The sequence below is a fragment of the Castor canadensis genome, chromosome 10 (assembly GCF_047511655.1).
Source record: "Castor canadensis chromosome 10, mCasCan1.hap1v2, whole genome shotgun sequence".
Taxonomy (NCBI): Eukaryota; Metazoa; Chordata; class Mammalia; order Rodentia; family Castoridae; genus Castor; species Castor canadensis.
In genome coordinates, this window is record NC_133395.1 from 33,269,429 (window position 1) to 33,341,517 (window position 72,089).

Here is a 72,089-nt window from a genome sequence, read left to right on the forward strand (position 1 = left end):
TTGTGGATGCTAAACTTTCATAGCTCACAGCCACTACAGATGTTCTGCCTCTACAACTTTTCTTACACCATTCCTGCTACATAGAAGGTCCTTCTCATCTTTCTCATCTCTGGTCACTGTTAATGCTTAATTATTCATTAAAACTTTATTCAGATGTTCACTCAACCAAAAGCATTCATTAAACTCATGTTGGAACATAAGCTTTCTTTTCCACATTCTCATAGTCTGATGCATATTTCTCTGTTTTTACTCCCTACATTGCCATTGATGTCATCTAATTACTGGCAGACCATAAAAAGTTTTAAAGACAGAGCAGAGTTTAAAATTTTATCTTTAACTTCCCAGTGTCTATTTAAATATGTAGTATATAAAAGATTATAATCAACCTTCCATATCTATGGGAGATTAGTTTCAGACCCCTCTACAGATTCCAAAATTCATGGATACTCAAGTACTTTAGATAATATGGTATAGTATTGGCACAGAACATTCACATATCCCCCCATATAGCTTAGATTATGTATGAGATCTAATATAATGTATTTGCTATGTAAATAGCTGTTGTATTGTTTAGGGAATAATGGCAAGGGAAAAAGTATGGGTATGTTCAATATAGGCACACAATTATTTTTCCAATATTTCCAATCCATATTTGGTTCAGTCTATGAGTGCAGAGCCCATGAATATAGAGTGTGGGAGTGACTGTATGTATAGTGATCTTGATGTTTGACTCTGGAGCCTTGCAGATAAAGATTAAAATTCCATATCTATTATTTAATTACTGTATGACTTATATTTACCCTCTAAAATGCCACTATTCCAATGTTATTCTATATTTTTCTATGACAACTATGATTTGAAAAAATTATAGGCATAATATGAGTGAGCTTTACCTTATTCAGCAGAAAAGAACCCAAAGGAAACAAAGACATCACCCCACTGTGAACTTTAAGGCAAATATGCATAGTTTTGCCCACATTCTGCACCAGACTAAACTGTGTCTCTTCTTCTCCACAAGACAAGTTAATCAGAGACTGATGAAGTGCAAACAAACATAACTTCAAATGTAGTAGGCAATGCTGGAAACTGCCAGTTCTTCTGTATTGAATGATACCATCATGCTTGTCAGATGGCTGCCATGAAAGACAGTTACTTTTGCCTGAAATGGCCACTTCATCTTCCTAAAGTACCAATGACTCCTTGCAGCAGCTTGTGTTCAGAGGGAATCTGGCATGTACCCAATGAATGGTTATAGTGGCCAATGACATTTACCTAGTTCTAAGAAATCACCTACATGGACTCAAAAAGACATATAGGCCACAAAATAAGGCAATCGCATGAAGGTATTAGTATAAGAATGAGAAGAAAATCTTCAAAATGTCATAGTATATTGGAGAGATATTGAAAATCCCCTAGTAAATCTGCTCTCCCTGAAGTATTAATTGAGGGTCTTTTGTTATAGTCAACAAGCAATAGAAACTGACTCTGGCTAGATTAAGTATAAGTGAGCATCTTGGAAGAATAATGTTCTTTCTAATATGCTGAAGGAAACTATGGGAATCTCTACAGATTCCAGAGATATCTTCATGGCTAAAATATTGCCACTAGAGAGATCCAAGATGACAATTAGAGGGAGGAAGCAGACAGCATGAACTCCATAAATTAAAAAGCTTGCTGAGACACTGGAGCCACACTTGGCAGAATAAAAACACCAAGAAGAAGCAAAACTCTGACACCCCAAGCCCCCAGCCTGTACAAAGCTTCTCCACACCATGTTACACTGAGAAAACAGGAGGGCTCCTGCGCTACCAGACACTGGCTCCAAACCTCCTTGGGGGACACAGACCAACAGGTGAGCAAATAAGTGGCACACAGTATTCCCACATCTACCCCTGGGATAAACCAGCATAGCCCCCAGGACAGACTGACCCCCGCCCTGCCAAAAAAAACCAAAAAAACCCTGAATAATAAACAAGGACCTGAAAAGGACACACAGCAGAGAGGGCAGGGTGCTCTGAGTGCACTGGAAAAGGGGGAAGGAGTAAGGAGCTGAACTCCACATGAACTTTCAGTAAACAAAGCCTGGAAAAGTAGATGGGCTGACAGTAGTAAGGTGATGAGCCACAGCTTGAAATAGGGCAGAGAGTGATCCTCAAAGCTCATCTCTGGACCCAACCACCTGGCAAGACTGTGACAGAGCTAATGCTTAAATACCAACACCAGGACCAAATGCTGAAGGAATAATACAAAAATTACTAAGACTGAAATTTTATTGTTCTTGAATCTGGAATTTTTTTTCTAAAGGTTTCTCTTGTTCAGTGTTTGTTTGGCCACCATCCCACCTGATGATTTCTTTGGTTCTGTATTTTTTTTCTTTTCTTTTTCTTTTTTCTCTTTCTTTCTTGTTTCATTAGTTTTACTATTGTAAGTTAGCTAATACAAAATTGCACACAGACCAGGGACAGAAACAGCACCAAGTGGAATGATGGGAAGATGAAAAAGGGATGGAAACCATTCTCCCCCCAAAAATAGATTAATACAGCATTCAGAAGGAAATGAAGGAAACAGATGCCCAGTTACAGACTCCAAAAACACAAAGATAGACTATCCCAAGGAACCCAACAAAGGTGACAAGAACATTCTGAAAGAAGAAATCCTGAAAGTAATAATTGAGAATGTCATGGTGATGTTACTAGACATGGTCAACCAAAACATACAGGAGGCACTGAAGAAATTCCAAGGCAACAAAACTCAAGAATATGAGAAGACACAAAAAGAAATAAGGGAACTCATAGGAGCCCTAAATAAATACCAAAATTAAACAGAGAACACCATAAATAGAGAGACAAATGAATTAAGGATGAAAATTAACAATATTACATAGTAAGTGACCCATGATATGGAAATCCTCAGGAAAAAAAAAACAGAAATACAAAACACAATGGAAGGTCACTCCAGCAGACTGGAACAAGTGGAATAAAGAATCTCAGAACTGGAAGATGAAATGGAAATTAAAGGAAAAACTGTAGAACTATTACTCAAACAATGCAAAACCTATGAAAGGAATATGCAAGAACTCACTGACTCCATCAAAAGACCAAACCTGAGAATCACAGTCATTGAAGAAGGAGAAAAGGTTCAAGTAAAAGGAATTCATAATATATTCAAAAAAATAATAACATAAAAATTCCCAAATCTAGAGAAAGCTATGCCCATTCAGATATAAGAAGCCTGAAGGACACCAAACAGACATGACCAAAACAGAACTGCCCCACAACATATCATTAAAACAACAAGCACAGAGAATAGAGAAAGAATATTGAAGCCTGTACGAGAGAAAAAACAAATAACATACAAAGATAAACCCATCAAAATCACAGCATATTTCTCAACAGAAACCTTATAAGCAAGAAGATCATGAAGTGAGGTATTCTGGGCACTGCATGAAAATAATTTCAACAAAACTATCATTCAAAATAGATGGAGCAATAAAAGTTTTCCATGATAAGCAGAAACTAAAACAATATATGACTACCAAGCCACAACTACAAAAGATTCTTCAAGGAATTCTGCACACAGAAGATGAAAGCAAACAAAACCATGAGAGGACATGCAACATCAAGCCACAGAAGAAGAAAGGCAAGAAAGTAGAGAGTAACATTGATTCAGCCACACACAATCAAACCCTTAAGCAACAAAGACAACTAAATGACAGGAATCACCACATACCTATCAATACTAACACTGAATGTTAATGGACTTAATTCCCCCATCAAAAGACACCATTTGGCAAACTGGATTAAAAAGGAAGATGCAACAATCTGTTGCTTACAGGAGACCCATCTCATCCACAGAAACAAACACTGGCTTAGGGTGAAAGGCAGAAAGAAAATTTACCAAGTCAGTGGCCCCTGAAAACAGGCAGGAGTAACAATTATTTCAGACAAAGTAGACTTCAAACAAGATAAAGAAGGACATTCCGTACTAATAAAAGGGGAAATATACCAAAAGGAAATAACAATTATCAACCTATATGCACCCAATGTCAATGCACCCAGTTTCACCAAACATACTTTGAAGGAACTAAAAACATATATAAACTCCAACACAGTGTTAGTGGAAGACTTTAATACCCCCATCACCAATAGATGGGTCGTCCATACAAAAAATCAATAAAGACATCCTAGAACTAAATCACACCATAGATCAAATGGACCTATCTCATGTCTACAGAATATTTCATCCAACTTCTGCACAATATACATTCTCCTTAGCAGCCCATGGAACCTTCTCCAAAATTGAGCATATCTTAGGGTACAAAGTAAGCCTTAGCAAATATAAGAAAATAGAAATAATCCCATGCATTCTATCTGATCACAATGCATTAAAACTAGAACTCAACAACAAAAACACCAGTAAAAAACATGCAAACAATTGGAAGCTGGACAACACATTGCTCAATGATCAGTGGGTCATTGATGAAATAAAGGAGGAAATTAAAAGGATCCTGGAAGTTAATGAAAATGAGAACATGACCTACCGGAACCTATGGGACACAGCAAAGGCAGTCCAGAGAGGGAAGTTTATAGCCATGAATGCATGACAACAGAAAGATCTCAAATCAGTGGCTTAATGCTACATCTCAAACTCCTAGAAAAACAAGAACAAGCAAATCCCAAAACAAGCAGAAGGAAAGAAATAATAAAAATAAGGGTTGAAATCAATGAAATAAAAACAAAAAAACCATACAAAGGATCAATGAAACAAAAAGTTGGTTCTTTGAAAAAATAAATAAGGTTGACTGACCCCTGGCAAATATGACTAAAATGAGGAGAGAAAAAACTCAAAGAGATAAAATCAGAAATGAAAAAGTGGAGATAACAAATACCACATAAATCCAGGAAATAATCAGAGACTACTTTGAGAACCTATAGTCTAATAAATTTTAAAATCTTGAAGAAATGGACAGATTTCTAGATATCTTTACCACACAAAAATGAACCAAGAGGATATAAGTCAGCTGAATAGATCTATAACACAAAATGAAATTGAAGCAGCAATAAAGAGTCTCCCAAAAAAGAAAAGTCCAGGACCTGATAGATTCTCTGCTAAATTCTATCAGACCTTTAAAAAAGAACTCATACCAACCCCCCTTAAACTGTTACATGAGATAGAAAGGGAAGGAAAACTGCCTAACTCATTTGATGAAGCCAGTGTTACACTCATCCCAAAACCAGACAAAGACACCTCCAAAAAGGATAGCTATAGGCCAATCTCCTTATGAACATCAATGCAAAAGTCCTCAATAAAATAATGACAAACTGAATCCAACAACACATCAGAAAGATCATTCACCATGACGAAGTTGGCTTCATCCCAGGGATGCAGGGATGGTTCAACATACAAAAATCAATAAATGTAATGCAGCATGTTAACAGAAGCAAAGGCAAGAACTACTTGAACATCTCAATAGATGCAGAAAAAGTCTTCAACAAGATTCAACACCACTTCATGATAAAAGCTCTAAGAAAACTAGGAATAGAAGGAAAGTACCTCAATATTGTACAGGGTATGTATGACAAACCTACAGCCAACATCATACTTAATGGTGAAAAACTTAAACCATTTTCCCTAAAATCAGGAATGAGACAAGGGTGCCCATTATCCCCACTACTATTCAACATAGTAGTGGAATTCTTATCCAGAGCAATTAGGCAAGAAGAGGAAATAAAAGGAATACAAATAGGTAAAGAAACTGTCAAAATATCCTATTTGCAGATGACATTATCCTATATCTTAAAGACCCAAAACTCCTAGACACCGTAAACAGCTTCACTAGTGTGACAGGATACAAAGTCAACTTACAAAAATCATTAGTTTTTCTATACATCAACAACAAAGTGAGAAAGAATATATGGAAACAATTCCATTTACAATAGCCTCAAAAAAAAAAAAATCAAATACCTAGGAGTAAACTTAACAAAGGATGTGAATGACCTCTACAAGAAAAACTACAAACCCTGAAGAAAGAAAAAGAAGAAGACTATAGAAGGTGGAGAGATGTCCCATGCTCATGGATTGGTAGAATCAACATAGTAAAAATGGCTATACTACCAAAAGCAATTTACATTTTAATGAAATTCCCATCAAAATCCCAATGACATTCATCACAAAGATTGAAAAATCTACCCTAAAATTCATTTGGAAACACAAGAGACCATGAATAGCCAAGGCAATACTCAGCAAAAAAAGCAATACTGGAGGTATCACAATACCCAACTTGAAACTATATTACAAATCAATAGCAATAAAAACAGCATGATACTGGCACAAAAGCAAACATGAAGACCAGTAGAACAGAATAGATGACCTGGATATTAATCCACACAACTATACGCCTCTTATTTTTGACAAAGTCACCAAACACATATGATGGAAAAAAGACAGCCTCTTCAACAAATTATGTTGGGAAAGTGGTTATCCATCTGCAAAAAACTGAAAGTAGATCCATGTTTATCACCCTAGTATACTAGTATACTAGTATCAACCTAAAATGGATCAAGAACCTTAATATCAGACCCAAAACTCTGAAGTTGATACAGGAAAGAGCAGGAAACACGCTGAAGTATAGGCAAGGACTTCTTCAATAGAATCCCAGCAGCTGAGCAACTAAGGGAAAGAATGGACAAATGGGACTTCATGAAACTAAAAAGCTTCTGCACAAAAAAAGAAATGGTCTCTAAACTGAAGAGATCACACACAGAGTGGGAGAAAATATTTGCCAGTTATACATGAGACAAAGTACTGTTAATGAGAATATACAGGGAAATTAAAAAACAACTCTCCCAAAGTCAATGAACCAATAAAGAAATGGGCAACTGAACTAAACAGAACTTTCTCAAAAGAAGAAATTCAAATGGCCAAAAAACATATGGAAAAGATGCTCACCATCTCTAGCCATAAAGGAAATGCAAATCAAAACCACACTAAGATTCCACCTCACTCCTGTTAGAATAGCCATCATCAAAAACATCACCAACAACAGGTGTTGGCAAGGATGTTGGGAAAAAAGGAAACCTTGTACACTTCTGGTGGGAATGCAAGCTGGTGCAACAACTCTGGAAGAAAATTTGGAGGCTTCTTAAAAATCTAAACATAGATCTGCCATATGATCCAGCAATCCCACTCCTAGGGATATATCCAAAGGAATGAGACACAGGTGACTCCAGCTGCACCTGCACACCCATGTTTATTGCAGTGCTATTCACAATAGTCAAGTTATGGAAACAGCCAAGATGCCCCACTACTGACAAATGGATTAAGAAAATGTGGTATTTATACACAATGGAATTTTATTCCTCCATGAAGAAGAATGAAATCTTATCATTCACAAGCAAATGGATGGAACTGGAGAACATCATTCTGAGTGAAGTTAACCAGGCTCAGAAGACCAAAAATCTTATGTGGACTTTAGATCTAGGGCAAATACAGCAATGTGGTTGGACTTGGGTCACATGATAAAGGGAAAGCACATATGGGATGTATGGGGATACGTAAGAAACCCAAAACATGAAAGTATTTGATGTCCCCACTGCAGAGGAATAATACAGAAACCTTAAAGTGACAGAGGTCAATATGAGAGGGGATCAGGAACTAGCAAAAAGGTCAGTTGGAAATGAATCAACTTGGGATGTAACACATTTGTACATTGAAGCAATGCTAGGAATCTCTCTGTATAGCTATCCTTATCTCAACTAGCAAAAACACTTTGTCTTTCTTATTATTGCTTATGTTTTCTCTTCAACAAAATTAGAGATAAGGTTAGAACAGGTTCTGCCTGGCGGTGAGGGGGGTTGGGGAGGAGAAGGATGGGTCAGGGGATAGGGAGGGGGGAGAAATGGCCCAAACAATGTATGCACATATGAATAAATGAATTAAAAAGAAAGAAAGAAAGAAAATATTGCCACTAAAGTGATCCAGATCCAAGAAATCATAGTCATTAGTCTCATTGTTTTCATATTTCAGTCTTTTAAAAGAGAATATGTAGCCCAATTTGTATCAAGTACCCACTCCTACATCAATTAACCAAAGGTCAGGTCACATGCTACAGAACCCATTCCCAGTGGAAGAAGAAAGTGACAGGAACTGAAGAACATCTTCTACAACCAAGTTTTCATCATTACAATAAATTACTTTTTGTAAGATGGTGGCTAGAGGGAGGAAGCAGAAAGCGTACCTCCTAAATGAAATCTTAGAGAGATGCTGGAGACACACCTTACAGGCAAGGCCGCCGAGAAGAGGTAAAACTTTGACCCCTCCACACCTTCAGCCTGAGCAGAGCATCTCCACTTCACATTGAACAGAGAAACCGGAGGCCCCTGGGCCGCGGCCAGATGCCTGTGCCCAGACGGCTTGGGAAGACGCAGACCACAAGGTGAGCTGAGCGGTATGTGGTACTCCCACAGACAACCCTGGGCCAGAACAGCATAGCCCCCTGGACAGACCAACCCCTACCCAGGGAAGAAAAAAGAAACTGAGTAATAAGCAATAAGAATAATAAAGACACATGGCAAAGAGGGTGGGACACCCTGAGCGCCAAAGAGGGGTGGAGTGAAATCCCTCCCGGAACTGTAAATAAACAAGCCTAGCCTGGCCAGAGAGGGCAGGAGCAGCAGCATGTGCCCAGAAACCAGAAGCAAGAAAGCTTGTGAGAGTGGCATAGGGAGGAAAACTCCACAAGAGAGGGGGGAAGACCCACTTCCCATGTGAGCTATAAACAAACACCAAACACGCAGGCCTAAGAAAGCAGGTGCAGTGTCACCTCCCCCAGTGTGCTTGGAAAGGGGAAAGCTTGCAGCAGCTGCTTGTGCACAGGAGAACTCTGAGTAAACAAAGCCTGCAGGGCCAGGTGAGTGTTAAGCTCACTCCTGAGATCTGCATAAATAACGCCTCCAGCAACAGCAGGCTGACAGCAGCAGGCAGGCAAGCCACAGTTGCAGATACCATTCACAGAATGTCTCCAGACTTTTTTTTCTCTCTCCCTACCTTTGATGAGAAAACAACTGAACTACACCTGCATGCTGAAAAACTTACTGAAACTGTATTGCATTTGAACTCCGGACAATTTGTGGGTTTTTTTGTTTTGTTTTGTTTTCTACAGTTTGGTTCTACTTTATGTTTCCCCTTTGATGAGACAACTACAGAACAACATCTGAGGCACCATCTCCAGGATGGGAGGCTGAGGGACAAACACCAAAATTATTAAGACTGAAACTTCATTTGAATTTGGAGATTTTTATATATATTTTTTCTTTCATTTACTTATTTTTTATTTTTATTCTTATCTTTAATCTTTTTATTTTTTATTTTCAATCCTCTCTCTGTCTCTCTAATGCCTTTTCATCTTACAGTTGATTAGTACACTGTCTCTCCCTGTTTATATCTTTGAAACTTTGTTTGTTTGGTTGGTTGGTTGGTTTTTTTCTACTTGTTTACTTGTTTTTCCCTTTTCCTTTAACTTCTTTGCTTTCCATCCCCTCTCACCCTTCCATCCTAAATACCACTAGTGCTATTATTACAAGCCAGAAAATACTTAATTGCACACAGTACAGGGACAATAACAACACCAAGGGTAATGACAGGAAGACAGAAAAAACAGGGAAACCAGTTTCGCCACAGCAAAAAATTAGTACAGGAACAGAGGGAAATGAAAAAAACAGATATTCAGATCCAGACTCCAACAAAATGAAGATAAACTATGCCAAAGAACCCAATGAACTAAAATAAGAAATACTACAGGTATTCAATGAGAATTTTCTAGAGATGATACTAGATATGGTCAACCATAATGTACAGGAGACAATCAAGAAATTCCAAGACAACAAAAATAGAGAATTTGAAAAAGCAAAAGAAGAAATAAAGGAAACCATAGAAACACTGTATAAACACCAAAGTGAAAGAGAGAACGCAATGAATAAACAGATAAATGAACTCAGGATAAAAATAGACAAAATTAAAGAGGAAAAGACCCAGGATATGGAAAACCTCAGAAAAAAGAATGAAACAGAACAGAAGGCCAATCCAGCAGAATAGAACAAACAGAAGACAGAATCTCAGAACTTGAAGATGAAATAGTAATTAAAGGAAAAACCGAAGAACTATTAATTAAACAACTCAAGACCTGTGAAAAGAAAATGCAAGAACTCACCAACTCCATCAAAAGACCAAACTTGAGAATCATGGGCATCAAAGAAGGAGAAGATGTGCAAGCAAAGGGAATGTGTAATATATTCAACAAAATAATAACAGAAAATTTCCCAAATCTAGAGAAAGATATTCCCATACAGACGCAAGAGGCCTCTAGGACACCAAACAGACCAGATCAAAATAGAACTACCCCACGACATATCATCATTAAAACAAGTTCAGAAACTAGGGAAAGAATATTGAAGGCTGTAAGAGAGAAAAAACAAATAACATACAAAGGTAAACCCCTCAAAATCACAGCAGACTTCTCAACAGAAACATTAAAAGCAAGAAGAGCGTGGGGTGAGATCTTCCGGGCACTGAAAGAAAATAACTTTAACCCAGCAAACTATCATTCAAAATAGATGGAGCAATAAAAGGCTTCCATGATAAGCAGAAACTAAAACAATATGTGACCACAAAACCACTACTACAAAAGATCCTTCAAGGGATTCTGCACACAGAAAGTGACATCCAACATAACCATGAAAGGACAGGCAGCACCAAACCACAGGAAAAGAAAAAGCAACAAAGTAGAGAGTAAACTCAACTTAGGTACATACAATCAAACCTTCAAACAACTAAGACAACTAAATGACAGGAATCACCACATACCTATCAGTACTAACACTTAATGTTAATGGACTTAATTCACCCATCAAAAGGCACCGTTTGACAAAATGGATTAAAAAGGAAGATCCAACAATTTGTTGCTTACATGAGACCCATCTCACCAACAGGAATAAGCATAGGCTTAGGATGAAAGGCTGGAAGAAGATTTACCAAGCTAATTGCCCCCGAAAACAGGCAGGAGTAGCAATACTTATCCTAGGGCACAAAGCAAGCCTCAGCAAATATAAGAAAATAGAAATTATACCATGCATACTATCTGATCACAGTGCAGTAAAAGTAGAACTCAACAACAAAAGTAAAGACAAAAAACATGCAAACAGCTGGAAACTAAATAACTCATTACTTAATGAACAATGGATCATTGATGAAATAAAAGAGGAAATTAAAAAGTTCCTGGAAGTCAATGAAAATGAAAGCACAACCTACCGGAACCTATGGGACACAGCAAAGGCAGTCCTGAGAGGAAAGTTTATAGCTATGAGTGCATATATTAAAAAGACTGAAAGATCCCAAATCAATGACCTAATGATACATCTCAAAGTCCTAGAAAAACAAGAACAAGCAAATCCCAAAACAAATAGGAGAGAAAATAATAAAAATAAGAGCTGAAATCAACAAAATAAAAACCAAAAAAAACATACAAAGAATTAATGAAACAAAAAGTTGGTTCTTTGAAAAAATAAACAAGATTGACAGACCCCTGGCAAACCTGACTAAAATGAGGAGACAAAACCCAAATTAGTAGAATCAGGAATGCAAAAGGGGAGATAACAACAAACACCATGGAAGTCCAGGAAATCATCAGAGACTACTTTGAGAACCTATATTCAAATAAATTTGAAAATCTTATAGAAATGGACAGATTTCTAGACACATATGATCATCCAAAACTGAACCAAGAGGAAACGAGTCACCTGAATAGCTCTATAACACAAAATGAAATTGAAGCAGCAATCAAGAGTCTCCCCAAAAAGAAAAGTCCTGGACCTGATGGATTCTCTGCTGAATTCTATCAGACCTTTAAAGAAGAACTGATACCAACCCTCCTTAAACTGTTCCATGAAATAGAAAGGGAAGGAAAACTGCCTAACAAATTATATGAAGCCAGTATTACATTTACCCCAAAACCAGGCAAAGACACCTACAAAAAGGAAAACTATAGGCCAATCTCCTTAAAGAACACTAATGCAAAAATCCTTAACAAAATAATGGCAAACCAAATTCAACAACACATCAAATAGATTATTTACCACAACCAAGTAGGCTTCATCCCAGGAATGCAGGGGTGGTTCAACATATGAAAATCAATAAACATAATAAACCACATTAACAGAAGCAAAGACAAAAACTGCTTGATCATCTCAATAGATGCAGAAAAAGCCTTTGATAAGATCCAACACCATTTCATGATAAAAGCTCTAAGAAAACTAGGAATAGAAGGAAAGTACCTCAACATTATAAAAGCTATATATGACAAACCTACAGCCAGCATTATACTTAATGGAGAAAAACTGAAACCATTCCCTCTAAAATCAGGAACCAGACAAGGATGCCCACTATCTCCACTCCTATTCAACATAGTACTGGAATTCCTAGCCAGAGCAATTAGGCAAGAAGAAGGAATAAAAGGAATACAAATAGGTAAAGAAACTGTCAAAATATCCCTATTTGCAGACGACATGATCCTATACCTTAAAGACCCAAAAAACTCTACTCAGAAGCTTCTAGACATCATCAATAGCTATAGCAAGGTAGCAGGATATAAAATCAACATAGAAAAATCATTAGCATTTCTATACACTAATAATGAACAAACTGAAAAAGAATATATGAAAACAATGCCACTTACAATAGCCTCAAAAAAAATCAAATACCTAGGTGTAAACCTAACAAAGGGTGTGAACAGCCTCTTCAAGGAAAACTATAAACTTCTGAAGAAAGAGATTGAGGAAGACTACAGAAAGTGGAGAGATCTCCCATGCTCATGGATTGGTAGAATCAACATAGTAAAAATGTCTATACTCCCAAAAGTAATCTATAAGTTTAATGCAAAATTAAAATCCCATCAAAATTCCAATGACATTCATTAAAGACATGAAAAATCTACCGTGAAATTTATATGGAAACACAAGAGGCCATGAATAGCCAAGGCAATACTCAGTCAAAAGAACAATGCATGAGGTATCACGATACCTGACTTCAAACTGTATTGCAAAGCAATAACAATAAAAACAGCATGGTACTGGCACAAAAACAGACATGAAGACCAGTGGAACAGAATAGAAGACCCAGATATGAAGCCACACAATTGTAACCAACTTGTCTTTGACACATGCGCTAAAAATATACAATGGAGAAAAAGTAGCTTCTTCAACAAACACTGCTGGGAAAATTGGTTAGCAGTCTGCAAAAAACTGAAACTAGATCCATGTATATCACCCTATAACAATACTAACTAACTCAAAATGGATCAAGGATCTTAATATCAGACCACAAACTCTAAAGTCGATACAGGAAAGAGTAGGAAATACTCTGGAGTTAGTTGGTATAGGTAAGAACTTTCTCAATGGAATCCCAGCAGCACAGCCACTAAGAGACAGCATAGATAAATGGGACTTCATAAAACTAAAAAGCTTCTGCTCAACAAAAAAAATGGTCTGTAAACTGATGATAACACCCACAGAGTAGGAGAAAATATTTGCCAACTACACATCAGACAAAGGACTGATAACCAGAATATATAGGGAACTTAAAAAGTAAATTCTCCCAAAACTAATGAAGCAATAAAAAAATGGGTAATTGAACTAAACAGAACTTTCTCAAAAGAAGAAATTCAAATGGCCAAACAACACATGAAAAAATGCTCACCATCTCCAGCAATAAAGGAAATGCAAATTAAAACCACACTAAGATTCCACCTCACCCCTGTTAGAAGAGCCATCATTAGCAACACCACCAACAACAGGTGTTGGCAACGATGCAGGGAAAAAGGAACCCTCTTACACTGTTGGTGGGAATGTAGACTAGTACAACCACTCTGGAAAAAATTTGGAGGCTACTTAAAAAGCTAAACATTGATCTACCATTTGATCCAGCAATACCACTCTTGGGGATAGACCCAAAAGACTGTGACACAGGTTACTCCAGAGGCACCTGCACCCCCATGTTTATTGCAGCACTATTCACAATAGGCAAGTTATGGAAACAGCCAAGATGCCCCACTACTGACAAATGGATCAAGAAAATGTGGTATCTATACACAATGGAATTTTATGTAGCCATGAAGAAGAACATAATGTTATCATCCACTGGTTAATGGATGGAATTGGAGAACATCATTCTGAGTGAGGTTAACCTGGCCCAAAAGACCAAAAATCGTATGTTCTCCCTCATATGCGGACATTAGATCAAGGGCAAACACAACAAGGGGATTGAACTTTGATCACAAGATAAAAGCAAGAGCACACAAGGGAGCTATGAGGATAGGTAAGACACCTGAAAAATTAGCTAGCATTAGTTGCCCTCAATGCAGAGAAACTAAAGCAGATACCTTAAAAGGCCAATAGGAGAAGGGGACCAGGAACTAAAGAAAAGGTTAGATCAAAAAGAATTAACCTAGAAGATAACAGACATGCACAGGAAAAGAATGCAAGTCAACTCCTTGTATAGCTATCCTTATCTCAACTAGCAAAAACACTTGTTCCTTCCTATTACTGCTTATACTCTCTCTTCAACAAAATTAAGAGATAAGAGCAAAACAGTTTCTGCTGGGTATCGAGGGGGTGGGGGGAAGAAAGAGGGGGTGAAGTGGGTGGTAAGGGAGGGGGTAGCAGCAGGGGGTAGAAATGACCCAAGCATTGTATGCACATATGAATAATAAAAAAAAAAGAAGTAGGTAAAAAGAAATTACTTTTTGTAGCTCACATAATAGAAGCAAAAGAAATTCCTTCTACTTACTGAGAGTCAACACAAATCATTATCAAAAAAAGAGAAAGAAAACATCTTTGTTGCCAATAAAGTGTGAAACCTTTCAAAGTCAGAAGAATTCTGAAAAAAAAATTTTTAAATACTAGAGCAGAAATCAAATAAAACAACAGCTCATAAATCAAATTTAAAAAGCAGCTGATTTGTCTCTGCTTCCTCATAGATGAGGTGCAGATGAACAGCTAAAAACCAAAAACTTCCCTTCCTTTTCCGTATTATGGAGTTGTTGTAAAGCAAATAAATAGCTGCAAAACCAGAGTCTACATTTTCAGGGTGCACTTGCATCTATGTGGAAACTGATCAATATTTCTTAAGATAGAGAGAGTATGGAAATGTATACATCACGTCTGCACAAACTTTTAATAAATTAATGAGCCTTTTCCCTGTGTTTTTTTTCTTTCTTCTGACTAACCATGGAGAATAGGTAGAGCAAATGGAAGGAGCCAGGGATTCTGAAACACCCCGTGGAAAAATCCACCCACAGCTCATATTGAAGAACTATACCTAGAAAAAAGTCAATGGTAGGGGGTTGGAGGAAGGGACATTCTGACAAAGGAAGTGATTGGAAACAAAGTAGATATTTGATCCAAGAAATCACAGTAAATCCTCAAAAATACATTGATCATTTGGGCTTTCAAATATCTCTAGAGATTCCTCTTGGCTGAAACTTGAGGGATTAGAAAGTGGCCAGGAAAGTTGAACAAAGTAAAAAGTCTGATCTCTTCACCAATACCCACTTAGGTGTGCCAATGGAAAATAATGGACCAAAAGATGGTGCTGGTGACCATGGAGGGTAATGAACAAAATCTTCCCCTGGAGTTAAAATCTAATACCCAAATCAAGAACTTCCTCTTCTGACTGAATCCTACCCATCAGAATTCCATCACTACTACAGATCAGTAATTATTGTATTTATCAGTTCTTTCTTTTTCCAAACTGGGTTCTTCTAGTCTACCATTTTGCATTGTATATGTGTGTTCATAGAGGGGCATCAAGAGATAAGGTATCTGGTACTTCAGCTTATGACCCCCTAACTCTGGAGAAGCCACATGTGGATCTGGTGGAGGTAATTGGCATTATCCAAAGATATTTGTTTTGACACAAACACAGATATAAATTGGGGATTTAGGTTATCTCCCTCGGGGAAAGAATTAATCTGTTCTATGCAGTGAAAGAATATAAATGAACATTGGTAGCCAGAAGGAAAACTCTGCCAGAGATGGCTAATTGGCAAGAAAATATTGTTTTCCTAACAGTCAATAATTTCTCTTTATGTAGCCATATCACCAGTTCTTATCAATGGGATGGAAGAAAAAATAATGCCTGTAACTTGTAGGACAAGGTTTTGAAGGAGCATGTATATATTCCCAATGCTTTGTTTTGCTTCTGCCAGCTTGATGCAAAAAACAAAGAATCTCCAGGGGATAAATGAACCATAAGACAGAAGGCACTAGATCCCTGGGTTACCACATAAAGCAAAGATTAACATCAACCACGACAATCCACTTGGGCAAACACATGAGAATAAATCAGCTTCCATTGTATTGATTTTTATCTAGAGGAAGGGGGGCTGGATTCTCATCTAGAACTTACTAATAATAATCTATACTTCAACATAAAAGGGAAAATATACAGACTTACACTGCTTTCCCTCTCCCCCCAAAAGCCCCCACTCTATTAAAATGACATAAAAGGGAGAAATAAACATAAACACAAAAAAACAAGAGAGGTTGATGGAGATGAAGTGATGACTGCAGTACTTGGAGAACTGGCAAATATCTGATTTATGACAATTGATGGATTAGCAAGAAATTCTTGCCAAAAAACATTAGGAGGATTTAGGAATGAGAGACCAAAGATACTTCTGAAGATGAATATGGAAGAGAGATTGAAGACAGAGAGTTTATTGAAAATTTATAGAAAAAGGAGTTATACCTCTGCAGTCCACACAGTATAGTCTCCTCTCTAATTCAGAGAGAGACTGGGATCAGCCTTAGGGACTCAGGACACAGCACACCAAAAGCTGAGAGAAGAGTGGGAAGTCATTCTCAAAACAAATTGAACAGTGGAATCCCTTTCCCGTCACCCCAGCTTCCTTCCTCTGATTGAGTGATAAATTCACAGCAGCCATGCTTGCCCTGGTGTACACTGACCCTATGCCAACTGGCAGTAGGAGAGCTCCCTCTTGAGGAGGTTGGCTGCTGGCCAAGGGAAGGTCCTCACATGTACTAATAGTTATAACTCCCTGAGAAGAATATCCAGGTTCAGCCAGCCTCAATAAATTCTATCCAAACCCAAATAATTTTGGATCCAACTGTTTTTAGGACTCTGTCTTAAATCTGAAAAGATATCCAAAGTTCACTGGATATTTTAGAAACACCTCCAAGATGAATGAGAACGATCATGACAAACAGCTGCAAGAAACTCAGAAGAAAAAGAAAGTCCAAAGGAAAAAAATCCAACCCACAAAAATGAAGTTAAATCTTCAGAGAGATAAAAAGATGCAGCATATCTATGAAAAAATATTTGGTAGAGTCGGAAAGAGAGCTTTCAGAAAACAATAGAGCTCTTCAGAAGGTATGAAGAATGTGATGACAGAAATAAGGAATTCGATGGCAAAGTTAGAAAATAAAGTTGAGGAGTAACAGAGGTGGAAAATGGGAAACAAAAGATAAGAAATTAGAGAAAATCAGTCCATGAGGTCTGTCACCTGTATGGTACATGATCCAGGAAGAGACACCAGAGAACAATGAAGGAAAGTCATATGTGATATACTAACAAAAAAGTTTCTAAGGACAGCAAGGAGTATGCATCCAAATTGAACAAGCACAGTAAAAAAGAAACTAAATTAATTTCAAAAACTTCCACACCCCATTTTTTAAGTACTCTGGGGATAGAAAAAAGATTTTTAAAGATTTTAGAGAGGTAAAAGCTCGGCGGATTCCAAGATGGCGGCTAGAGGTAGGAAGCAGAAAGCGAGCCTCCTATAGTGAAATCTTGGAGAGACGCTGGAGACACACTTTGCAGGCATAATCACTGAGAAAAGGCATAACTTTGACTCCTCCACATCTCCAGCCGGTGCAGAGAATCTCCACTTCACGTTAAACGGAGAACCGAGGAGGGCCCCCGGGGCGCCAGTGGCCGGCGCCCATACGGCTTGGGAAGACGTGGACCAGGTGAGCTTCGTGGTACCGCGGTAGCCCCACAGACAAGCATGGGCCAGAGCAGCATAGCCCCTTGGACAGACTGACCTCCACCCGGGAAAAAAAGAGAAACTGAGTACTAAGCAATAAGAACAGTTAAGACACGCTGGAAAGAGGGTGGGGCACCCTGAGCGCTGAAGATTGGGGGAAGGGAACCCTTCCCGGGACTGTAAATAAACAAGCCGGGCGGGCCGGAGAGGCTCTGGTGGGAGCAGGGCGCGCCCAGCAACCAGGAGTGGGGACGCTTGTGAGAGGAGAGAAGACCCACTTCCCACGTGAACTGTAAATAAACACGCAGGCCTGACAACGTGGGGCAGTGTCACCTTTCCCAGTGCTTGGAAAGGGGAAAGGCTGTAGCAGAGGCCGCCGCACAGGAGAACTCTGAGCAAACAAAGCCTGTGGGACCAGGTGAGTGCTAGCTCACCCCAGAGATCTGCATAAATAACACCGCCAGCTACAGGCGGAGAGCAGCAGGCAGGCAAGCCACAGTTGCAGATACCACTCTCAGAACTGCCTCCAGACGCTTTTTTTTCTTTTTCTCCCTACCTTTGATGAGAGAACAACCGAATTACACCTGCAAGCCGAAAAACTTACTGAAACTGTATTGCATTTGAACTGGGGACACTTGGTGGGGCTTTTTTTTTTTTTTTTTTCTTCTGTGTGTGTGTGAGTGTAGTTTTGTTCTACTTTATGCATCCCCTTTGATGAGACAACTACAGAACAACATCTGAGGCACCAACTCCAGGACTGGAGATTGAGACAGACATCCAAATTATTAAGACTGAAATTGCATTGCATATAAACTTGGAAGTTTTTTGGTTTTTTTTTTTTTTAATTTTCTATTTTCCATTTTATTTTAATTCATTTTTATAAATAGATATTACTTTCATATACTTTTTTTTTATTTTTTTATCTTTGATTTTCAATCCTCTCTCTGTCTCTCTATTGTCTGTTCAGCTTACTGTCGATTAGTACACTAACACTCCCTGTTTATACCTTTAAAACTCTCTTGTCTGATACCTTGTTCTGCTTTCTCCCTCTTTTCTCTATATTTGTTTTCCCCTTTTCTTTAACTTCTTGCTTTCCATCTCAGCTCACTCTTTCATTCTCAATATTCCCATTATTATTATTACAAGCTAGAAAATACTTAATTACACACAGTACAGGGACAGTAACAACACCAACGACAATGACAGGAAGACAGAAAAAACAAGGAAACCAGTTTCCTCACAGCAAAAAATTAGTACAGGAACCAGAGGGGAATGAAGAGAACAGAAACTCAGAGCCAGACTCCAACAAAATGAAGATAAACTATGCCAAAGGACCCAATGAAGCCTACAAGAATAATTTAAAAGAAGACATACTACAAGTACTCAATGAGAATTTTATAGAGATGATACTGGATAGGGTCAACCAAAATGTACAGGAGACACTCAAGAAATTCCAAGACAATAAAAATAGAGAATTTGAAAAAGCAAAAGAAGAAATAAAGGAAACCATAGAAGCACTGTATAAACACCAAAGTGAAAGAGAGAACACAATGAATAAATGGATAAATGAACTCAGGACAAAAATAGACAACAATAAAGAAGAAAACAGCCAGGATATGGAAAACCTCAGAAAAAAGAACGAAACAGAACTGCAAAACAAAACGGAAGACCAATCCAGCAGAATAGAACAAACAGAAGACAGAATCTCAGAACTTGAAGATGAAATGGTAATTAAAGGAAAAACTGAAGAACTATTAATTAAACAACTCAAGACCTGTGAAAAGAAAATGCAAGAACTCACCGACTCCATCAAAAGACCAAACTTGAGAATCATGGGCATCGAAGAAGGAGAAGAGGTGCAAGCGAAGGGAATGCGTAATATATTCAACAAAATAATAACGGAAAACTTCCCAAATCTAGAGAAAGATATTCCCATACAAATGCAAGAGGCCTCCAGGACACCAAACAGACCAGATCAAAATAGAACTACTCCACGACATATTATCATTAAAACAACAAGTTCAGAAACTAAGGAGAGAATATTGAAGGCTGCAAGAGAGAAAAAACAAGTAACATACAAAGGTAAACCCATCAAAATCACAGCAGACTTCTCAACAGAAACATTAAAAGCAAGAAGAGCGTGGGGTGAGATCTTCCGGGCACTGAATGAAAATAACTTCAACCCCAGGATACTCTACCCAGCAAAGCTATCATTCAAAATAGATGGAGCAATAAAAGTCTTCCATGATAAGCAGAAACTAAAACAATATGTGACCACAAAGCCACCATTACAAAAGATTCTGCAAGGGATCCTGCACACAGAAAGTGACACCCAACTTAACCATGAAAAGGCAAGCAGCACCAAACCACAGGATAAGAAAAAGCAAGACAGTAGAGAGTAACATCAAGTTAGGTACACACAATCAAACCTTCAAACAACTAAGACAACTAAATGGCAGGAATCACCACATACCTATCAGTACTAACACTTAATGTTAATGGACTTAATTCACCCATCAAAAGACACCGTTTGACAAAATGGATTAAAAAAGAAGATCCAACAATTTGTTGCTTACAGGAGACTCATCTCACCGACAGAAATAAGCATATGCTTAGGATGAAAGGCTGGAAGAAGATTTACCAAGCCAATGGCCCCCGAAAACAAGCAGGAGTAGCAATACTTATCTTTGACAAAGTGGACTTCAAACCTACATTGATCAAACGAGATAAAGAAGGACATTCCATACTAATAAAAGGGGAAATAGACCAAAAGGAAATAATAATCATCAATCTGTACGCACCCAATGTCAACGCACCCAATTTCATCAAACATACCCTAAAAGACCTAAAAGCATATATAAACGCCAACACAGTGGTTGTGGGAGACTTTAACACTCCATTATCATCAATAGATAGGTCATCCAAACAAAAACTCAATAAACAAATCCAAGATCTAAACTATGCAATAGATCAAGTGGACCTAGTAGATGTCTACAGAACATTTCATCCAACCTCTACACAATATACATTCTTCTCAGCAGCCCATGGAACCTTCTCCAAAATAGATCATATCCTAGGGCACAAAGCAAGCCTCAGCAAATATAAGAAAATAGAAATTATACCATGCATACTATCTGACCACAATGCAGTAAAAGTAGAACTCAACAACAAAAGTAAAGACAAAAAACATGCAAACAGCTGGAAACTAAATAACTCATTACTTAATGAAGAATGGATCATCGATGCAATAAAAGAGGAAATTAAAAAGTTCCTAGAAGTCAATGAAAATGAAAACACAACCTACCGGAACCTATGGGACACAGCTAAGGCAGTCTTGAGAGGAAAGTTTATAGCCATGAGTGCATATATTAAAAAGATTGAAAGATCCCAAATCAATGACCTAATGATACATCTCAAACTCCTAGAAAAACAAGAACAAGCAAATCCCAAAACAAATAGAAGGACAGAAATAATAAAAATAAGAGCTGAAATCAACAAAATAGAAACCAAAAAAACCATACAAAGAATTAATGAAACAAAAAGTTGGTTCTTTGAAAAAATAAACAAGATCGATAGACCCCTGGCAAACCTGACTAAAATGAGGAAAGAAAAAACCCAAATTAGTAGAATCAGGAATGCAAAAGGGGAGATAACAACAAACACCATGGAAGTCCAGGAAATCATCAGAGACTACTTTGAGAACCTATATTCAAATAAATTTGAAAATCTTAAAGAAATGCACAGATTTCTAGATACATATGATCATCCAAAACTGAACCAAGAGGAAATTAATCACCTGAATAGACGTATAACACAAAATGAAATTGAAGCAGCAATCGAGTCTCCCCAAAAAGAAAAGTCCAGGACCTGATGGATTCTCTGCTGAATTCTATCAGACCTTTAAAGAAGAACTAATACCAACCCTCCTTAAACTGTTCCATGAAATAGAAAGGGAAGGAAAACTGCCAAACACATTTTATGAAGCCACTATTACACTTATCCCAAAACCAGGCAAAGACACCTCCAAAAAGGAGAACTATAGGCCAATCTCCTTAATGAACATTGATGCAAAAATCCTCAATAAAATAATGGCAAATCGAATTCAGCAACACATCAAAAAGATTGTTCACCACGACCAGGTAGGCTTCATCCCAGGGATGCAGGGGTGGCTCAACATACGAAAATCAATAAACGTAATAAACCACATTAACAGAAGCAAAGACAAAAACCACTTGATCATCTCAATAGATGCAGAAAAAGCCTTTGATAAGATCCAACATCATTTCATGATAAAAGCTCTAAGAAAACTAGGAATAGAAGGAAAGTTCCTCAACATTATAAAAGCTATATATGACAAACCTACAGCCAGCATTATACTTAACGGAGAAAAATTAAAACCGTTCCCTCTAAAATCAGGAACCAGACAAGGATGCCCACTATCTCCACTCCTATTCAACATAGTACTGGAATTCCTAGCCAGAGCAAGTAGGCAAGAAGAAGGAATAAAAGGAATACAAATAGGTAAAGAAACTGTCAAAATATCCCTATTTGCAGACGACATGATCCTATACCTTAAAGACCCAAAAAACTCTACTCAGAAGCTTCTAGACATCATCAATAGCTATAGCAAAGTAGCAGGATATAAAATCAACATAGAAAAATCATTAGCATTTCTATACACTAACAATGAGCAAACGGAAAAAGAATGTATGAAAACAATTCCATTTACAATAGCCTCAAACAAAATCAAATACCTAGGTGTAAACCTAACAAAAGATGTGAAAGACCTCTACAAGGAAAACTATACACTTCTGAAGAAAGAGATTAAGGAAGACTATAGAAAGTGGAGAGATCTCCCATGCTCATGGATTGGTTGAATCAACATAGTAAAAATGTCGATACTCCCAAAAGTAATCTACATGTTTAATGCAATTCCCATCAAAATTCCAATGACATTCATCAAAGAGATTGAAAAATCTACTGTTAAATTTATATGGAAACACAAGAGGCCACGAATAGCCAAGGCAATACTCAGTCAAAAGAACAATGCAGGAGGTATCACAATACCTGACTTCAAACTATATTACAAAGCAATAATAATAAAAACAGCATGGTACTGGCACAAAAACAGACATGAAGACCAGTGGAACAGAATAGAGGATCCAGATATGAAGCCACACAACTATAAGCAACTTATCTTTGACAAAGGAGCTAAAAATATACGATGGAGAAATAGCAGCCTCTTCAACAAAAACTGCTGGGAAAACTGGTTAGCAGTCTGCAAAAAACTGAAACTAGATCCATGTATATCACCCTATACCAAGATTAACTCAAAATGGATCAAGGATCTTAATATCGGACCCCAAACTCTTAAGTTGATACAAGAAAGAGTAGGAAATACTCTGGAGTTAGTAGGTATAGGTAAGAACTTTCTCAATGAAACCCCAGCAGCACAGCAACTAAGAGATAGCATAGATAAATGGGACCTCATAAAACTAAAAAGCTTCTGTTCATCAAAAGAAATGGTCTCTAAACTGAAGAGAACACCCACAGAGTGGGAGAAAATATTTGCCAATTATACATCAGACAAAGGACTGATAACCAGAATATACAGGGAACTTAAAAAACTAAATTCTCCCAAAACCAATGAACCAATAAAGAAATGGGCATGTGAACTAAACAGAACTTTCTCAAAAGAAGAAATTCAAATGGCCAGAAAACACATGAAAAAATGCTCACCATCTCTAGCAATAAAGGAAATGCAAATTAAAACCACACTAAGATTCCACCTCACCCCTGTTAGAATAGCCATCATCAGCAACACCACCAACAACAGGTGTTGGCGAGGATGTGGGGAAAAAGGAACCCTCTTACACTGTTGGTGGGAATGTAGACTAGTACAACCACTCTGGAAAAAAATTTGGAGGCTACTTAAAAAGCTGGACATCGATCTACCATTTGATCCAGCAATACCACTCTTGGGGATATACCCAAAAGACTGTTACTCCAGAGGCACCTGCACATCCATGTTTATTGCGGCACTATTCACAATAGCCAAGTTATGGAAACAGCCAAGATGCCCCACTACTGACAAATGGATTAAGAAAATGTGGTATCTATACACAATGGAATTTTATGCAGCCATGAAGAAGAACAAAATGTTATCATTCGCTGGTAAATGGATGGAATTGGAGAACATCATTCTGAGTGAGGTTAGCCTGGCTCAAAAGACCAAAAATCGTATGTTCTCCCTCATATGTGGACATTAGATCAAGGGCAAACACAACAAGGGGATTGGACTATGAGCACATGATAAAAGCGAGAGCACACAAGGGAGGGGTGAGGATAGGTAAGACACCTAAAAAACTAGCTAGCATTTGTTGCCCTTAATGCAGAGAAACTAAAGCAGATACCTTAAAGCAACTGAGGCCAATAGGAAAAGGGGACCAGGAACTAGAGAAAAGGTTAGATCAAAAAGAATTAACCTAGAAGGTAACACCCACGCACAGGAAATCAATGTGAGTTAATGCCCTGTATAGCTATCCTTATCTCAACCAGCAAAACCCCTTGTTCCTTCCTATTATTGCTTATACTCTCTCTACAACAAAATTAGAGATAAGGGCAAAATAGTTTCTGCTGGGTATTGAGGGGGGGGAGCGGGAGGGGGTGGAGTGGGTGGTAAGGGAGGGGGTGGGGGCAGGGGGGAGAAATGAACCAAGCCTTGTATGCACATATGAATAATAAAAGAAAAATGAAAAAAAAAATAGAGAGGTAAAAGCTCACACACAAAGATGCAAGAATCAGGATAGCAACACAGGCAGCTACAGAGACCACAGAGAAGTGCTTTCAAAATTTGAAGGGCAAATGCACTTCAACCCACAATTCTGAAATTAATCAATCAATTAAGATTGCCTGCACAGTACAAAAAAGTAGATATATAGAACTTGATTTTTGCCTCTCTGCAGTTTTGTTTGTTAATATGGGAGAATATATCCTAGCAAAATGAGAAATTGGGCCAAGGAAAAGAAGACATATGCTGAAAGGTACAGAGACTAACAAGAGAAAATGAAAGGTAATAAGTAGTCCTAGAGAACAAGCAACTTAGCAGCCTATAATAAAAATTTTGGAAGTTGGTCCTCCTAAAACTTCTATGTAAGACTAGATTACAAGAGTCCTGGAAAAACAAAGAATATTTTTAAGAGTTGGAAAGGATGTTAGATAACTTCTGCATTCACATTTTATAGAAGACAGACAGAGATTCAAAGAGGGTAAGTCACTGAGTTTCTTGGCAGACATATTCTGTCTGCATCTCTGGCGAGCTAGGGAAGGCTTGGTGCACATAATTAGGAAGGAATAGGGCTACAGTCTGGAGTGGAGAAAAACTTCTTAAAACATGCCTTTTCCTCTTTTTTTCACATTTAATTCTGTTTGGCTCTAGGCCCAAACCAATTCCCATTTTCATGAGCACAGATATATTTTGCAGTTTATTTCTGTCCATTTACTCTGGCATCAGATGTTTTGTTTTTAGCTAAACTACTGTATAATCACATTGCTTTTATTATAAAGCTTTCACAGCAGTAGCTATAAACTTGGGGCACATTTTTGTTGTCCTTTCAAAAATAATAATTGGCTTCTCTCAACTTACAATACATTCTATTTTTATCCTGATGAATTTTATCACCCATAACATACATGCAGTTTTGGAGAGAGTGAAAAGATTGGTTGCAGCCGATGGACCCTTTCATTTGCCTTTTGTTTGTGATTGTTAAACACATACTGCATAAATCTGCTTCTGCTAGGAGAGCCATAATTTCAACTATTTTAATTTTAAAACTGATATTTTCTCCATTCTTCAGTTCTACCTGGATCACTGTCTTCATGAATCTTCCTCTTAAACAAAGAATTGGTGGTTAATGAGAAGACTCTGACTGCATTCTGAGATTCTGTATATGGAACACCATAATATACTTCTAGTCAGATGAATTATTTAATCTTCTATTAATAAATTAACCTCATAGTTCCCCTGATCAGAACTATGTATTCAAAAACTAAGCAAGGTAACTCTAAAATAAAATGTTTGTTTAATGCTTGCTAAGTTTATCTCTTTTCAAGAATTCATATGATAAGATTATACTACCAATTATGCCTGGCATTGTTAATCTTTTACTAATCATTGTGAGACAAACATATGACTTATTAGCATCCTAGAATTTTGCTCCAACTTTGAAAAGATGTGTTTGTATTATTGTTCAGTTTTTTTAAAAGATAACTGGTGGCATTCAAAGGAAAGCATCATATGTAAGATCAGATGTGATGATGAAGACTAAAGATATACCTTTGGGATGAAGCAGAAGTAACATCAACCTGAATTATCATAATCTTCCATGTTTCTGTTGTGATTTCAAGACATTTCCAGATATATTATTACATTTGATCTTCACAACCACCTGTCAAGTAGATAGAAGAGAAACTATCTCCATCTTGCAAATGGAAAAACTGACACTCAAGTTATCTACCTTAACCAAAATCATCCAGTGAATAAGTCACAGAGTATGGCTTTGAAGTCAAATCTCTCAATTCTACACTCAGATATTGCACTGTGAGTGTGTTACTCAGTTTTTTCTCACTGTGAAAAATACCTGAAAGAAACAACTTAAAAGGAGGAAAGATTGATTATGGATCATGGTTTCAGAGGTTTCAGACAGTGATTGGCCTGCCTAGTTGTTTCCAGGCCATGGTGAGGCAGAACATCATAGTACAAGCACAGGCAGGAGCAAAGCTCTCACTCTGTGATGGACAGGATGCAGAGAGGAAGGGATCAGGGTCCCAATAAACCTTCAAAGGCTTGTCCCTGTGAACTAGCTCCTCCAGCTAGGCCATACCTCCTTAAGTCCACTACCTCCAAGTAGCACCAACAGCTGTGGACCAATCCTTCAGCACATGAGACTTCAGGAGACATTCCAGATCTAAACCATCACATTCAGATAAAATAGAACTCTGAAGGTAGAAGTCTGTGGGCGCTTATTTATAAAAATCTCTGCAAGTCCATGTAAGAAATTGTTAACTATTTCACTATTTAACAAAAGTAAATGGTGCTGTATCTATTTTTAGACTCAATATAACACCTAATTAGGTTTGTGATGTAATTCCCACTTAGAAATACAAAATATTTCAATATATTAGTAAAATTTTGATGGAAAAAATAAATAGCTCCTTTCCTCACTGGCTTACATTATGAGTTTTATTTTTGCAAATTTTTATTTTCACTTATCCATTACCATAACTATTTTACATTTCGTGTTTTTCTTTTTTCTTTTCCATCACTTTTTTCTTTATGGTGGTACTGAGGTTTGAACTCAAGATCTTACACCTGCTAGGCAGGCACTCAACTACTTGAGCAATGCTCCCAGACTTTTGCTTTCATTATTTTCCACATGGGGTCTCATGTTTATGCCCAGGCTTGACCTGGACCAGGCTCCTCCTATTTAGGCTTCCCACATAGCTGGGTTGACAAGCATGTGCCACCATATCCAGCTTGTCAAGATGGGGGCCTCACAAACTTCTTGCCCTGAATGACCTCAAACTACAATCTTCCATACCTCCAGTTCCTGAATAGCTTGTATTACAGGAGTGAGTCACCAACCCTTGCCAAGGGAAGTTTTTAACTTAGGGCCTTATACTTGCTAGGCCTACTTTTTTTTAATCTTAGTGAATATATCATTTCATGTTTCACTGTTATGCTGCAAATATTTTCCATCTTACTATTGTGCTATTTTAAACTATATTATAATGACCAAATTTGTAAACAGAAAATCAAAATAGGACCAGTGGTTCAAAAAACAAATATTTAAAGGCTTATGATATAGGTGTCTGGTCACTTCACATAAAAGTCTATACATTTTAGAGACTTAGTAGTAATGAGGATCTTACCTCTCTCACTACAACTCCATGCTTTCAATTGTTCAGGCCAAAAACTTGACTGGCATTCTGGACTCTTCTCTTTCTCTCATCAGCAAATTCTATTGGACTTGCCTTCAAACTGTATCCTGATCTCCTAATCAACTCTCTTCAGGTATCAGTGCTTCTGCTTTGTATACTTTAAGACTCTACTATTTGGTCTGCTATCTACTGTGCTGAGAAATGTATAGGGGAATTAAGTCAGGAAGACCAACTATGTAGCTACTATAATAATCTGATTAGGAATGATGGAGTCTACAGACCAAGGTCACAATAGTAGTGGAAGTGAAGAGTGGTCACATCCCAAGCACTGAATATATCCTAAAGGTGGAGTCAAAACAATGTTATGATGGTTGGAAATGAGATAAAAAATGGGGATTTCTTGACATAGAGAGTGTTTTGATCCATGAGATTAGGTGAGGTCCAAGAATGTGAATATTAATAAAGAAGGGAATTGAGAACTAAGCCTTAGTGAACTATATTATTAAGATTCAGAGGAAAGGAAAAGAATCAGCAAGTGAACCAGAGAAGGAGCCATCAATAAGATTAAAAGAAAACCAGGTAAGTGTGGTATTCTGAAGCCAAATGAAGATGGGAATGAACAATCAACTCTTAACAAATAGTGCTGACAGTCAAGCAATATGAGACCTAAGACCTTGACAGAGCAATTTTAAGTACTGTGGTCAAGATAAAACCCTAATTGAGATAAATGCAAGAGAGAATGAAAGACAGACTGTGGAGTTCATGAACAGCAAGGATGTTTTTAGAGAATTTTGCTGTAAAACAGAGATAAAAAATGGATTGGACAGAGAAGAATTGAAGGAATTTTTTTCAATCCTTGGTTTCTGGTTTTTTTTTTTAACCTTTGTGTTATTTTATCATTTTTACATTCACTTACATGTATATACATTGCTTGGGACCCCCCCCCCGCTGCTCCCCACAAAGTTCCCCCACCACCCGCTTCTGGGCAGAACCTGTTCCGCCATCTTGTTCTCTGATTTTTTTGAAGAGAAAACAGGAGAGAATAAGAAAGACATAGCGTTTTTGCTAGTTTGAGATAAAGATAGCTGTACAAAGATATTCCTAGTGTTGATTCCATGCACTTGTATATTGCAACCCACACTGATTCATCTCTGCCACACCTCTTAGCTACTTCCTGGTCCCATCCCATACTGGTCTCTGCCAGTTAAAGATTGCTTTATTCACTCCTCTACAGTGAGCACATCAACCACATTCAAGTCTTAGGTTTTCTTCCTTTTCCCTATTCCGCCCATGCACATTCTCCCTTTAGTGTGTGACCCATGTCCAATAATATTACTGCCTTTGTTTCAGGTCTATAATCCGTGTATGAGGGAGAACATGCCATTTTTGGCCTTCTGAGCCTGACTACTTTGCTTAAGATGATGTTCTCCAGTTCCATCCATTTACTTGTGAATGACAAAATTTCATTCTTCTTTGTGACTGAATAAAATTCCATTGTGTATAAATACCACATTTCCTTGTTTCATTCATCGATAGTGGTGCATCTTGGCTTTTTCCATATCTTGGTGATTATAAATAATGCTGCAATAAACATGGGTGTGCAGTTGCCTTTGTAGCAACCTGAGTTGCATTCCTTCGGGTATATCCCAAGGAGTGCTCTTACTGGATCATATGGCAGATCTATGCTTCACTTTTTAAGAAGCATCCATATTGTTTTCCAAATTGGTTGTATTAATTTACATTCCCGCCAGCAGTGTATGAGGGTTCCTTTTTCCCTGCATCCTTGCCAACATTTGTTGGTCTGGTGTTCTTAATGCTAGCTATTCTAACAGAGGTGAGGTGGAATCTTAGTGTGGTTTTCATTTGCATTTCCTTTATGACCAAGTATGGTGAGCATTTTTTCATGTGGTTTTTGCCCATTTGGACTTCTTGCTTTGAAAAAATTCTGTTTAGGTCAGTTGCTCATTTCTTTATTGGTTTATTAATTTTGGAGAGTGTAGTTTTTTGAGCACCCTCTATATTCTGGTTATCAGTCCTTTGTCTGATGTATAGATAGCAAATATTTTCTCCCACTCTGTGGGTGGTCTATTCAACTTAGAGACCATTTCTTTTGTTGTGCAGAAGCTTTTTAATTTCAGGTAGTCCCACTTATCCAACCTTTCTCTTAGTTGCTGGACTGCTAGAGTTCTAGTGAGGAAGTCCTTGCATATACCTATTGCTTCCAGAGTATTCCCTGCTCTTTCCTGTACTAACTGCAAGGTTTCTGGTCTGATATTAAATTCCTTAATCCACTTTGAGTTGATGCTAGTACAGGGTGACAGGCAGGGATCTAGTTTCAGTTTTCTGTAGAAAACCACTTTGCCCGGCAACATTTGTTGAAGAGGCTGCCTTTTCTCCATCGTATCTTTGTGGCAGTGATGTCAAAAATAAGGCAGACGTAGCTGTGTGGATTCATCAGCATCTTCTACTCTGTTCCACTGTCTACTGTAATAAGTACTATTCTATTTTTATTCTTTGGTTCTGTAGTATAGTTTGAAGTCGAGTGTTGTAATACCTCCAGCATTGTTCTTTTTGCTCACTATGCCTTTGCTATTCATGGTCTTTGTGTTTTCAAATGAACTTTAGATAGATTTTTCAATCTCTGTGATGAACATCATTAGGATTTTGATGGGAATAGCATAGAACATGTAGATTGTTTTTGGCAGTATAGCCATTTTTCTATGTTGATTCTGCCAATCCATGAGCATGGGAGAGATTTCCACCTTCTGTAGTCTTCCTCGATCTTTCCTCAGTGGTTTATGGTTCTCCTAGTAGAGGTCATTTACATTCTTTGTTAAGCTTATTCATAGGGATTTGATTTTTTTTTGAGGCTGTTGTAAATACAATTGTTTTCCTACATTCTTTCTCAGTTTGTTCATTGTTGGTGTATAGAAAGGCTACTGATTTTTGTGTTGATTTTGTATCCTGCTACATTGCTGAAGCTGCTTATGGTGTCTGGGAGTTTTTGAGTGGAATTTTTTGGGTCTTTGAGGTATAGGATCATGTCATCTGCAAACAGAGATACTTTGACTATTTCTTTACCTATTTGTATACCTTTTATTTCTGCTTGCCTTATTGCTCTGGCTAGGAAGCCCAAGGCTCTGTTGAATAGGAGTGGGGATAGTGGGCACCCTTGTTTTGTTCCTGACTATAGGGGAAATGGTTTCAGATTTTCCCCAATAAGTATGTTGGCTATAGGTTTGTCATATATAGCCTTTATAATGTTGAAGTACATTCGTTCTATTCCTAGTTTTCTTAGAGCTTTTATCATGAAGTGGTGTTGAATCTTATCAAAGGCTTTTTCTGCATCTATTGAGGTGATCAAGTGGTTTTTGTCTTTGTTTCTGTTAATGTGCTGTATTACATTTATTGATTTGCCTATGTTAAACCATCCTTGCTCCTGAGATGAAGCTGACTTGGTCATGGTAAATGATCTTTCTGATATGTTGTTGGATTTGGTTTGCCATTAATTTTATTGAGGATTTTTGCATCAATGTTTATTAAGGAGATTGGCCTATAGTTCCTCTTTTTGGAGGTGTCTTTGTCTGATTTTGGGACTAGTGTAATGGTGGCTTCATAGAATGAGTTAGGCAGTGTTCCATCCCTTTCTATTTCAAGGGAAAGTTTAAGGAATGTTGGTATTAGTTCTTCTTTGAAGGTCTGGTAGAATTCAGCTGATAATCTGTCAGGTCCTGGACTTTTCTTTTTTGGGAGACTCTAGTGCTGCTTCAGTATCATTATACTTTAGGTGGTTAATATCCTCTTGGTTCAGTTTTGTACAGTCATAAGTATCTAGAATTTGTCCCTTTCTTCAAGATTTTCCAATTTATTAGAATATAGGTTCTCAAAGTAGTCTCTGATGATTTCCTTCGTGTTTGCTCTTATCTCTCCTTTTTTGTTTCTGATTTTACTAATTTGGGTCTTTTCTTTCCTTATTTTAGTCAGATTTTCCAGGGGCTTGTCAATCTTGTTTATATTTTCAAAGAACCAGGTCTTTGTTTTGTTGATTCTTCATATGGTTTTTTTGGTCTCAATTTCATTAATTTTGACCTTTATTTTTATCATTTCTCTCTTGCTTGTTTTGGATTTTGCTTGTTCTTGTTTTTCTAGGAGTTTGAGATGTAGCATTAGGTTGTTTATTTGAGATCTTTCTGTCCTTTTAATATATGCACTCATGGCTATAAACTTTCCTCTTAGGACTGCCTTTACTGTGTCCCAGATTTTCATTAGATTACAGGTACCTTTTGATTTCCTCTGCAATGTGATATTCAGCCTCCAATTATTTACATATTTTCTGCTGTTGTTTTTGTTGTTGAGTTCTAATTTTAATGCATTGTGATCAGATAGAATGCAGGGGGAATATTTCTATTTTCTTATTTGCTGAGGCTTGCTTTGTGCCCTAACATATGATCTGTTTTGGAGAAAGTTCCATGGGCTACTGAGAAGAATGTATATTGTGCTGTTGTTGAATGAAATATTCTGTAGACATTAGTTAGGTCCATTTGATTTATGGTGTCATTTAGTTGTAGGATTTCTTTTTTGATTTTTTGTTTGGATGGCCTATATTGCTGATTAAGAGGTATTAAAATCTCACACTACCACACTACCACTGTGTTGGAGTCTATATGTGCTTTTAAGTCCTGGAGTGTATGTTTGATGAAATTTGGTCAACTGACATTGGGTGCATATAGGTTATATTTCCTTCAGATGTATTGCCCCTTTTATTAGTATGAAGTGTCCTTTTTATCTCATTTGACCAATGTATAGTTTTGAAGTCTACTTTGTCTGATATAAGTATTGCTACTCCTGTCTGTTTTCAGAGGCAATTGGCTTGGTAAAACTTCTTCCAGCCTATCAACCTAAGCCACTTTATTTCTTCAATCAGATGGGTCTCTTATAAACAACAGAATGTCAGCTCTTCCTTGTTGATCCAGCTTGCCAAATGGTGTCTTTTGATGGAGGAGTTCAATCCACTGAACTTCAGTGTTAATATTGATAGGTATGTGGTGATTCCTGTTACTTGGTTTTTTTCATTGTTTAAGGATTTGATTGTGTGCAATCAAATCAATGCTACTCTCGATTACTTGTATTTTCTTTTCTTGTGGTTTGACACTTAGAGTCCTAGTTTTGTTTGCTTTTAGTTTCTGTGTGCAGAATTCCTTGTAGAATCCTCTGTAGTGGTGGCTTGGTGGTCATGTATTGTTTTAGTTTCTGTTTATCATGGAAGATTTTTATTGCTCCATCTATTTTGAATGATAGTTTTTCTGGGTAGAGTATCCTAGGGTTGAAGTTATTTCATTCAGTGCCCAAAATACCTCACTCTATGCCCTTCTTGTTTTTAAGGTTTCTGTTGAGAAATCTGCTATTATTTTGATGGGTTTACCCTAATACATTATTTGGTTTTTCTCTCTTACAGCCATCAATATTCTTTCTCTGTTCTGTGTGCTTATTGTTTAAATGATAATATGCCATGGGGAGATTCTATTTTGGTCAAGTCTGTTTGGTGTCCTGGAGACTTCCTGTACCTGAATGGACAAAACCGTCTCAAGATTTGAGAAATTTTCTGTTATTATTTTATTGAATATATTACATATCCCTTTGGCTTATACCTCTTCTCCTTCTTCAATGCTCATGAGTCTCAGATTTAGTCTTTTGATGGAGCCACTGAGTTCTTGCATATTCCTTTCACATCTCTTGAATTGTTTGACTAAGATTTCTTCTGTTTTTTTCTTTAATTTCTATTTTATGTTCAAGCTCTGAGATTCTGTCTTCCACTTGTTCTAGTCTGCTGGACTGGCCTTCCTCTGTGCTTTTTGTTTGACTAAAGGGACTTTTTATTTCCAGGATTTCTGTTTGATTCTTTTTTCTGAGGTTTTCCATATTTTTATTCAACTCCTCTTTTATATTTTGTGTTGTCATTTTTAATTCATATATCTCTATAGTGTCTTTTGTTTGACTTTGGTGTTTGTTGAAGTCTTCTGTGAGTTCCTTTATTTGTTTCTGTGTCTTCTCATGTTCTTTATTTTTGGTGTCTTGAAATTTCTTGAGTGCATCATGTACTTTCTGGTTAATCATGTCTAGTATCTTCTCCGTATTTTTCTCAGTGAATCTTCCAAGATTTCTCCTTTGAGGATTTTTATGTGGGTGTCACTGGGCTGCTTAGTGACATTTATCATTGTTTTGCTGAGGTCATGAACTGAGTATCCATTGTCTTCCTTTCCCACTGAATCCTTTATTGAATTATTGAATTTTTTTTTTTGAGGAGAATGGTTTCTATCCCTTCTTCTTCTTCCCATTGCTCCACTTGGTGCTGTGCAAGTATGTTCTTGATAGGCTGGTTGGTGGTTTTGATTGCCTGTTTTCTTTCCTTGATTTAATTTTTGTGTTGTGACTGACTTGGTTGTTAGCTAGGTTGATGTGCTCTTTCTGTTTCTGGCCTGGAGGTGTAACTTAGCAATAACAAATTCACAGGTTCAGTGCCAGACCAGTTGTTTACATACTATATAGAAAACCCCTTGAAGATAATATCTATAAGCAGTAGAAGTTGGGAGAGGGGTAATTGTTACTAGGCTAATTACAGATTTGGGGGAATTGGTAAAGGTTATGGCACTAAAGGAGGGTGGAAAAGGGGTTAATAGGTTGAGGAAGAGGTTTGGGGGCTGCTGGGTTTTGTGGCCCTTGTGTGTGTTTGTTTATATTTCTGTTGTTGTAGTGGAGGGTGCTTGTGTCAGGGATTTCAGGGGGCTAAAGTAGTCTACAATTGGAACAGTAGGCTAGTCATTAGGTGGTGAGTGTGTAGAAGGGAGGGATAGTGTGATGAGAGGTTGGGGGAGGATAGAAGGGAGAAGTGAAGATGGGGAAAAGAATGGATGAGAAGGGGCAGAAAGAATAGTTGGTAGGGAGAACAATGGATTATAGTACAGGAGAAGGAGGGAAAGTGAAGAAGGTAAGAATAGGGATAAGAGAATACTGATGGTCAAGTTAATAATAAAAAAAAATCCAAAACACAATAAAAAATACCAGGTTCACAAGCCACAATAAGTTCAGTCTTTGGTAAAAGTTCTGGAGTTATTCCTTAGGTGTCCAATCCTGATATTGGCATACAAGCAGAAGCTCTTATGTGGTCTCACCAGGTGACTGGCTTGTGAGTAGTATTTGGTCCTTCTGTCCACAAGATTAGTTGGAATTGTGAGGTGAGGTAAGACTGCCAACTTGTGCAGGGTTGTCAGAGCTGTTGTTTTCACCAGCTATGTTGCCCTTCAGCTGCAGCTCTGTTTGGGCAGCTTCTCCCCCTGCAAGGTGGGGCAATTCAGTTTTGCATGCTGCCCTCTGTCCCAGAGATCAGCTCCAGAATCCACCACTTGCCTTGCTTTGGGAGGTTGGTCAGTTGCCCCACCCTTGCTCTCAGCCTTTATGCCTTTCCCAATCTCTGCTGGGTGTTAGCAACTCCTCTGGGAGGGTGGTTTACAGTCCTACTCTTGCTCTCAGCCTTACTGCTTTTCCCACATTTCACTGAGAATTCAGCTCCTTGTCTCATCCTTGTTCTCCAGGGCAGGTGCAGCATTCCACCCCCACCTCCATTGTTGGTGTTAGATTATAGTTCTCTGTTTAGTTTTTCAGTTTTGCTGAGGGTGGGGGTTCAGCCTGTCCGGGGATTATGCTGGATTATGTTCCCAGGGGGTGGGCAAGGGAATCTTGTGTAGCAAGTGATGCTCACCTGTTCACTCTGCAGTTTCACTCAAGCAGCTTTGTTGCTGGCTGGCAGGGAGAAATGGTGCCACTTTTTACAATGTGGCACAACATAGGGAGGCTTTCCATGCTGGGGTTCATGATGAGTTTGATTCTGATTGATGCTCTATCTTCTACTTGTTGGGAGAAAAGAAGAAAGAAAAACAAAGAGAAAGAGCCAGGGTTTTTTTTCCCAGGGCTTGACACATCTTGCTGTCTGTGCCACACAGGATTTTCATGGCTGTTATGTGTAATTAAAGGCTGATTTATGGGTCATTCTTTAAATTTTATCTGCACTTAATGTGATGGTGATTACTATTTTGGTTAGAAGCAATCAGAATCACCCAAGTATAGCTCCAATATTTCAAAAAGCTTCTGTGTCACAGAGTTTAGGATTTCTGATTCCCTACCCTAGCCACCATCTTGGATCTTGTGTTGGTTTCTGTTTTTTAAATGAAATAGACAATAGCATATTAATGAATACAATCCAATAGTCAGAAAAATATAAATAATTTTATGGGATGGAAAGAGTGAAGTGCTTGAATGGATGATGAAAAGCATATCCAGTGTCAATGTAGAGGAATGGGCTTCATGTAAGAGCACAGAAATGTATCTGTGGTGCCAAGCAGAAAGCACAAAATACTCTGGCAAATACTAATGTGGATAGATGAGTATGGATGTCTTTTTTTAGAGGGTTTCTTTTGATTTTCTAATTATTTTAGTAAGATAAGAAGCAAGCATGACTATACTAGTGTCAACTCAAAGTGAATTAAGGTCCTTAATATCAAACCCAAAACCTTGCAGTTAGTACAGGAAAGAGCAGGGAATATACTGGAAGCAAGGTATAGGCAAGGACTTTCTCAGTAGAACTCCAGCAGCCCAGCAGCTAAGAGAAAGGATAGAGAAATGGGACTACATGAAAATCTTCTGCACAACAAAAGAAATGGTCTGTAAATTGAATAGACCACCCACAGAATGAGAGAAAATCTTTGCTAGCTATACATCAGATACTGAAAACCAGAATATAGAAGGTGCACACAAAATTAAACTCCCCCAAAATTGATGAACCAATAAAGACATGAGCAACTGAACTAAACAGAACTTTTTCAAAGGAAGAAGTCCAAATGGCCAAAAATCACATGAAAAAATGCTCACCATTTCTGGCCATAAAGGAAATGTAAATCAAAACCACACTAAGATTCCACCTCACTTCTTTTAGAATAGCTAGCATAAAGAACACCATCAACAGCAAATGTTGGCAAGGATGTGGGGGAAAAAGGAACACTCATACACTGCTGGTGGGAATGTAAGCTAGTGCAACCAATTTGGAAAACAATATGGAGGCTTCTTAAAAAGTGAAACAGATCTGCCATATGATCCAGCAATCCCACTCCTAAGAATATACCCAAAGGAATGCAACTCAGGTTACTACAAAGGCACCTGCACACCCATGTTCATTGCAGCACTATTTACAATAACCAAGATATTGAAAAGGCCAAGATGCCCCACTACCAATGAATATATTAAGAAAATGTGGTATACAATGAAATTTTACTCAGCCACAAGAAGAATGAAATTTTGTCATTCACAAGTAAATGGATGGAACTGGAGAACATCTTCTTAAGCAAAGTTAGTCAGGCTCAGAAGGCCAAAAATCACATGTTCTCCCTTATTTAGATTATAGACCTAAAACAAATGCAGTAATATTAGACATGGGTCACACACTAAGGGGAAAATGCACATGGGAAGAATAGGGAAAGAGAAGGAAACCTAAGACTTGAATGTGGTTGATGTGCTCACTGTATAGAAGTGAATACAGTAATCTTAAACTGGCAGAGGCCACTATGGGAAGGTGACCAGGAAGTAGTGATGAGGTCTGGTAGGGGTGAACCAGTATGGGTTGTAATACACATATGCATAGTAACAACACTAGGAATCTTTCTGTATTATCTTTATCTCAAACTAGAAAAAAATGCTATTTTTTTCTTATTATCTCTTATGTTTTTTCTTCAACAAAGTAGGAGAACAAGAAGGCAAAACAGGTCCTGCCTGCAAGTGGGGGTGGGGGGGGAGGTGGCCCAAATAATGTATACACATGTAAGTAAGTGTAAAAATGATAAAATAAAATTGAAAAAAAAGAGAAAGAAGCAAGGATGTGAGATGGAGAAGATGTTTTGCAGGTTTGAAGCCAGACAAGAAGTTTGTAGATCTTGAAGTCTATGAGTGTTTGAGGACTAATGATTGCACATATTGTCATGATTGCCTTGTGACATTAAGACCACTTCTGAGGTTAGTCATCATTCATTTAAAGTAAGACCAGTCCTTGGGATGGCAGAGTGGCTCAAGCAGTAAGAGCACGTACTCACCAAGCATGAGACCCTGAGTTCAAATCCCAGTGCCACCAATAATAAATAAATAAATAAATTTTTAAAAAGTAAGACCCATCCATGAAGATGTGTTTTTTCCTCTAGGCACAATTACTTGAATGACTACAAATGTGGCATGTGGGGAGTTACGATTTTACCAAGAAGCTACAAAGAGAAACAAAATGACAAGGTACTTTGGGATACAGTGAATAGGGTGAGCATAATGATGGCCCATAGGATTCCACCAGATGTAAAAGCAGGAAGAGAATGTGAAGGGATCAACAACAGAAAGGATGTAAGACCAATGAATTAGAGATCTTAGTTGTATCAAAGGATAATTGAAGCCAGGGTTCTAGATAAAATAAACTGGAAAGATAACAAATGGTAGTCAAAGACTGGAAAATATAGAATTGAGTTTGTAGCAGGGCTATAGTTATTTGGCAATAACAAGACCTTGGTCACCTCTAGCATCTGATCATGTGCCTTGCTTTTACATATAAAGTAAGAGCCGTGGCCTTGCCCTGGATTTAGGACATCAACTCTCATCTTACCTCTCAATATTTGCCTCTCATTACCCTCTTAATCTCTCTTAGAATCTCCAATTGATTCCATTCCAGTCATTCTGACCTCAGTTTTTCTCCATGAGAAACAGTTCTAGCTTGAAGTCTTGAAGTTGATTTCTCACTCAGAATTCCTACAACTTTTTCCCCCATTCCTTCAAGTTTTTGCCCAACTGATACCTTTTCTGACCATCCTAATTAAACTTATGGCTCATCTCAGTTCCCAACTCTCCCAACCCATCTTCCCTGCTTTCTTTTCTCTCTCTCACTTACTATCTTCCAATAACACAATATAGTTATTTTGTTTATTTTTGTATCTTTCTCCCACTGGAATATGAATTCCATGAAAACAGAGATTTTTCTCTTTTAATAACAACTGTTTTCTCAGAACCTGGAAGACAGTAGTGGCACAATTAGTATGTATTGTGAATTACTTGCCTTTATTAGTTACCGTTATTTAATCCTTGACCTCTTTTTTTTTTTTCTATTTTTTTGGTGATACTAGTGGTGGAACTCAGGGTCTTGTGCTTGCCAGGAAGGCAACCCAACACTTAAGCCATGCCTCCAGTCCTTTATGCTTTAGGTATTTTTCACATAGGGTCTTGTTTTATACCTAGGCCATCCTAGAACACTATCTTTCTGCCTCCCCTGCAGCTAGAATGACAGGCAGATGTCACCACACGGAGCTGAGATCCGAAGTTTTTGCCTGGGCTGACCTTGAACTGCATGGTCAGAATTACAAGCTAGAATTACAAGTTTGAACCACTGCATCCTGCCTTAATCCTTGATCTTTTAGTAAGTATAAATGTCATTATGTTTTTACTTTAATTTTTTTGAAAAAAAAATTAAAACTTTTCAGTATATTCTTTAGATTTACAAAAACTGCCACTTTGAAAAAATCACGGCCATACACTGTGGCATGTGCCTGTGGTCGCAGCACTCAGGAGCTGAGGCAGGAGGATCGCTTGAGTCCAGGAGCTGAGGATCAACCTGGGAAATATAATGAGGCCCCTGTCTCAAAACACTAAGAGAGCGAGAGAGAAAGATAGAAAGAGAGAGAGAGAGAAAGAGAGTGAATGAATCAGTATTAGAAGTTATAAATTGTACAAATAACTTTAAGGAAGATACAATATAATATAAATATAAAGATATATTTTAGACCTGTGGAAATAAAATATAGATTAATCTCCACTATTTTGAGACCCTCCAATGAAATGAATTCTATCCAAAAGAGTAGAAAACTGTTGGGTCATTTTGATTTATTAATTCTGCAAATAAAATCCAAAATGTCTGTGAATGGTATAGGCTTCCCATCCAAATTTAGTATACTGTTTTGAGACTTCACACAAATATTGATTTATAAGCTGATACTGGTAAGAAAACTCAAAAAGTTATACCAAAATGTATCCTTCCAATTATGAAGTAAGCAAGCTTATGTTAACTTTTTCTTTTCAGAGTACAAGTATCTTTGTTATCTGCAGACAGTTTGCACACTGCTGCACTCCAGTGATAACCTGTACCACCAAAAATCTATTCAAGTGATAATTATCTCACTCCAGCTGATACAGGAGAAGGTCACCTTGAAAACTAAATTTGAGAGGAAATAAATACATTATCACAATAAGCCTAGATCCCAAAGATTAAAAGACCTATACACAAGTTTTGTGATTTAGTTAGTAAATTTGTTTCTCACAGAGGCATGGATTAGCCATGCTGAAACCATCACATATGTAAGCTAGGATTTAACTAACAAGTAAACATATTGTCAAGATAAGGATTCAAGTTTCTTTTGTTCTGGAAGAGAGTTGCAAATAAGAAAATGAAGAATGAGGATTGGATTACAGAGAGGTATCAATATAAACTTAATAGATAAATTTAGGTGCATGAGTATTATACACATATGTATTTTCTAGCTTCATCTATGAAAGGACCTGGAATCAATGTTATTCTAACAGCAATGAGCATGATTAGTACCCAGATTTGGGTTCTGAATACCATTGTCCATGTGGGACCCTTTAGAGAAGTCACTGATCCTAGGGCTGAGGCAGGGAAAATATTACATGAACCTAAAACAGGAAACAACCTGAAGGACCTCCTAATGGCCAAACAGAAAAATTGGAGCAATAAAAAATTGTTATAAAACTGGATTAAAACCCATAGAGCAAATTAAATTCTCATGAAATCATACTTAACATATGAAAACATAATTGAATAAACGGGGGAGAAGATACATTTCTTCATTTTTCACATATCATACAACCTCTCACTGTCTTTTTTTTTCTTGAAGCAGCATGCAGTATCTTGAGGTTTTCTCAGTGCCATTACCATTCCCTCAGCATTTTCTATAATTCCTCCATCAAATTCTGGAAAGCCAGTAGAGAAATCCAATGTGGCTCTGCCTCTGTGCCCCCATACTGTCTTCTCTCTTATGACAATTGCTAGTTGGCTTCCCCAGTTGTATCAGGCCTTCCAGGGAACAACATACTGGCTTTATTTGTTTCTTTCTATCTTATTCAAGCAGCCTGAATAGCATTTAGGAAAACCACCCATGATATGGCATGGAAGGGACAAGTTAGAGAAAAGGAAAGGAGGAAATGCACACACCTATTGCTAACTCTTCATACACTGTTGCTTTCCTTTGTGCTATTGTTTAATCTTCCAAGGCTAGAAAATTGCCTCAGCCACCATGTGATTTTCTCTTATCTCTCCCTATATTTTCTTCCTATTCAGTGGCCACTTTTCCATTGCTTTACTCTTTCTACAACATAATCAAAGACTGCCTTTATCCAACTCCTTACCACCCAGGGACAAATTCTGCCCCAGCTTCTGATTCTCACAGAGGCATTCTCCACCCAGACTCCTTCCCAGGGAGCTGTCATCAGAACAGTACCTACCTCAGAGTGCATAGCAGCAGTGACACAGACACAAGAAATAACAACTGCATGTTGTCCAATCAAGTGGGTTAATGGTACAAAGACAGATGGCTATAAACTGACTAATGGGCCTGAGGAAGTGCACAGAATGTGAGCTGTGGGCCCAAAACACCAGCAAGACCAAAGGAGAGAAAAGGGATCTTTTTTGTTTATACTGCAAAGAATGGTAAGATCTTGACTGGAAGCAGAAAACCACCATTCTACAAGAATATAGATTTCAGTGAACAGCTGAATGGCTGGCATTAATTCACCCCCAGAGCAATAGCCAGCAATAACAGATTGTCCCAGTAACCAGCCAAGATTTCCAGCCAAAAATGAAAATCAGAGAAGCTCATGTCTTATATTCTCTCTAATTGGACAGCATATTAAAATACTTCAGTAAAAATGAGAAGTTCATCTCTGAAGATGAATCTGTGACAATAATTTTCATTGTATCCCTTGCCCTGTCAAGCACTATAAATTTTTTCTGTACTGGAAGGAAGTGCTTTAGTATCCTTTTTCTTTTCCCTATGCAGGTTAAGTGCATTGCCTATTGTTACAGAACACAACATACCTGAAAGTCAGAATAAAACAGTTCACTCTGGAGTTTCTGATTCACTGCATTATGTTTAAACTAAGTTCATGATTTCCCAAGAAAAGAAGCATCAGACTTATTCCAATATTCAAGAATACACAATTTTAAGAGCTAGTTATAGCTAGCATAATTATGTCAAACAGCTATATTTTGCCTTATCTACAGAATCATATTTTTCTAAGATCCTTCATAAAATCGCTAATCGAAAAATTTCAGCTTCAAGCTGGATTTTAGTGATGAAATTCTAAAATGTAGTGTTTCAGGTTTGTGACAGCTGGCTCTTTTGCCTCTTGCCTAATATCCACCCACTGAATGGGCACTGGGGCGAATTTCACCCTACCCATCAGTCATGTCATAAGGCATCTGGTCTTCAAGGGCATAAAGGGATTTGGGTCTTCATTTTATGCTTCTTCAACCATGTTGTACAGAGGTAAGCAGATGGTCTTTCACAAAAAAATTACCACATATCTATATGGCATCTTCTGTTAATGGGTATTCTACTCCATGTTATAAGATGAAAGTCATTTTAAAAATTTCCTAAATGAGTGTTCTCATACCTTGAATATATGGTCAGATCAGAATTGAATTGCCTTTGAATGAGCTCCCAAGTCAAGAACAGATAACATACAACTTCCAAATGGGTATACAGTTAAAGTGTGTTTCCAAGCATGAAAATGGCATTCCCAGCCTGATTATGTTTATGGTTTTATCAGACAAATCTAGCTACACAGCAATGAAATATATTTGGGTGTGAAATAGCTAATGTTCCATGTGTTCCTTCAGAGAAGATACCATGCCTTGTTTTGCATTGAGAGTTCTAACTCACCTTGTTTGTTGGTAAACACACGTTTTGTTCAGTTTGTGCAAAATAAGAAACTACTACCCTTATACCCTTTCTTGAGTCACCTCAAGAAAAAAAAATCTTCAAGAACATTACTGCTTATCTTTTGGGTGGAAATCTTGCTCTTTCAGAACAATTATCTTTACCACGAATCTTTTCTTATATCTGCCATGTTTTTGAAGAGAGTAGAGTAATTTTGCGCATTCTTAGGTGCTTCTTGGTCACAGATTTCAGGCTTTTAATCTTTATTGCTATAATCTTCCTCCCAAGACACTAATTATCTGTAAGAAGTTCACATATTCTCAGACTCAAAGTTCCAAGAAAATATTCTGATATTTTCTTCCTTGTAGATAATTTAATAAATATAAAATTATTTTTCTAACCATTCAAAATGGCTCTCTTGTACCATTTCTTCTTGTTCCCAACCCCTTCTCCTGAAATTACTTGAAGATAATTAACATTTCTTTTTTCCCTCTTAGAAGATCAAATTTTAGAGAAGTTTCCATGTTAACAATAGTATTTATTTGCTATCATTAATGTTGTTTGTATGTGCCCTATCATTAACTAAGCACTTGGGATATATTATTTAATCATTATACTAAGTTCCTAGTATTATTCCAATTTTGCAAATCAAGGAAATAAGGCTTACAAAACTGCAATGCTTTGCAAAGACAATAAGGTTAATAAGTGGCAGGGTTACAGCTCAGAGATGCCTTACTCCACTGCCTTGCTGTTCTTTAGCCTTCATCCTACCAGCTTCTTATGCACGTTCCTGGCACGTGAGTATCAAATTCAAGGAAGCTGACTGCCATTACGTTGTGATTTTTGTCCTCATCCCAGCCTCCTAAATCTGCCATGATTGTGTCATTATCTGACTTCTCTGTCCCTAGGACCGAGACATTATTTGTTTCAGGCACATTTTTTACCATTCTGATTTATCAGTACTAATTACTTTCTGATAAGTAGCAGCCCCCACGTTTGCCTGAAAGTTGAGTATGATTTGTGATATTCTGTATGGACATTTCCTGGCATCACTGGTAATAAAGTAGGAACTGAAGCTAAGCAAATGCCACAGAAAACCAATAGTTTCCTTCACCACATCCCTGGAAGAATACTTCCTGAACAGACCTCAGTCCCTTCACTCTGCAGATGAGCCATTCCAGTGGCTCTTGGTCACTTGTGACCTTGCAACCACTGGAGAAAACATAATGATCATATAGACGCCTATACAATTTCTTACTCTATCAACTCATAGAGTTAATTTTGCCAATGTACATTTTACTCAGAAGAAATAGCATTTTAGTAGTGAAAAAAAACCCTAATTGTCCTTGAGAAAACTCGGAATGTCAGTCATCTCGTCTAATAAACAGCACCTCATGAAAACTAAAAAAGCTAGTTTTAGAAGGCAGATCAAAATTCATCGTGAATTGTCTATATTTGATATACTTGCCAGAGCTAAAAGGTGACTGAAGTGTTTTCCAAGAAGGATAATTATGATTTTAACATTCTCCTATACTACAAAGGGTTCATGCTTCTATTGTCAGTGTTCACAGATATTTTGAATCACCAAGTAAAAGAAGTATGTATTTTCCAAAGAATTACCCTCCCCTGAATTTAAATATCCTTATGAATGCTTACTTGTGTACCACTAATGTCCCTTAGACTCTGCCAATCAAAGGTCCTAATTCAGGCCCTGAATAGTCTCTAAACCTGAACAGTCTCCACCTTTCAAGTAACGGAACTTCTGTTTCCCCTTTCTGCACATCCTCTATAGGTAAAAAAGAATGCAAGGTCATGACCAGATGCTACAGTTCTTCTCTTTTGGCTAAAACTGTTATTGTGTTCTGTTCCATTGTTCAACCATCACTCTATTCATCTTAATAACTGTTTAATGTCTCTATATCAAAGATGACAGACACCTTTGTGAGACTGAAGATATAGTCTTCTCAAGAAAAGCATATATAGTAAGAGGGAATACTTAGAGAATTGAGAGATATAATAACTTATAATCTTGTATAAACCCTGTCAAATAGAATAATCAAAATCATTAGTAGACCTCTATAAACTGTTGGTAAGTTATTTGTTTAGTAGTAAAGCTGGAAATAATTCACAAAGGTTTTCTAATGTTTTCTTCACTAGTAACAGAAGTTGAGTTCTCCACTTTTGAGGATTTAATGCATTTTTTCAGTATACTAAAAGTAATTATTCCACTTATGGTAATGGTTGACTGGGTAATGTAAACCATCCTTCTATTCAGTATAGCTAGAAATGCTGGACAAAAAAATATGCTTAAAGGTAGCAGAGTATTAAAACAGTGAAGATTATCTGAGTGAAGAAATGTCCATAGGTTGTTGAGCCTGGTGTTTGAAGCCAAATATCTACAGGGGTATTTCCCAAATATGGAAGAGGGGCTGAAAGCAAGTTTGCTGCTTCCTTCTTTGTTCCAGAAACAAACAGAAATTATTTCTGGAGTGATAACATCCTAGATTTCAAAATCAGTTAAAATTCTTTGATACAATTTCCAGTTAGTATTCCATCAAAAGTAGCCAGTTCCATAAGTAAACAAAGCAATATGACTCCAAACTAAGAGATACTCAGGCCATAGGAACAGACTCATATTAAATGCTACCAGATAAAGACTGTAAATATGGTTATCACAATCAAAAACATAAAAGACAAGACTAAAGATTTGTAACAGTAAACCAGAAATAATAAATAAATGTCAAATGGAAATCTTAGCATTTTAAAAATAGTAGTAATGTCTAATAAGCTTCACAGTATATTATGCAAAAAATAAATAGAAATGCATAATTTGAAACACTGAGGAAAAACAATAGATAATAACATATAAGTCATAAAGATTACAGGGCAAAAGTCTAACATCCATCTGTTGAAGTCCCAGGAAAGAAAAGGGGAGTGGAAATACAGGAAAGCATTGAATAGAAACAATTAAAAATATACAAATTTCAAGAACCCCTTTAAACCACAAACCATATCAATTCAAAAAGAAGCACACCCTATGAACATAATTGTAAAATGGCTATAAGCCAAAAACAAAGAGAAAATCTTAAAACCAGCCACAAGAGAAAAAAGTTCACATATTTCCTCAAAAGAAGCAATAATTCACTCCTGAGGGTTGACTTTTAAGCAAAACAATAAAATCCACAAAATGCTAAAAGAATATTTCCAACACAGATTTGTATGGATAGAAAAAAATGAAGAGGAAAAAAATTTTAAGTTTTCAGACAAACAAAATTTATCAGCAGTCGATGAGGTGGAAGGAGCTCAGTGTGGATGTGGGGTTACATCTAGAAGCACTCCAATTAGGAGACAACCACAAGACTGTGAGAGATGAGAAATTTAGGTAGGAGAATCTAGAGGTCTTTTTTTCTTCTTTTTTTCTTTTTTTGTAGTACTCAGTGTTAAACTCTAAATGTGGTTTGAATCTTTTGCAGAATGAGTTACACACATACACATGCACACCACCACCGCCACCATAATATATGAGCACCAGGAGTCTACAACCCTGACAGAGGAAAAGCTCCCAAGAGTTAAAGTTTCCATCTCAAAAACCACCACAGGGCCTTCAGCCATGCTTTCAGAAGAAGCCCACACTTGGCCCATGAAAATCCCCAATGTACCACAGTCTATAGCTCTGCAGAGACATCCAGGACTTGCAGTTTGCAGAAATACTAGTAATTAGCTTGGCTCAAGCCCCACTTTCAGGATGCTAATTATGTATTTTCCACCATCTCATAGCAACAAGGGCTTCCACTTCTAGCTCACTGTTGAGCCCGATTTCTACCTTATCATTACCTAAAGAGGCTGCTGACCACCCAGGACATAGAGAATATGATCCAGAATCCAAGGAGCAAAGCCAAGAGGCACAATTTGGGAAATAATCCAAGTAATACAAATTAGTGACACCATCTGCCTCTCCTTCTAATGTTATACCTCCCACCTTGCTTTGTTAAAAAATGGAAAAACATTTTAAGGCCTTTTAAAGATTCAGTCCAAGTCTATCCTATTACATTTCTTTCTCCCATCCAGTCAACTTCATCATGTACTTTTCCACTGTTCCTGCCACTCCATAACAGGAAGCCATGAACTTGGTCTGGAAATCAAAATGATTTCCCAAGACACACCACTGCCTCCCTTAGCTTTGCTGCTTGCTGACTTACTTACTCATTGATACATCAAGACTTAAGCTTTGTGTAAACTGGAATTTCATTTTCTTTCTCTGACTTCTTCAATTTTGTTGGTAATGACTTTTGCCTCTGTTTATATCTTCACATCTTGGTTTCCTGACCTCCTGCCCACCATTCTTACTACCTTCAGGAAAAAAAAAAAATCCACATAGCAGAGGCCAGAATGAAATCACTTCTGTTCAGTTTTGGCAATCATGGATAAAGAAGAAACTATGGAGGCAAAATATACAAATCTAAAAAAAAAAAAGAATGTGTTTTGGTTTTCCCTTCAGGGAAGGTAGAAGAGTAAAATATCACTTTTGGATGCATGAATAAGATTTCATGGAGTTAGTTGGTGATATTTGTTTGGAAGAACAGAGAATATAAAATGGAAAGACAGTAGAGGCAAAAGAACTTCAAAATTTTGAAATAGGAAAATTACTTAAATTCTCAATAATAGTGTGCATAAAGCTTATGAAGCAACATGAGAAATGTACCAAAATAGAGCATTTGGACTAATGGTGAAATCCATTACAATTGTTGGGTCCCTGTGACAGACAAGGAGTCAATTGTTAGTAGTGAAATATAGCAGAATTCAAAAGCAAAAGAAAAAAACTTTGCTGTCAATGATAAAACTACTCAACAATGTTTCAGACTTTAGCCAGATCATAAAAACTTTTGGAATAAATGTATTGTCATTTTAAAAAATTATTTTAAAAGGATCTTTAAAAAGAAAAGATGGAGTGTGAGATTTGGCATAAGTGCCTGGCTAAATATTTTCATTTTAATCTTGGAATAAGGCAGTTGCTGAAATTGGCTGCATAATTTCATTGGTTTGCAATGAAAAACTAGAGCAAAGATCAGATTAAGCCTCCAGGTGTGACAAATATTATAGAAGGTAGAGAGATGGCACAAGCAGCTCCAATGGCAAAGAAGATGGCATAAAAGATTACACCAAAATGATATGGATAAATATACCACATCAATAACACGTTCCATATGGTCCCTGCATGTCTATGATTTAACATGACCTATAAATGGGGCTACTTGGAATTAAACATAGACATAAATATGGCAAGTATGAAATTTTAGTATAAAAAAATGATGCAACTCAAAGGCATTCATATTTATCAAATGATTGACTAAGTATATCATGTCTAAAGGTGTTTTTGACCCTTCAGTCAGACTAAACACGACAGCAGTATTAAAGGAGCTCCCCTTTATGGAGAACTTAAATGCTAGATCATTACACTCTCTGCACACATATGCACCCCATGCGTATGATTTTTTTCATACACATTATCTCATTTATCCCTAAAACGTATGAGGTCTCATTTAATAATGAGGAAAACAAGACATAAAGAGTAAAGTTAGATATAGAGCAAAGAAAAAACAAGAATTATTCCAATCCCATGCTGCTAAGCTTTCCGTCATATCATCTATTTATATTTGTGACATTAGTTAAAATAATTTCTGTGACATTGATTAAAGTAGTGAAAATGGCAAGAACAATACACAACCATATGGAAGAGTACTAACTAGGAATAGATTTGATTCATGTAACAGAAACATAAAGTGATGATTTTTTTTAAAGACAAGTTTATTTTTTTCTCACATGGAAGAAATGCAGTTAGGCAGTTTGGGCTCGAATGTCAGTTCAACATTAAACTGGCCACCACTTTTTTGTCTAGCTGCTGCGCTATTCTCATTATGTGTCTTGTGCCTGGGGTCCAGCCAGGGAGCATGGCATAGAGAGGGACAGAGATAATATGACAAAGTACCCACACTGTTTCCAAAGCACTTCTTAGAAGCTGGTGCACAGCATTTCCACTTACATCTTTTGGTCAGAACTGAAGCACACAGAGGAAGACTATAGAAAGTGGAGAGATCTCCCATGCTCATGGATTGGTAGAATCAACATAGTAAAAATGTGGATACTCCCAAAAGTAATCTACATGTTTAATGCAATTCCCATCAAAATTCCAATGACATTCATTAAAGACATGAAAAATCTACTGTTAAATTTATATGGAAACACAAGAGGCCACGAATAGCCAAGGCAATACTCAGTCAAAAGAACAATGCAGGAGGTATCACAATACCTGACTTCAAACTGTATTACAAAGCAATAACAATAAAAACAGCATGGTACTGGCACAAAAACAGACATGAAGACCAGTGGAACAGAATAGAGGATCCAGATATGAAGCCACACAACTATAAGCAACTTATCTTTGACAAAGGAGCTAAAAATATACGATGGAGAAATAGCAGCCTCTTCAACAAAAACTGCTGGGAAAACTGGTTAGCAGTCTGCAAAAAACTGAAACTAGATCCATGTATATCACCCTATACCAAGATTAACTCAAAATGGATCAAGGATCTTAATATCAGACCCCAAACTCTTAAGTTGATACAAGAAAGAGTAGGAAATACTCTGGAGTTAGTAGGTATAGGTAAGAACTTTCTCAATGAAACCCCAGCAGCACAGCAACTAAGAGATAGCAAAGATAAATGGGACCTCATAAAACTAAAAAGCTTCTGTTCATCAAAAGAAGTGGTCTCTAAACTGAAAAGAACACCCACAGAGTGGGAGAAAATATTTGCCAACTATACATCAGACAAAGGACTGATAACCAGAATATACAGGGAACTTAAAAAACTAAATTCTCCCAAAACTAATGAACCAATAAAGAAATGGGCACGTGAACTAAACAGAACTTTCTCAAAAGAAGAAATTCAAATGGCCAGAAAACACATGAAAAAATGCTCACCATCTCTAGCAATAAAGGAAATGCAAATTAAAACCACGCTAAGATTCCACCTCACCCCTGTTAGAATAGCCATCATCAGCAACACCACCAACAACAGGTGTTGGCGAGGATGCGGGGAAAAAGGAACCCTCTTACACTGTTGGTGGGAATGTAGACTAGTACAACCACTCTGGAAAAAAATTTGGAGGCTACTTAAAAAGCTGGACATCGATCTACCATTTGATCCAGCAATACCACTCTTGGGGATATACCCAAAAGACTGTTACTCCAGAGGCACCTGCACATCCATGTTTATTGTGGCACTATTCACAATAGCCAAGTTATGGAAACAGCCAAGATGCCCCACCACTGACAATGGATTAAGAAAATGTGGTATCTATACACAATGGAATTTTATGCAGCCATGAAGAAGAACGAAATGTTATCATTCGCTGGTAAATGGATGGAATTGGAGAACATCATTCTGAGTGAGGTTAGCCTGGCCCAAAAGACCAAAAATCGTATGTTCTCCCTCATATGTGGACATTAGATCAAGGGCAAACACAACAAGGGGACTGGACTATGAGCACATGATAAAAGCGAGAGCACACAAGGGAGGGGTGAGGATAGGTAAGACACCTAAAAAAAAAAAAAAACTAGCTAGCATTTGTTGCCCTTAACGCAGAGAAACTAAAGCAGATACCTTAAAGCAACTGAGGCCAATAGGAAAAGGAGACCAGGAACTAGAGAAAAGGTTAGATCAAAAAGAATTAACCTAGAAGGTAGCACACACGCACAGGAAATCAATGTGAGTCAATGCCCTATATAGCTATCCTTATCTCAACCAGCAAAAACCCTTGTTCCTTCCTATTATTGCTTATACTCTCTCTACAACAAAATTAGAAATAAGGACAAAATAGTTTCTGCTGGGTATTGAGGGGGTGGGGTAAGAGGGAGGGGGCAGAGTGGGTGGTAAGGGAGGGAGTGGGGGCAGGGGGGAGAAATGAACCAAGCCTGTATGCACATATGAATAATAAAAGAAAAATGAAAAAAAAAAAAAAAGAACTGAGGCACACAAATACATCCAGGGGTACAAGAATAAAGGGAGAGATAGCTAATTGAACAACATAGCCAGCATAACCGTATAGCCAATTCAAAATTGGGTTTCATAGCACAGGAAATTGAAGATAATAGATTTGGAGGAGGCAAATGACAAATCATTGCTCTGATTTGAACAGTGACCAAATAAAGGTAAAGGAAAGGAAGGAGTTAGCAAGACTTAGCATTCAAATTCTTGCTAATGAGTAGAAAAGTTATTTAACCCTTAGGATTAGTAGCAGTAGGGTAGAAAGGAGGGGGAGAAACACTGGAGGATGAGAATAGAGGGAAGATGAGTAATGTCAATTACAATATGGAAGCTGAATTGTGAACAAAACTTAAATCATTACAACAATGGATTTTTAAATCACTGTTACTGTAGAAATATGAGAGTAATTCTGAATTCCTTCAAAACGTAAATAGGAAACACTTGACTGAATTTAAGTATTTTTTCTGTAGGAATACATTCTAAGGCATTCAAAGCAACAATAAACACTCCAATCATTATTATTAATGACTATATTTAAAGTAACATTTTAATTCTTTCAGGATATTGGGTGGACAAGATTTGGAGAAAAAGAAACGTGAGCGTTTTTAAGAGCACTCATGCGCAGAGGGAGTCATAGGAATCAGCAGAACGAGCAGCCTGAATGACATTTCTCTGGCTCAAGGAGAAATCTTTCCAGGAGACCAAAAGGGAAAACATGAGCATGGAGTGATTCATCCTCCTGAGTGATTTAATGAGATTCCATGTGTTTTGCTCAAGTCTCACCTGGATAGAAAAACCAGCCTACTAGAGTTGAAATTTTAGCCAGAAGTACAGGTTGTTGCCATCTGCAACAAATACAGGAAGTACAAATGTGCTAAGGCAGACCTTTCCACACCTTAGTTAAAAAATATTTTTAGGGCAGGGATCATGTCATTCTTATCTGCATTTCATGGCTGCTTGGCTCACCATCTGTCACACATAAGTTTCTCAGTATGTGTGTGTGTATAAATTTATATATATACATATTTATTAGAATTTTACTTTGCCTTAAGGACCTGAATAGCTAATATCACATGAGCCTTTGCATTCCTGGGCCTTAAAGGGAAGAGGATGGAAAGTTCCCCAGATCCTGCCTTCACTGCCCTCAATGTCATCTCTACACCAAAGATCTTGCAGGTTGCCTCAGTCTTCATTTTTTTTTCTCCTTCTGTTTCATCATTTTCACATTTACACATATGTATAAATTGTTTGTGCCACCTTCCCCCCCACTATTCCCCCAGCTCCCCATCCCCCTGCTTCCAGGCAGAGCCTGTTCCACCCTCTTTTCCAATTTTGTTGAAGAGAAAACATAAGAGATAATAAGAAAGACATAGTGTTTTTGCTAGTTTGGGATAAAACAACAGACAACTTTGGAACATGCAAGGCATTCTCTGCTTTAGCAGTTCTAACCCATGTCAATGACACTGGAGCTGAAAGTAGACTGATGACTGTTTTACCTCTGTTACAATTAACCTTTTACATACAAATTTATCATTGTGTGTAGTGGAATTGCTAGGTCAACAAGTTAGGCACAGTTTAAATATTTATAGGCTTGCCAAGTTTCCTGCCAAACACATGAGCATATCTCTAATCCATCAGATAGTGTGTGAGAAACCTCACTCCAGAACTTTTTCTCAACTCTTTTTTCAACTCTGATGGTATGACAGGTAAAAAATGTTATCTCAATGTTTTAATTTGCATTTCTTTGACTACAGAAATTAAGCAATAGTTCAGGTGTTGAGTGTATCAGTTTATTTGGTCTGCCAGAACTATTTACCATAGACTTGATATCTTAAAAACAATGGAAATTTATTTCCCACAGTCTCAGAAGCTGGAAATTGAAGATCAGACCCTAGCATAGTTAGGTTCTGGTGAGGGCTCACTCCCTGGTTTGTAGATGGAGCTAGGAAGTAGAATTTTGACCATTATTAAGTCTTAGCACCTGAATAGTCTTCTACAGAAAGGGACTTCTAGAATTTAAAAGCATGAGGAACCACTGATTTGTTGGAGTAGAAGATTCCTTGGTGTCATTTCTCAATTTCAAAGACTTGCTGGGACTCATCAGGAGTTGTGCCACCATTTCCCATGGCCTTGGGTGCTACCACAATGGACCACTCATGTATCCTAAGATCCTACCAGCCAAGCATCTTGAAAAGTTAAGGTATTACTCCCAAGAGTTTTCTATTGTAAGTTAGTGGTTTTTATTATTATAATGTGGTGAACACATAGAAGATTGCTGTTGTATTGATAGATTGTATTGTGTTAAAGCATGAAAAACTGTTTAAATAAAGAAGTATTAGCTAGTGTGTGTTAGGACTTAGAGACCAGCTGGAGTGTGACAAGCTGATATGCTAATAAGCCAAACCTAAGGTGACAGTCTGGATAACAGAAGTGGTGAGATCACCACAGGTTATATAAACTCAGGCTAGAACCCAAAGCCTTGCTTACCTCCTTGCCATCAGAGACCATGCTGTCAGAGTCCCCCTCGAGACCCTGATATAGAGGCAGCAGCCACTTGTGAGCGTGCCCCTTCTCCCGACAACCACTGGGCATCCCCGGTGAACCGTGAACTGGACCTGCACTGAAGGTGGCTGTGAGGATCCCCTGGGGCACAGCTATGCCCACTCATTGGCTGAGAAAGCGTTGCATGGTGAGCGAGACTTGGGAGAAGGTCTGAGTAACCCCTGGCTGGCTAGGGTAGTAGAGACAGGCCTTAGGATCCATAGGAAAGTGCCATGTGAATTTGTTTGAACAAAAACCCTGTTCTCTGAAATAAGAGTCTCCTGAGTACTGTCTCTCTGTACTCAATTGAACCAATAGGCACTCAGACATACAATTTCTACCAAGTTATTTCAGGGTAAAGGAAAGCTCAAAGATGGTTCACATCTCAACTTAGAATTCTCAAAGACAAGACTGTCTAGTTCAGCAATACTCAGAGGCATGATGTGAATAAATCTGCAATATACTCTATAGATAAATGGGAAGAAAGTAGTTTATGACAATGTTTTGGCTAGTGGTTCAGTCAGTAGAAAATTCACCTATCAAGTAAGAGATAAAACTATAGCAAAGATCATTTGAGTAGCCTCACCAATGCAGCATGTACTACCAAAAGCATCACAAAAAAATGTTTGTGCAGTTTTTGTTTTGCTTCCCCTCCCTCAAAGGGACATCTGTCAAACATCTCATCCTCACAACATTAGTTAAGCAGAGAGTCTAAAGGAAATGAGAGTCCAATACCCTTCTTTGCATTTTATATGGAAATGTTATCCTTTTCTGATATTTATAATTTAAAAGATTCTTGAAAAATTTCAGGATAAATCCCCTTATTGTCCATGTCCATTTTTTCTTCATCTTGTATTTACTCATTTGTAAGTTTCACAGGATGATATTATTTTAGATACTTTAGAATTTGATAGTAACTCATTTTATCTTTCTTAACTAAAAATTAATTTATATATATATGATATTTCATGGGCTTTAAGTATAATCTCATTAAGCCTTTGTTTTTCTAAACTAAAACTCTCTCATTCATAGATCTGAGGAAATAATAAGATGAAACTAAGAGGAAACAGAGCCAAGGTGCTAAAAAAATTAAAAGGATGGTTCAACAGAAAGAAAGATATAAACAGAAAAGAAAAGAGAAAAAGAATTGAGGCAAAAGGATTAGAAAAAATGATTTTGTAAAGTGAGGGAAAGAATTTCCCTACCAGTTTCTTAGTCCCGTGAGTAGTTTCCTCTATTTCTTCCTTGTTTCTAGAAAAATAGTGTTATTCTCATGTGTGTATTTCACTAATTACCTCCTGCAATATTGATGGAGAAAGAATGCAATTACTCACATGTTGTTGAAGAAAACCCTACAGGCTTAACCTCTGATGGGAAGGTTTCTTTCCAACATCCCTCACACCATCTGTTCTGCATGTGGTCACACTAATGACATCCCTAGTCAGCATGTGAAAGGCCATATTTTGGCTATTTGACTGATGAATATGTCGTACTGTCAACACTCCTGCCAGAAGTGCATTTGATAAAGCAACCCTCTCGGATCATTACAACTTGTCACTGACAATGGATTGCCTCATTGCCACAAAATTCATGTCCCATGCATTAGCATAAGAGTAACTGCAACAACTGATATTAAAAGTGAGAGAAAACATGAACGTGGCATGAGCAGCTGAGAAAAAATTTGAAATAAAAAACTAGCCAGGTTCTTAAAAAAGGGAGATCCTTTTAGGAAATCTGATTAGTCATGGTTTCAGATCTTTCTGAAACAGAAATGCCTTGCTACTCTGGTTCCACACACACTCCCATGACAAATCTTTGTACATTATCACCATCCATTCTGAGCCATATCCAGAGATGCAAAAGTATAAATGGCCAGCCCCTCGCCACACCTTAAATAGTAGAGTGCTACACACACATGGAAAAACTGTGAAGATGGTACTCAATAGCTGAAATTTGGAAACACCTCTATTAGAAAGAATACCCAGGTCTCCGAAATGTCGTGTAACTTCCACATGCTTCACTTTCCTCACTAGTAAAGGAGGAAATTGACCTCAACAATCTTTCAGTTAATCATAGCAGTCATCATTATAACAAACCTTCTATGGGTCAGACTTTGTGTTAAGTGCACTAGGAGGGACTCCCACAGATGGTAACACCCACAATAAACAGTGTCACTCTGCCTTCACAGATCTAGAAGCACAGACACAGAAGATAAAGTAACTTTGAAAGACTAAAAGGTTTGTCACTCATGTAGCTTGGACTTAGGCCCTGGTTTGTCTGATTTTTAAGCTGCATTCCTTATGTCCTGAGAGTAGCTCATGTCTCAGATCCATTGCAGTACTAATGGAAACCATTATCCTGTAAAATCTCTCTAAGGGACTCAATTCAAAGGTTTTTGGAGCTACATTACCAAGAAGCAAAGTTAAAGGACAGCATAGTTTTACATTATGTCTTAAAGACAAATTTTAGGATTTAAGAAATTGAGAGTATTTATGACGAAAAGTACGGAAAATTATAAATAAGAAACTACAATAGTAGTCCTTCCTTACCATTCCTTCCTGTTACAAGCCAGATGCAGTGGTTCACATCTATAATCCTAGCTACCTGAGCAGGAGGCAGAGATCCCGAGGATCACAGTTCCACACCAGCCTGGGCAAAAATGCTCAAGAGACCCCATCTTAACAAAAGTGATGGATGTGGTGATGAGTGTCTGTCATTCCAGCAATACAGGAAGGGTAAAAAGAGGGTTGTGGTCCAAGCTAACCCTGGCATAAATGCTACACCCTATCAGAAAAAGAACTACAGCAAAAAGGGCTAGTGGTGTGACTCAAGTAGTAAAGCAGTTACCTAGCAAGGGCAAGGCCATGAGTTCAAGACTCAGTACCACCACCAAAAAATAAAAAAGGAGTTATTAGAGTACCATTTTGTAAGCACTTCGTATATCTAGGATCTATTGCTAGATCTCTTAATCTCACAATATCTTTATAAGGCAAGTACTATTTTGTAGTATTATTCATCCCGATCTTATAAATGAAGAGACTGACTTTTAAAAAAACTAAGCAATCACCTTACCCAAGGTCACACACCTAATACAAAAACTCATTTCAGCACTCATTTATTAGTGATATCAATATGTTGTCTGATAGCAGTTCAGTTTGGGATGAGCACCCTAAAATAAAACCCCCAGTATTATTTCATATACCACCCCCAACAGGTTCAAAGTAACTCACAGCCTTGGTAAAAGTACCAAATAATTTTTCTCCTAATCCTTGCTAGAGGATACTAAATCCCCCACATTAACTGAATCCCAGAAATAACGCTGGAAAACCAGAGACTCATATTAGCTATGGAAACTAAACTCTGAATATGACCTTAAATTAGGTTTACATAATGAAAACTTAGAAACACATTTATAAAACATGAAGAAAACTGAGAAAAAAAATATATATCAGAAGGGAGCCTCAAGGAAGTGTCAGAATATGACTCTAGTTTTGTTATCATGAACTCATGACATCTGGAATTTTTATTTTGTTGTTTCTCAACCATAGACTATCACTGATAAAATATAGAGGTGCATCTCTTCATTTTAATTGGCCCTCTATAAGCAAAAACACTGACATGGAAAACCCATTACTTTGCAGTGATGACTGATAAATCCCTCAGTGTAAAGAGCTGCAGAAACACTCCATCTGATTATACTGAAGTCAACTGTCAGGAGCAATGAATTAGATGTGTTCAATCAATCTAGTGTGTGTGAAGAGTAGGTTGCTAAGAAACCAGCACAAACCCCCAAATATCCTAAAAACTATTGATTTTACTATGAAATTTTCAAGAAAAATAATTTTATGTACCTTTCTCATGTCAGGCTTTTTAACTACAAAATCTTATATAGTTCAAGTTAATCAGTTATTCAATGTTGAATTTACTTTGGGTTTTAGTACACATGCAAATTGAGAAGAAAGCTGACTTGAGTCAATATCCTGGGAAGTAGTTTAATGCTTATCAGATTCTATAAATTAATAAATGATTTAAGATTAGTTCCCACCACCTATGAATTTTAACTCTGCAAGTCCCATCAAGTTACATGAACAAATGCTAAAATAAGAAGAAAGTTTAAGAGTACGTGTTTTTAAAAATCAAGTAAATTCTTTAAATTCTTTAAATAATCTACAGATTATTTAAGTGATGTGATCTAGAAACCAAGAGCACATGAACCTAATTAAAGTTTTAACGTCACAGAAATAAAAGCCTTTTAATTAACTTACAATACCACCTCTGTACCTCACTCATGGAATGCTTGGTTTTGATTCCAGGTCAGGGTTAATCTTGGCATCGTAACTATTCCATGGTTTTCCATTTACTGTCAGTGGTATCTTAGACACGTGCCATCTCTACAAGTATATTTTCTCACCTCTAAAGTGAGAATAATAATATCAGCCCTGCCTGTATCTTAAGAGTATTGTGAAATTCAGACAATATACAAATGAAAGTGCTTTAATATACATGAAAGTGCTTTATAGCTTACAGAATTAATTATAAGACATTTCATTGACCTGTACCATAAAAATAAAGACTTAAAATGTCAATCAAATTAACCAAAAGGAAAGGGAGAACAGTTATAGGGGCCATTCCTTTCCAGACATTTCAGGTAATCATGCAAAAAGTTTACTTCACTTCAGAAGCTTTCAAAACATTGTCTTAGAGCATTTCAGCCAGGAATAATTTTGAAACCAAATTATAAATTGAAAGAAAAGTAAACAGCATGTTTATGTCCCATAGCTATATATATATATATATATATATATATATATATACCTTTCCATGAAGAGCTACAGAGTAGTTCTGACCTGTTCTCTTGCTCAGAAACATAAGCATATTAAAGTTCCTCCTGTTCTGTTTCTGTACCTTTTCTAGGATCCAAATCTACATTTTAACAAAGCAGGGATGAAATGATGATGAGTGAGAGCAGAGGGTGCCGGAAGTGTTGGAAATGTGAAAGAGTGGGGAGAAAGAATAACAGTGACTTTCATCCTATTAAAATGAAGTCAGAAGACTAGACAAACTATAATGTTCAAAATATCCTACACGGAAGAAAATGATCATTCTTCTTCAGTATGGCAGCATAAAATAGTGGTTTACCATATTGGTTTTAGATGCAGAGACATTTGGATTCATACCCACCTCTTACTAGGATGGATTCAACCTAACCAACATTCAGTTTCCAAATCTACATATCAGGGAAAATGAGCTCTAGAAGGTTGGAGGAGCTGGAAGCTTAAGTCAGACATGACACTGAATATGCTTAGCATAGTGCCAGGGACACCTTGGATGCCAGTTCATCGGTGCTATTAAAATAAGGGTGAAGATGGGGATAATTCAGGAACTATTGTAGTCCTTGTATGCGTTTCCAAATCTATCACTAAAAAAAAGAAATTGTCAGAAACTCTGTGGCTTAAAATTTAAAAGTTAGGAGCTGGTGGAGTAGTTCAAGTGGTACGGCACCTGCCTAGCAAGCACAGTGCCCTGAGTTCAAGCCCAAGCATCCCAAAAAAAAAGGAGAGAGAGAAAAAAAATTATTCTCTCTCAGGTTTGACGTCCAGGAGACTGAAATGAAGGTGGTGTTGTGGTCACGCTCTTGCTGAATTTATCCCACGCCTCCCTCTTGGCCTCTGGAGTAGAGTTGTATACATAAAGGAAGAGAGACTGGAGCTGCTTGCTCTGTCTTGCCATACCATACCCCTCCATCATCTAATGGTGAGGCACCAAGGCCCTCCCCAGATGCCTACACCATGCCTGGATTTTCTAGCTTCAGAACTATGAGCTAAACAAACTTGTATGCTTTGAAAATTATCTAGTCTTAGATATTTTATTGTGGTAACAGAAAACAAACTAAGATAATTGACAAGTAATGACTATTTATATTTAAGTGGTAAAACTTGATGATTATATATTGTACATAATATTATATATTGCTGAAATATTCACCACAATCAAGATAATTATCAATGAACCTTCTCCATCTCAAAAAAAAGTTCATGATTGTATTCTATACCTGGCTGTCATTCCAGTCATAAGAGGCTACTTTTAATTGTTTTTGTTTATACTTCAACACAATCTTAAATTATGTTTCTTCCTGGTGGCAAATTCCTCATATCTTTTTAATGAATAAAGCAATGCCAGGAATGTTTCATCATCCATTTTACTCTCATGGTAAACTCAGCTAAGTGCTCCCAATGATGTGAAGTCCTTAAGGCAAGACCAGCTAACTTGTCTACCACCCAGAATAGCTCCAGAGGATGATCTTTCTATGTTATATTGGACGCAAACATGTGTGTAAGGCCTGTGGGAATACATGCTGTGAAAGTTGACAGTGTCAGGAAGGAGTCACTTGCATCAAACCCGAATAAAATAGATAAGAATTGTTATAAAGATTAATTGAAAGGCTCTTATACACATAACGCTTGTGAACAAATTTTGCCAAAGATTTTCACAAGACAACTAGCCAAATGTGCACACTTATCTGACACAGTTTCCACTAATGAACTAACATCACCAACTCTTGCAGTAAGTCCATGTAACCAATTATCTTTATGTCAAAACAAATTATGAATGTGTGCTTCTCTCTTTTGCCTGTTAAAGCCTCCTCTTGCCTTAACCACTTTCGATATAGCTATCATCCCCATCGCATGCATATCTTAGATTGTAATCCTCTGCAACTCCTGAACAAACCAGTATTCCTGAGAAAATCACTCTGTTACTTAGGCTGAAAATACTTAGGAAGTGGATGGACAGTACACTCTTCCTGTAGAGAAAAAATTAAGTCAAAGGTCACTGATCTTATCTTTATATGCAGACCTTCATTTCAGTACAGTGCAGCATGAATTTTAGATTTGTCTCTTAATTTTCTACTATTGATGCTTCTTGACCTTGAGCAAATTACTGACTCTTTCATAGCCAAAATTTCCTCAGATATAAATGGAGATGAGACATTTCATAATAAATGCCCAAAAATATATAGATACTAAATCAATGGCAGAAAAGGAGATTGTTTTCAAGAAATTCTGACCTAATCATAGAAAGAAATTTAGAAGGTAGAGAAATAGATGCTGAGACAATTTCTTGGAGACAAAATCACTTTCTAATTCTGCCTTCTATAAAAAGAGAAAATATGAATAAAATCAGTAGCAAAACTCTGCTCTTAACATTTTCCTCAAAATAAAGCTCCTTTTAAGAGCACATGCAAATAGGAAGGATACATTGTGTTACATTTTTCTTCTCAGATCCTTGAAAAATAGTAACATTAATTTGGTTGCATAAAATAACTGATCAGCTTGAATGAGTTAGAAGTAGAACAATACAGTTAATCTTATTCTCTGATAGAATAATGGAAGTCTGCTGACTTCTGAAATGGTGCAGGGGGATTTGTGCATAATACCAATGAGAGGGAACTGAATATATTTTAGCAAAGCAAACTAAAAAAATATTTCTCAATTTTTCTAGATTTTTTGTTAAACAAGTGTTTCTTCTTCTTTTTATTCCTTTCCCAGTATAATTCATGCTGAGAACCTAGAATAAACCTTTTCGTATTTCTGTTAAAATCATAAACAAATAGATACATATGCACATTTACACACATCCACACATGCATGTTTGTATGCCCTCAATTAGATCATATATCTTTATACAATGATGAAAACTTCCTACATGGAAATCATACCAACTTAATTTTTTTTCTTAATTTTACCAAATTTATTAATAGGGTAAATACAAGATTATTCAGCACTGCATTTATAGTGAAAAACATTATTTCCTGTCTCATTCTTCCATAATCCCCAATGTGCTGACCAAACCATGTTTTCCTTTAATTTATCTTCACATTTTGAAATATTCTTATTTTACTATTTTTGCCTTATTAATTTTAAATGTCACTAATTATTGACTCTGATTATAACTGATGGGGATTCATTTTCTTATATTTATCTCTTTCCCACACTACCAAATTGTATATAGTTATTTTAGTCAAACTAATAGGGGACCATCATAATTATGTGAACATTTTTCACTATCAAGCAGTGGAATATAAACAGTTTGCATATCTTGTGGAGTTTTCTGGGTTTTTTCTGGGGTTTCTAAATGCCTTTCTTTCTCTGTTTCATTTTCCTTCTCTCTCACTCACCCTTCCACATTTGAATTTCTGTCCAACCACACCAACACATCTGCTACTGTTCTCTTTTCCTTGGAAACCCACCATCTGGATTCACTGTTGCCTTTCTGGGACTTTCCTTCATCACTCTTTTGGATTTGATCCACAATTTTCTGAATTTTTTTATCTTTCTCTTGCTTTCTTTCTTTATTTTTTTCAGCAGCATTACCTAAGTAGTTTCCCAAGAACAAGTAAGTAGTTGAAACTTAAGTTTGAGTATTACCTCCCTGAAAATATCTCTCACACCATTAATTACCTTGTTGACTGAAGAATTCTAAATGGATATTATTTACCTTATTGTTGTAAATGTTTTGTTCATGTATTGTAGCATGTACTTATAACTGCCAAAATATCTGCTGAATTCTAAGTCTCAGTTTTTTATATTCAACCTTTTTACCTCCATGGAAATTTTAGTATTTTTCTCTTCATTCGTGCTTAAAATTGAAATTGAGCTCCATGGCATGCTTTATATGAGTACCATAAGTATTTATGTGGGACCTTTTGGGTCCTCTCAGGGCTCAAAATTTGTTTCTTGTTATTACTTTGATGACCGTTCCTTTTATTTTCTCTACTTTCTGGAGTTCTGTATCTAGCATGTTAGACCTCTTGAAATTATTCTCATAGATATTTTATCTTTCCTTTCTTTGTACTCTGCTGTCTAGGAAATTGGCATGACCTACATTCAAACCGTTAGGAAATTCCTAAGTTAATTCTCAGTATCCTTTTGAGTATACTAAGCATTTTATCTTCACAATAATTATAGTATACTCTCTCTCTCTCTCTCTCTCTCTCTCTCTCTCTCTCTCTCTCTATATATATATATATATATATATATATATATATTTGAGGGGTTTGTGTTGGATTTTTTTGCTCCTTCTGGTCCTGCTTTGTTTCTAATTGATCCATGTTTGCCCACTTAGACTTCTCCTTCATATTCAACACATTCTCCAAATATGTCATGATCATAGGTTGTCTGTGCACACAAGAGTAAAGCCCTGTGCATTTGACCAGGGCTTCATTTTGGGATGATTCATTAGGGAGATTGCTGGCTATTTTTATAAAGGATCTCTCCTAAAGGCATTTTGTAAAGACCAGCCCATTCAAAATATGTTTGTGATTTAGAAAAAGACCCATCTCCTTCAAGACACTTTGCATCTATCTATTGGAAAAGCATCACAATGACTTGATTTGGTAAAATAAGGCATTTTTCAGCCATTTTCTAAAAATTGGCATGATAGGTATGCAACATGAACATGTGAGTTGTGCCTTCTTGCATTGAGCAGTGCACATCCAGGTCAGCAAACATGACAGCCTCACTGCTGGGATTTTGAATTTGGGAATTCTGGACAAAGGAGAAAGCAGTAGGTACACACTTGCAGTTAATTTCTCATTTTTAGAGCCACACCCAATGTTTTCCTCAATGAATCACCAAGTACCACACCTGTGAAATCTAAATTTCCTAGGGAAGTAACATTTGCTTTCCTGATTAGAGCATTGAAACCCTGAGCTGCTGTTCTGATTGCCCTGGCAGGAAAAGGGAGTAAGAGTGGGTATCTGCTTTGCCTTCTGATTTTCAGCCAGGTCCTCTGTTTTCAGCCTCATACCTTCCACTCTCCCCAGTCTCCAAGTCCCAAGCCTCTCTGACTTTGGGAGAATAGTTTTTTTCTTTAAAAAGTTCATGTCCATGCATACATTCCAGGTCATGGCTTTCTCCACCTTTCTCAGTTGATGACACTCTTCCATTTTGTTTTAATCCAAAAAAGTTGTGACCATGTCTGTCTGCATGGTACCATTTCTCCTGCTCCATTTGCCCCTTGAAGTTTCTAGGTTTGGTTGATTTTTTCTCCTTTTACTGTCATGTCAGAGAGAGCTGAGGTGAACACAAAGAGATAAAGATGTGATCAAGTCACCTTCTTAAACTATAAGATCGCCCATGACTATTATAAGAGCAACTAATAGGATATAAATCATTCAGAGTAACTTGAATCCATGGTTCTGGAACATCAGCTCTCATATTTGGCTCAGAATAAACTATTTTCTTATTCCTTTTTTAAAAGAGTAGTTAGTAACCAAATAATCAGCAGATCATGAAAACAAGAACAATAAGAATGTGCCTGATGATGAGTCATGTGTTGTGAGCCGGGCCCACCATAACAAGATCTCATTCAGTCATCATGGATCAAAGAATAAGTTAAGCATATATTTTAAGATGAAGAAACTGGGGAGGCAGAATTACATACAGATAATAAATGGCAAAGAGAAATTTACACCTGGTATATCAAGCCCCAATTTGATGTATCTCCCACTGTATCACACTGCCTCTTTTTCTTTCAGGTATATCCTGATGTCACTGTAAAGTTAATCTAAATTTCATCTCAATTTTCAGTGCTCTAAGTCTGATCATGAAACACTGAGTGAACCACAATGTTAAAATAGATAGATAAGCATAGAATAAAACAACCAAATTGTTTTCAGCTAAAAAGCTAAAAATACATGTTGTCAGTTTAATGTTTTATAATAACAAGAAAATTCAATTATCCAGAAAACTTCAAGCTCATGATATGCAGGTTTAGCTGTAATTTTGTTATCTGTAAATCTTCAGAAGTATGATTGAACATTCAAGTAAAAGAAATATTGTAACTGACATAAAGTATGAACAAATAATTTGAATTTTGCTAATAATCTCAGCAGGCTTTTATATTTTTCTTTCAGTTCCAATGCTAACACAAAAAATATCAAAACCTTCAATATAATGGTAATCCCATTGCAACTGGCAGTATCAGAATGAGATAACGACTTCTACCTAATGATACCTTTCTCTGTTGTCAGTGGATTCTATAGTCTTGAATCTTTCCTCCTTTTTTGTGTTCTTAAAGCAAAGGCTTAAGATCACCATGCTAATATCTGACTAGAACAATTCCTGACAATTAGGGGAGCTCAATAAATGTTTTTTGGGTGAATAATGGTTTTCAGAACATATACTAGCCAAATAACCCAACAGATATTTTTTTAAACTCCATAGATACCTTGAACCTCCAGTCAACCCTTGTTTAATCTCAACAGACTTTTTAGCCTGTTGAGACCAAATGTGTTACAAGATTACACACTAATAAGCATAATGAGAGAGGACAAGACTTGGGAGTGATGAGATGCATTTTAGAATTCATCAAAATGAGGATATTCACTTTCCACCCCCAGGTAATTAAATGCACCATCTTCTATGGAAAGTGGAGTATTTTTCTTACAAGTTCACAAAGGTTGATCTTAAGAATGGCAAAAGGAAAGCTGTGAGTCAGTAGTAGAGTACTTACTGAGCTTATGTAGGACCCTGGGCTCCATCCCCAGTACAAAAAAAAGAGAGAGCAAGAAAGAGAGAGAGCACAAAAGTGACTACTGAACTGAATGTTGGCACTTTATGTTATGCTTTTGCAGATAAGTTTCTCAGAAGGATAGAAATAATGAAGCCGGGGACTTCATAAAGAAACCTGTGATGGGCTGGAGGCATGGCTTAAGTGGTAGTACACTTGCTTAGCAAGTGCAAGACCCTGAATTTACAGCCCAGCACTGTCACCCCCAAAAAATTAAAGAAATCTATGACATATTACTACTTCCTTTACTTTACAAATGTGAAAATGAGGAAGCTGAGCCATGGAGGAGTGAAGTAGTCCCAGGTCAGAGAGCTAGCAAGAAGCATAATCTGGGTTCCATCACAGGGACTACTCTGAGGCCTATCAAGCCTCATGTCTGAAGTTCAGGGTGCCCCAGAGTATGGTGGGAGACATTTGAGAAAATTGTTTTGGATGAAATAAAAGTGGCTTTCACTTCAGGTCTATGATTAACTCCACATGGAAGTGCTAGCTAAAGAGAAAGTTTTAAACATATGGTAAACCACCAGGACCTATGAATCACCAACTTAATGTATCATTAATAAAATGAACAAAAGTAGGCTCTTTTGGTTTGGTCAAATAGAGTTTGTTCCCCTGAATTTCTGGAATCCTTGGCTTTCCCCATTTCCTGCTAGACTCCTACAAGCACGGAAGTTACAGTTGTGATGAGAACTGAAAACTAAGCACAATACTGCAAGAGAACATTGCTTCCACACTAACAATAGGAAAAAGGCAAATAATGTACAAAGTCATACGTTTTCTTGAGCTCATTGCAGAGCCAAGGACACTATGCACCAAGTGAAAGACAAAGGGTAACCTGCTCCTCCAAGACAAGCAAGATACATGACTATTTCACCTTTGGCAGATCCTGGGAAGAACAGCTAGCAACCATGAAAGCAGGTAAGAAAAACCAAAACTGTAATGCATTCTGAAAGACCAAATGTGGTTAGCCGGGACCAGTTTAGGATCCCTAAGAGACTGACTCAGGAGAATTGGCACTCACTCTCAAGCTCTTTTCTACAGGCCTCTGCAGAGCACTATTAACAAAATCAGTGGCCAGTGGAGGAGCTGAGATAGCTATTCCCCTTCTTTATTATAGCCATGAAGCCTCATGCTTCACCAGACCTGACTCACAGAAGCCTAAGATTTAAATGCCACAGGAAACATCCCCACTCCCAGTTTCCAGGCAAAATCCAGTTTCTCAGAAAGAGGGAGAAAGTTGCAGAGATTGCACATGATTATCATAAGGAGGAAAATGTGGAAGATCTACTGGGGAAAATAGCCAGTTTCGAAGTCTTTGTAGGAAAATCAATAAGAATCATAGTACTCTTAATATATTCAAGCATTGAAGCCAAATGAACCTCCATCAATTTTTGAAAAACCTCACTTCAACTTTCAGTGACCCCTCTCAGATCTCAATTACTTGTGATCATTTGTCAAAAGAAAATATGCAGAAATGCTAAAGGAAATCAAGCACTTCTTGATATTGAGAAATAAACATACCAAATAAACTTCAGCTTTATGTGCATAATGTCTTTTCTGGTTAAAGATAAGCTGAGTTGAAAGCCTTAGGAATAGCCAAATGGACAAAGCACTTGCTTGCAGTGAGATGGTATTTCATCCAGATTCCTTTATTATATTTGGTACATCCAAGATGGCCATGCTGAACCTGGAGAGAGAAGAACACTAGGTTTTTTACTGACTACTAATGCAAGCATGTCCCCCATGTTGGGAGAGAGCATTTGGTGATGGCTTTTTCTGTGACAGTCCGAAGAACTTGGAGTTCCCCTACGTACCATGTTTCCAAAAACATGGTTATAAATATCAAGTTGATAAGTTATATAAATGTGAATTTATACAATAGTAAGACCATACTGTTATTCATAATTAGAACTCTTACATGGAGCAATTCTCAATGAACACAAGAAAGTAAAAAGTTTTGAGATGTATAAAATGAATCATGATTGTTCCTCATCTTCAGAATTATGCTAGCTTTCAATCTAAACCAACAGTTAATTCATTGAGTGACCTGCAGCTAATGTCTGATTAATGACTCTTAATTACAGGAAACACATTAAAATATGAAGAGCTGTATAAATGGTAAGTGTATTATTTTCAAAAGTCTCTCTAGTGCTTTCTTACAGGCAGTGCAAATAGATCTTTGTTCCCGTCTGCCTTTGTGTTTATTTTCTCTCACCATGAACAATTCATTCTCTCTTGTAATCTTATTTTCTTGTTTTTGCAACTCAGAAATAATTTTATCCTGGGCTGGAGGAGTATATGCTATCTCTGCACTCTGCACTGTAGGGGACTGTTTTGACAGCTTACCAAACATGTATGTGTTTAGAAAAATACAGAAAACACACAGTTCATTAGTGAGAGGGAGAATTTACTTACAAATGGCACTATCTGCCGACAGGTAGCCAACCACCCTCTTCTCCTGGAGGAAACCATGTAAGACACCACATAAAAAGGAAAAGATAAAATAAGCAAGGCAAAACTAAGTTACAAACTCTGAAAACAAAATCCAATACTCTAAATTACAAAAAGATGAATGCTGCTGTCCAATGTAAGGACTTGTCACTCTTACTGCTCTAATATAGATGATAGCTACTCCTGTGTATCCTTACCTGCTAACTCTGTTTTGACCAACGCTGACCCAAATACAAAAGCTATCTTTTCAAATTTCCCTCAGAAGAATCCACTGTGCTCCCCTCAAAAACTGAGGAGTGTGAATTTCACTGATGATTATTCTGCGGTGGAGTATCAGAAACTGAGAAATGAAAGTTAGAAGAGCATAACACCAAAAACTTAAGAATTCATGGAGCCAATCTCTATTCCCAAAGTCCCCCTACAACTGTACTGCCATTGGAACTGCAGCTCTGATCCCCTTCCTTGTTGACTCCTTTCCTATCTCTCTGTTCTCCACATCCTCCCACCACCACCACTCCCAAAAGCTACACAAATGTCCCTTCTCATCTTACATCTTGTGGTTAAGGGACTTTTACTACCTGGGAATGCTCATTGGGTCTCACTATCCATCCCAAGCAACTTACTGACTTTCCTTTCACAAAACAAAATGCTCTCCCCAGAGAAATTCTAGAAATAAACCTTTCTTTGTCATTCAAAAACTGTTTTTATTAATCAAGGGTATCTTGGTTAATAATTTTATAGGTTGATACATTTCATCTAGGTTAAAGGGAAATTAAACCATTATAATACAGCTTCTAAAACACTTTTTTCTGCTTTGAACATTCTCCACTATTCTCACTTTTTCTACTTTCCAATCAAAGGAATTTCCTAGTAAGAAGGAAAAATAATCAGTGTGGCATAAAATCCAGGCAGCTTAGCTAAAGAGCAAGTAAAGCTGGGGACCACTTCAAACGCTAGTCCTTGACTTCCAAAGAGTCTTATTTTAAAGACATGCTTTCTGTCTGAGAAAATACAAGGAGGTTGCTGTAATGATGGATTTGGGGAATCATTTGGAAGAGTTCTACTCTGTGAAACAAGTACTAGGTATTATTATTAAATTGTCATTCAAGCATTCTGGTGAGCAGAATGAATCACTTTAATTTGATAGTTATCAAACTAGAGGGAAATTACCCACGAGTCCTTCACTTCCACTTGTCAGCGCTCCACTTAGCCGTTACACTGAATTTTCAGTTGGCCCATGTATTACACACGCACACACACACACACACGCAGTGACTAGAAACTCTAGTGTGGGGTACACAGTCATGGCAGACTCAGAGCCAGCAAGGACTACAGAATTTGTCCCTGGTTTCCTCTCCCTCCTCTGCAGGGGTCCCTGCTTCTCTCCCAGTCATATCTCTAGCTTGAGACAACTTTCTAAATCTCTTCTCTCTCAATTTTTCCATTAGTAGACGTAGTATTATTGCACTCATCACACTGTATTAAAATGTGAGAATAGATGTAAAAATACTTAGTACAGAACCCCTCCAAAAACTGGTGGATAATCAAAAATATAAACTGTTACTACTATTGTGGTTGGTATCAACTGATTCCTCCCAGACAAAATTACAGCATAAAAGAGCCCACTTACTGGAGTCCATGAAACCTAGCTGTCTATATGTAAGAAAACTGAAACAGGTTTCTTTAACTCAAGTGTGTCCTAAAAGTGCCATAAGAATTGAGCTCAGATCTCTGATATGTAAATTTTCCTGTTTGTGGTTATAAAAGATGACCTTCACAAAGCATGAATAAGTTCTTTATTTCAGATGAGAACTTCTTCTTACTATGAAATTGAAGATAGTTCCTTAAAAACAAAAGTCAAATCTGCCATAGTCTAAATTCTCATCGAACGTCTCATGCAGTTCTTGTCCCATGCTACCCAGGTTGGGAATTCTACTTCTTACTCCCAGGCCCTTATTAGTAAGTCACAATCTTTGTGTAAGCCTCACAGTACTGAGTTTACAAGTGAGTTCATATGTGAATATAGTGACGTGCTGCAGAAACTTGAATGTGGAGGTGGGTTCATTTCTATTCACTAGTTCAGACTAAAGCTGTCAAGCCTTCTTATCAAGGGAGCTGGGATTCTCTTGAGATCTCCTTGGGATTCCCCCCTCCTCTTGCATAAACCAAGAACTTGGAATTCTAGAGATCAGTCCAACATCTGAACTCAAATGTGGAAGCCAGAAAGAAAATAAGGTGTGGTTTCTTCCTGATACAAAAGTAGTACTGGTTCCCTGAGGATTCAGAAATCCGGGAAAATCATGTAGATCTTTGAGTGAGGATAATCCACTAATTGCAGAGGGCACGTCGCTGGTGTGATCTTTCGACAAATATTCACTGAGTGCCTCTAGGGAAGGAGGATAGCCTTTGTTTCCCTTGGTGAATGGGCAACAATATTCCTGCCCTCCTGTTCCTGGCACTGACAAGCAGAGCCTGCCCATGGAGACCTGACATCTCAACCTTAGCCACCAAAAAAGTACTGCACCAACACCTCTAGAAAAAGTCATCTTTGATATAGTGTCCTTCCTCCTTTTGCATGGTTTAATTCATTTCTTTTTTTAAAAAAAAATACTTATTTTAAAACAATAGTGACTGTAGAAAAACAGGACACACCCGCCTAGTCCAAGCTTATAGTATAATCCCTGTCATTTGAAAAAGAAATCCTATCGACTGCAGAGAAACATACGGAAGCTTCCAAGAGCTGCAGGTGCTCACTGGCCCCTCCTATCAAGACTTTCAGTTTCATTCACATAGCACTATTGCTTAGAGCTCATTCTATCTCAGACTCTAGAAATAACAGTAGACTAACATTTTCCTTGGGGGGCCTGAGGTACAGAAATGGCAGGGACTGTCTATAATCCCCAAGACCCATTTCCAATGTAATTTCATGCTCATGCTGCTTTAAATTCAGAATCTAATTTTATTCAGCTAACTGACCCACTAAGTAGAGCCATGGTGTGAAGAATAAGTACTGTGAAAGGCAGCAAATGACCATGGACCCAGTTGGTGACACTCATCTCACATCTTGAGGCATCTTTGTCCTGGAAAAAACAGTGAGGTTGGTCAAGGCCAAGAGTGACTATCCTCACTGTCCGACTCTACCATTTGGAAGGCCAGGTGAGGGGAAGACCTTGAGGCCTTCATATTGGCCACTCCAGCCTTGCTCATCTGCCAGAGGCTACCCTCTGTAAGAGCCACAAAGCAACAGAAAGCCTGCCCGGAAGACAGCAGGCATTGTGAATGCATCCATTTTGCCAGCTCAGCACAGCAGCATGACTGGAGATAAATATATCGGGCAAACTGTGTAACAACTAGTGTCACCATGTAGGGACACCATGGAGCTTGAGCAACATGAATAAATTACTTGGATGATGAAAATCAAGAGTTGTAACTGCAAAGAGCAGGGTTGTTTGATGATGGATGGTGGCAGCAAATGAGATGAACTGAACAGCTCCTCTTTTATAGTACAGGACAAGGGGTTTATTTCCTGAGAAGTTTTGAAGAAGTGGAATGACAGGAAGGCCAAGGGCTATGCTCTCTGTCCACAACCAAGTGAGATATGTGCCAGCAGTCACCTGGGCCCTGGCTGAGGCCCAGGAAGAGATTAAAGGCCTCCATCTCTAATCCAAAAATTGGCTTTTGCATGCAAGGTGCAATGCATTTAGCAGCTTTACTTTTTTTGAACATTTACTTTCCATTTCATGTCAGCTCTTGTGATCTCAGCAGAACTCTGCATTCTCTCTTTGAAAGGCAGAGTTCCCGCATAGAGTGAAGGGAACTCCAACAAGGTCGTATTGATGGACAGAGCCAAATCAATAAATTGCTGAGATAAGGACCTACAACATGAAAAGGGTGTGTGGGAGGACTGCAGTTACTAACGTGAGCGTGTCTACGTGAATGTGAATGTGTGTGCCCCTCCTCTTTATTGAAGCAAGAGAGGCACATATACTCAGATCACTGATGAAGTTTCAAAACTTTCATACTGAATACAGTGACAATTAGCTCCATTGATCATAGATGAAATTAACTGTGAGTACTTTGGGTTTCAAATAGGAAGGATCAGAAACCCTTCAACCTAATCACTGCCAACAAAACAGCTTCAAAGCCATTTCCAGGATATTTCAGATCCCTCTCGGACAGCCTCTTCTTCAAGATCACGCCTCTTCTTCCAAACTCATTGTGCTGTTTTCCAGAGCTATCACTCCACACCCTTTGCTCATCATTACTGTTCCCAAAGATGAACCACTTTCTAGAGTGTCCATCATCTACTTGTCTCCTGCCTCTTCTGAATCTTCATCTCCTTTTCATGGTGATTTGAAAGTCAAGCTTATTGGACTTCTCCATGCACAGATCTAACACAGCAATGAGGCCTGCTCTTCTCAGGAATCATTTCATTCTTTGACATCTACTAGTTCCTGTGAGACC